This window comes from Papio anubis, chromosome 14 (genome assembly GCF_008728515.1).
Source record: "Papio anubis isolate 15944 chromosome 14, Panubis1.0, whole genome shotgun sequence".
In the NCBI taxonomy this organism is placed as follows: domain Eukaryota; kingdom Metazoa; phylum Chordata; class Mammalia; order Primates; family Cercopithecidae; genus Papio; species Papio anubis.
In genome coordinates, this window is record NC_044989.1 from 90633614 (window position 1) to 90705277 (window position 71664).

Here is a 71664-nt window from a genome sequence, read left to right on the forward strand (position 1 = left end):
GAAGAGATGAGAACACACAAGTTCCATCAATTCAGCAGAGGCCTTCTCACAGCCACAGGGACACCAGCAAACCTCATTTGGAAATAAGATATTCAACAGCACAAGTACTCCCATTTTATATACTCACTTATACTTGCATAGAAACTGAGGGGCCTGCCAAGCAGGTGCTTGCCTTTGGAGTCACTCTTCCAAAAGGTCTGGAGTGCTTTGCCCAATTGAGAGGCCTATGGAATAAGAAAAACATGAGTGGATGTTCCCTATCTTATCTTCTCAACTCTCCACACTCTAAAAAACAACTTTGGCTCCTCGCATGACAAGAGCCTTGATTTTCAGAGGAACTCTCCCTTCTCATCTCCACCAAGAAGTAGAGCTAATTTCCTTCCACAGAGCTCCTATTCACTATTTCATGGATGGTGAAGTGAATTCTTTGTCATGTGAGGAGAAACGCTGTTACTTCTTTTAAAAACAGAAAGGAGAGCGTTTACGGAGATTACGGACAGGTATTCTTGATATGAATGTATTGCATCAATTTAGAAGATTATTCAACAGATGTTTTGTACATACGTATAATAAAATGCTGCAATCCCAAGGTCTCAGCCTGGGATCACTAAGAACAACTCATGCTGCAGACCTCATTACCACTTTTGATGGGATTACCTGAGTGGCATTGGCAGGTATATCTCTATTGTGGCAGTGAGTGGATTGTGGCTTAAAGTCATTAAGCATTTGGATCAGATAGCTAATTCCTCTTGTTCTGATCCATATCAAGAGTTTTCTTGAAGTTGTTCTTTGTTTGTTTTTGTTTTTGTCTGTAGAGACAGGGTCTCAATATGTTGCCCAGACTGTTCTCAAACTCCCACCTTGGCCTCCCAAAGTACTGGAATTACAATTGTGAGCCCCTGCACCTGGCCTTCACCAAAGGAAGTTCTTATTACAGATTTCCTGCATATTTGCCTTCAGGAAGAGGATGCACTGGTTAGAGGTGTGAATGTCAGGTCCTTTCTGCCATTGTAACCCTGTTATAAAGTAAAATTGGCTCTCCAGCTTATCATTTAGTCTCTTTGAATCTAGAATACTGTAGAATTTGGAATCAAGACTGGATTCAAATCTCATTTACTTTGTGATTTGGGCTAGTCTCTTAATCTCTCAATGTCAGTTTCCTTACTTGTAAAAATGGAGATAGTAATTATTAACACATCAAAGGTTTGTAATATCAAATGAGATAAAATACAGAAAGAGCTTAGCACAGCACCATGGATTTAGAGTGTTTGATGCATTCATTATTTTACTTAAGAGTAGCTATTATCGTTTTTACTTAGTGAAGGTATCCCTGAGAATCTAATCCACAATCAGGATACCAATTAAATCAAGTTCCTGAATCCACACTGAGGATTGGCTCAAGCAATCCTCCCACGTGGGTGAAGGCATATATTCTACAAACCATCAGGTAAAGTCACTTGATCAGTCAGTCAGCCATCCTTGGTGACTTCAACCCAGCCATGCTTATTTCTTTTCTGGGAGGGTGGGAGGTGTGGTTTACAGAGATGGGGTCTCTCTCTGTTTCCCAGGCTGGTCTCAAATGCCTGGCTTCAAGCAATCCTCTCACCTTGGCTTCCCAAAGTCCTGGGATTTCAAGCATGAACCACCATACCCAGCCTGTATTTTGATTTTTACCATTGCATTTAGCAAAGTCTCTAGTGATATTGTGGTAGACAAGGCAGAGACATATGGGCTATAAGAGCTAGTAGTATTATTGAATGGGCTTGTGGCTACTTATACATAGTGTGGTTACTGTATTGAAGGGATCTTTAAAAGGAGAAAGCCCTATTCATTCAAAAGACATTAATTTAGTTTCTCATTGGTGCCAAAAACAATGAATATAGTGGCCTACCCTCAGTTTACAGACTAGCAGGGAGAAAGATAAGCACATAATCAAGCTAATCACAATCCTTGAGAAAGGGATGTTTTGTCTGAGACTGAAGGATGATTAAGAGTCAACAAAGAGACCAGCCTGGCCAACATGGTGAAACCTCATCTCTACTAAAAATACAAAAACAAAAAAAAAATTAGCTGGGCGTGGTGGCAGGTGCCTGTAATCCCAGCTACTTGGGAGGCTGAGGCACTAGAATCACTTGAACACAGGAGGTGGAAGTTGCAGTGAGCTGAGATCACACCACTGCATTCCAGCCTGGGAAATAGAGTGAAGCTCCATCTCAAAAAAAAAAAAAAAAAAAAAAGAAGATAACTGGCCCAATTTAAAAATAGGTAAAGACTCTGAAGAGAGATATACAAATGGCCAGTAAACACATAAAAAGATGCTCAACATCATTAGTCATCAAGGAAATACAAATAAAAACCACAATGTGACACCACTTCACACCCACTAGGATGGTTATAATTTAAAAGATGGACAATAACAAATGTTGTTGAGGATGTGAAGAAACGAACTTTCATACACTGCTGGTAGGAATGTAAAATGCTGCAGCTGCTTTGGGAAACAGTCTGGCAGTTCCCCAAATGGTTAAAGACAGAATTATCGTATGACACAGTAATTCCTCTCATTAGGTATATACCCATGAGTATTGAAAACATATGTCTACACAAAAACGTATACATGAAAGTTCATAGCAGCATTATTCATAATAGCCAAAAAGTGGAAAGAACCTAGATGTCCATCAACTGATGAATGGTAAATAAAATACTGTATATCTGCACAATGGAATAAAAGGAATGAAGGAAAAAGGAATCATAAAAAGGAATGAAGTACTGACACATGCTATGTGGATTAACCTTGAAAACAGTATACTAGGCGAAAGTGAAACTGACCCAGTAGTCCCATAGACTATTCTTTCGCATAAACATAGAAATTGACCCTTCTGGTCTTAAAGCTTGAAGCTTATATTTGTTTTGTTTGAGTTCCTTTCTGCAGAAAAGACCTTCAGGTCTCTCAAAGAAAGTATCAAAGAACTGAAACTCACCAGATCACCACATCCAGGCAATAAGACTTAGGATCCCTCATTCATCAGGATTGTTTCCTTGCCCCTCCCTGGTTCCTGTTTTCTTATGCATTGTTACATTTCTTCCCTGCTATCTAAATCCCTGGTTTTAGGTCAGGGAGATGGATTTGAGATTGAGCTCCCATCTCCTGGGCTGCAGCACCCGCTTAAAGCCTTCTTCCTTGGCAATACTTGTCATTTCAGTGATAGGCTTTCTGTGCGGCGAGCAGCAGGACCTAGACCAAACCCATGATATATTGGTAACAAAAGAAGCCCATCAGAAACCACAAATTGCATAATTTAATATATATGAAATGTCCAGAAGGCAAATCTATAGAGATAGAAAGCAGATTCGTGGTTTCTAAAGGCTGAGAGATAGGGAGAATGGGGAGTGACTGCTAATGAGTATAGGGTTTCTTCAGGGGGTGATGAATACGTTAGAAAATTGAATTGTATGCTGTAAGTGGGAGAACTGTACGGCACGTGAATATCTCTCAATAAGGCTGTCAGAGTAAAAATAATAATTAACTAAGAGAAATGAAAAAAGAAAGTTTAGATTCCCAGAGAGGAGTATGGAAAGGGAAAAACAATGTGTCTGGATGACAGTTAGCAAGAGGAGAGAAGTGTGGGCTAAGGCTAAGGGAGGTGGCTAAGGCTGAGGGAGTAAAAGCCCAAGCCCTCCAGGTGCTTATAGGTCATTAGCCTGAGAGCAATGGGAAACCGTTAAAGCCACCAGGATTGTCCTGGTGCGGTGGCTCACACCTGTAATCCAAACACTTTAGGAGATGGAGGCAGGTGGATCGCTTGAGCCAGGAGTTCGAGACCAGCCTGGGGCAACATGGCAAAACCCCATCTCTACAAAAAATACAAAAATTACCCCGATGGGTGGCTGAGGTGGGAGCATCACTTAAGCCAGAGAGGTGAGGGCTGCAGTGAGCTCAGATCATGCCACTGCACTTCAGCCAGGCAATGGAGCCAGACTCCTCTAAAACAAAAAAACAAACAAACAAAAAAAAACACCAGGATCATGGAGAGCTACAGTGGATACTTTGATGAATGAGTTGAGAATTTTATTTATTTATTTATTTATTTATTTGGAGACAGGGTCTTACTCTGCCTCCCACGCTGGAGTGCAGTGGCATGACCATAGTTCACTGCAGCCTTGAACTTTTAGGCTGAAGTGATCCTCCCACCTCAGCCTCCTGAGTAGAAGGGACTGCACGTGTGTGCCACCATGCCTGGTTAATTTTTGTATTTTTCTTTTTTAGAAATGGGGTCTTGCTATGTTGCCCAGTCTGGTCTCAAACTCCTGGGCTCAAGCAATCCTCCTGCCTCAGCTTCACAAAGTGCTGGGATTGATTACAGGCATGAGTCACCACCATGCTTGGTAGAGTTGAGAATTTTTAAACCTGCCTAGCTATTTTCCCACATTTTGTGTCCTACAAGATAGACCTTCAAATACCCAAAGGATGGAGAAAAGGAGGCAGAACTGGCCTATGTTACTCCAAAGGACTAGGACCAATGAGCGAGGAAGCTCATTTGAGTTCATTTTAAGTTTCCTAATAAGCAGGGGTCTCCAATAACAGGACAGGTAAGGCAGCTCACCAACACCAGCAGTATTCCTGCAAAGGTGCAGTACCTACATGGAGTCCGTGGAATACTCCAGCACTGGGTGGGAGATTAGGCAAGGTGACTTCTAAAACTGAGATGCATTCAATCACCTAGATTCTACAAAGACCAAAACAGAACCATCTTCACTTTTCTGAAACTGTCGGTGAAAGAGTCCCTTTCTCAGTTATTAACAGAAACAATGATCGGGTTTCCTATTTCAAACATTTTATACACTATTGAAAATATCAAAATGCATGAATCCAGAAACCCTGGCTCTCCTCCAAACTCCCTATTTAGGGCTAAAGAGAAGGGCTGCTGCGTGGCCGCAGCTCACCCAACTGGTGAGCTGAACCTGGCCAACAAGTACCCACGTATGACTGCCCCTCTACCCACCACCTCTCCAGCATCCATGAAAGAGGCACCTTCACACACAAGGAGCCAAGAGCATTTTCCAGCCCTCTTCAAGAAACTGGAGAATAGATGAAACAGGACAAACTTCAAAAGAAAAAAAAAATTAGGATTAAAACAAGGGGAATGAAGTGTGCCTAGGGATCAGGGCAACTAGGCCTCCCATCCACCGTCCCTTTCTCCGTTAGCCTTATGGCCTTATAGTCAGCTGATGAGGCAAATTCGAAAATATACCTTGAACAAGAGATCATCCTGAGAGGACTAAGGCAGTTTCTCAAAAAATTTAAAATAGAATTGCCATTTGATCCAATACCACTTCTTGGTATATACCCAAAAGAATGAAAAGGAGAGTCTCAAAGAATTATTTGTACATGCATGTTCATATCATTATTCACAATAGCCAAAAAGTGGAAGCAACTCAAGTGTCCGGAGAGGGACGGACCAAGAAGCAAAATGTGGCATGTCCACACAACGGAATGCTATTCCCCCTTACAAGGAAATTCTGACACATGCTACACATGCATGAACCTTGAAAACTTTATGCTAAGTGAAACAAGTCAGCCACAGAACAAATACTGCATGATTCTACTTACCTGGCACCTACAGTTGTCAAATCCACAGAGACAGAAACTAGAACGGTGATTGCCTGGGGCTGGAGGAGGGAGGAGGGCGGAGTAAGTGATGGGGACAGAGTTTCAGTTGGGGTAGACGAAAAAGTTCTGGAAAGGACAGTAGTGATGGTTGTCCCACAATGTGAGGGTACTTAATACCACTGAACTGCACATTTTTGGAAAATGTAACACTTTAAAATGGTTAAAATGGTATATATGATGTTATATATATTTTACCTCAATTAAAGGAGCCACCCTGCAGTACTAAAATTAGGAGCCTTTAGATGCATAAGACCCACATGTCCTCTTTATAATATTATTTTTTCATAGCTTCCTGTGAGTCTGAGACTCTGAGACGAAGGAATCCCAGCAGCCTGGGAAGACCGCCCTGCCTCTCAGCTCAGGGACTCCCGGAGCGCCAACCCCAGCTGGATGCAACGTAACCGCCCCCGTAACTGCCAGCCCGGCTGAGATCCCTCGGAGGGCCCCACGCCCACTCAGAGGCGGACTCAGAGGCGGGCGGTGCCGCGCCCCGAGGAAGCCGCCCTCAATGCCGAGATGCACTGCACGTTCTTCCAATCAAAGGGCCCCAAGTCAGGCTCTCAAGGCCAGAGCCAACCGCAAAGAGGCTACTGCCTGTTGTCCCGCCCCCCCGTGATGACGACTAGCGAGTTTCAAACCTGCAGGAGCCAATGAGGACGCGCGGAGGCGCGGCACGCCGGTCTTGGCTACGGGCGCGGCGTTTGAAGAAAAACTGTCACTGAAGAGTCATGGTGGGGCCCGGGCCTACCGCCGCTGCAGCTGTAGGTGAGTATGACCGCGAATGAGTTCCCGTTATTCTCGGGCGTTGGAACATGGCCAGGGTAGTAGGAGGCCACCGAGTGAGTTCTTCCCGCGGAAGGTGCCCGTCCGCTCGCCTGCCTAAGTTTCCCTCGGGCGTTTTCCATCCCGGAAGCGCATACGCGACCCCCGGCCACGGCCCCCAGGTAGACGTCTGGGCCCGGGGCGGCGGAGGCTGTGCGCAGGCCCAGATACCTCACGGGCACCTTTCTAGAAAGCCCTGCAGCAGCCTTGCAAAGACATGTCATTGTCGCAATGTTCTGGATAAAGAAACAGGCCCCTTGGTCGGGCCTTCACCAGCAGCGGGAAGCAGCGCGCTGTTTTGATCCACATTTGGCTCCAGGCAGAGCCGGGCATGGTCCTCTGTGCCAGGAGGAGGGGTCTGGCTTGAGCCCGGGTCTCCTGCCTTGGTTGGAGCTCTCACTCCACACCTCTCAGCCTGCCGTGGCTAGAAGTTGATGGGTTAAATCTGCACCCGGGGCTAAGGCTTCTGTGATCCCTAATCTCTTAGATGTGCTTGGAGCCCTTTCCTACCTTTCAAAATACACCTGCACATATGCCACGTTCTCCAAGATACGCACCGTTGTTTTGTTTCTTCCATTATTTCTGTTGATGCCTACGAGGTCCTAGGCACTTTACATAACAAGCTTTAAAGATGGGCATTTCTGTCTGCCTTCTAGGCTCAGCAGCAGCAAAGTTTGCTAATTTGCTAGAAGTCACGGAGGTGGGACTCCCAACCCCCTATGTCAGCCCCTACGCTCTACACTGCCTGGCAAACTGTCTCTAAGGATACAGTGAGCATCAGCAAAACAGGGCAACTCCGTTGAGATGAGATTAAGAGTCGTTTGGCACCCCTGTCGTCTTTTTTTCTTCCATCACGTCATTGTTTTAATTTTAACCTTTTTCCAACCACCTACTTCCCTCATTTATGCCCCACCTCTGAACTCGCATACTTCTTTTTCTCTCGTATGGCCCTTAGATTTTACCTTATACTGTAATTATTGCTGTGCTTATTTTATCTCCACTGCTAGTTTGAAAGTTGTTGAAGGCAGAAATCATTGACTTGTCATCCCCTCACAAATGGCTTGTGTAGAAAGTCACCATAGTATAGATGTCTGCCATGAGCAGACCTGGCATATTTTATCCTTAATACCAACAAAGGAAACCATATAAGGGTTTGTGGGTAAAAATCATCATCCCTGTTAAAAGACATCAGACCAGGCCTGGCTCACCAGCTCAGGTGGACCAGTAACAGAAGTTCTTCAAAACATAGACTGTTACAGCTGTGAACAGTGGCTGTGAGCTCCAGGGTTAAATAAGCCTGTTTTCAAGTCCTAGAATTGCCACATATTAGCTTGGTAACTTTGGGCGTGACATTTACCCTCTCTGGATTTCAGATTGCAAAAACTCATTGGATTGTTTTGTGGATTGAAAGAAATAATGTAAATTTAGGCCGAGTGCTTTGACTCACGCCTGTAATCCTAGCACTTTGGGAGGCCACAGCAGGAGGATCACTTGAGCTCAGGAATTTGACGCCACCCCTGGCAATATAGTGAGATCCTGTCTTTACAAAAAAAGATTTTTTAAATTACCCAGCGTGGTGGTACACACCTGTATTCCCAGCTACTCAGGAGACTGAGGTGGGAGGATTGCTAGAACCTGGGAGATCAAGGCAACAGTGACCCGTGGTTGTGCCACTGCACTCCAGCCTCAGTGACAGAGGAAGACCATGTCTCAAAAAAAAAAAAAAAAGTAGTAAGTTTAAAGAGCTTAGTGTAGGCCTGGCATATAAATGATATTGTTGATGTTGATATTAACTTGAAGGCAAATTTATAGGACTAGGGATTTTATAACATCATGTCGCAAAGCCAAAATCACTAGAGAAAAGTGTCATCTTTTAGAATATTAATGAACTGGTTAAAATCTTGAACTAAAGTTATGTCGTTTGTTTGCTTGCCTGTGTTGCAGAAGAGCGACAGAGAAAACTTCAGGAGTACCTTGCAGCCAAGGGAAAACTGAAGAGCCAAAACACCAAGTGAGTGTATCTGTCCACAGTTATGCAAGTTTTGTTGCCTTCTTTGTACTAGCAATTTAAAGCCTTTTTGAAACATGTCCCTTTTGCTTAGAGTCTACTCAGACTGCATTGGGATTCTATGATAACGTAAAAAGAGCATTTCAGTCCAGGCACGACCAAACCCCCGGGCAGTGCTTAGTCCATTGGCAAAGCTTTATGCATTGTTACTGTGCGAATCTCCAAAGGAAGGAGGGAAGGGTCAGTATTACCTACCATGCTGGAAGCTTTGCCAGTTTCTGCGTTTTTTTTCTTGGGGAAGTTGATTCTCATGAAGGCAGTTTTTGGTCAAGAACTTGAATGAAAAAAAAAAAAACAACTTGAATGACCATGGTTCTGGCATTTCTTGCTAAGGCAGGAGAGCCAGTTACAATCAATCCTCCATAGCGGAGTGATATTCTCCAGCCTAGTGGTGCTCTCGGGTCATTCTCTTAGCACTTACTGTTGAGGTAGACAGAACATAACCACTTCATTTTTATCCTTTGTAGATTCTTACCATCTTTGTGGTGGTATATGTCCTTCTTTCTTAGCACTAATTAATTTTTTCCCCATTTGAGTTGCTAAATATTTATTTGAAAATTAATTTTTACAAAGTTAGCTTTCACCCTTTATTTTATCTTGGGTGTTTACTCACCTCTATTTCCTTGATTAAATGAACCTAATTCATTTATTCAACAAATATTTATTTAGTACCTACCATGTCTCAGTTACTTCTGATGCTAGAGATACGGTGCTTAACAAGACAGACATTCCTGCCCTCCCAGGGCTTATGTTCTAGATGGGAGAGATAAACATCAAACAAGTCATAATCAAAGTCCTTGTTAGTCTAGCAATTGTTTTTGGTCCATGCAGATTGATTCCTTCTAAATTCTCTGTTTTCCTATCCTTTTTCTGCATTTCCTATCTCACTAGCTAGATTTCATGTGTGTCTTGCTTTTTTTTTTCTTTTTGGTCTCACTTTTCCCCTTGAAAATTAGAAAAGATAATATTTGAATATACTTAAAACAAGGAAATTTTTTTTTTTTTTTGAGATGGAGTCTTGCTCTGTCGCCCAGACTGGAGTATAGTGGCGCAACCTCGGCTCACTGCAAGCTCCGCCTCCCAGGTTCACGCCATTCTCCTGCCTCAGCCTCCTGAGTAGCTGGGGACTACAGGTGTGCGCCACCATGCCCAGCTAATTTTTTTTGTATTTTTAGTAGAGATGGGGTTTTACTGTGTTAGCCAGGATGGTCTCTATCTCCTGATCTCGTGATCCGCCTACCTTGGCCTCTCAAAGTGCTGGGATTACAGGCGTGAGCCACCATGCCCAGCTGGAAATTTTTTAAAAAAGCAGTTAATGGTTTCATTTGGCATTGTATCTTCAGTGTCTGGCACATTGCAGTGCTCCAGGAATGATGTTTGAATGAGTAAGACTATACAAATATGAAGGAAACACATATATCTCATTAATATTGTGAGAACGCTAGATTTGTGCATAGACAGTCTCTGTAAGGATCATAAGGCAAAAAAAAAGTAGGAGCAGTTGGTGATCTCCAAGGGGGAGGATACAGAACTAAAGAAATGATGATAAGGAGACTTTATTGAATCTAATTTTGAATTATTTTGCCATTACAGAAATTCTAATTATTTAAAATTCTAATCATAATTTTTAATCACTGTACTTCCCAAGCTTAGCTTGGCATCCTTCTGTGCTGAGGATTAATTTTAATTTGTCTTTTATAGGCCTTATCTGAAATCCAAGAATAATTGCCTGAATCCACTACCTTCTAAATCTGTAAGTAGAAATTAGTCTTTTTAAAAATATGCATTCATAGGTATGATTAGTAATAAAAATAATAAAGATGTTAGCAACCTAAAGAACATGTATTTCAAAGATACTTCTTTTAGATACAAAAACAGTTTGGTTTAATAAGAGACAATCATTTTTTGAAAAGTATGACATACTACAGTTTAGTTTTATTAACCAAAAAAAGTCTCAAGGGAACTTTAGTCCTCTTGATAGCTAACATTTATTGAATACTTACTGTGTGCCTGATACTTTTCTGACTTGCGTTACCTCACTGAGTCCTCACAATCTTATGAGGCTACTATTAGTAGCCCCACTTTACAGATGAGCAAACTAAGTTACAGAAAGGTTAAATAGGTCGCATAGCTATTAAGTGACAAAGCTGAGAGCCTGTGATCTTAACCACTTTGGTATGCTGCCATGAAGTTAAATAGCTAAGTAGTCATTAAAAGAACATTTGCATTGAACCTTCCGAGCCACCTAAGTATATGCTTCCTAATCAATTTAATTTAGCTACATTAGATAGAATGGTAAAGGATCCTTAACTTAAAGTTTAAATGGAAGAAATCAGCCCTCTGAAAGAGACACAGATTCTTCATCTGCAATAAAAATCTCACCTTTAGTTTTTAAAAGCATAGTTTTTATCTGTGTTCTGAAATGTAACTCAAATAGTGCTTCCTGAAGTGAAACATTCTCATTGGTGAGAATTTTAATAAGTTTTAATGATTCATTCACCAAATGACCTCAGTCATATTTGTCATATGCATATGCATATATAGACTATATATGTTGTGTATATACATGACATCATTAGACACTGTGAAGGACAGCAAAATGTATATAAGGCAAAATTTATGCACAATGATTTAACGTTTGGGAAGCACTGGGTTACACTTTTACTTTATGTAGCTTGAACCAGTGTAGCATGCAAGTCTTAAAGAAAAATCCACTGGAAAGGGCCCTCAGTCAGAGTTCCCTGAGGCATCTCTGGAAGTTGAAAGTACTGATTTCAGTACATCAACTCTTAAATGAAGATGATACCTACCTTATCTGCTTTACACAGTTGTAAAAGTAAAAAATGAACTCAGGAAGGGAATTACAGAATTTAGGAGAAACTAAAAGCACGATGTAAATAATAGTCATCATTGCAGTTATATAATGCTTGACAATTTATATAACACTTTCCATATATGACAGCAACTAACACCCAGACACTTTGTATACATTACCTCACTCAGAACAACCTTGTAAGGAAGTAGACTATATGCTTTAATGTCCAAACCAGGACACTTTTGAGAGTAAAAAGCAGTACTCTTTGACCAACAGGCATAAATCAAAACTATCTTGTGAAAACCAGGATATATGGCATCCTTTCTAGATAATAGATGCTATTATTATTATCAGTTTTATTGTGAATCTAAACCTGCTCTAAAGTTAATTTTAAAAAGTAATGAAGTACTGATACATACTACAACATGGGTAAATCTTGAAAACATGCTAAGTGAAAGAAGCCAGACAGAAAAGCCCACATATTACATGATTCCATTTATATGACACATCTAAAATAGGCAAATCTGTAGACATACAGAGACAGAAAGTAGACTAGCAGTTGCCAAGGACTGCAGGAAGCAGAAAATGGGGAGTGACCGCCAACAAGTAAACCAAGTTTCTTTCTAGGGTGATGAATATGTTCTGGAATTAGACAGTGGTGATTGCTGTATAATAGTGTGACTGTACTAAAATCCACAGAATTGTGCACTTATTAAAATGGTGAATGTTATGGTTTGTGGATTATATCAATTTGTTTTTAATATAAAAGAAAGAGCAACTAAAATTAACACACATTTGGAAGCTTTCATGCCAGCATCCCTCCACCTCTTCAGTAAGCAATGATGGAGGGATCCAAGGTGTATATAAATGTTGGTGCTCAAAGATTAATCCAGATATAGCCATTGTGGGTATACCATCCATCTTTCTGCCTCCCACTCACAACTCTCCCCCGTTTCACCCCTAACAACAACACACATACCACTGTCATCCGGAGTAGACATCTCTTTGCCCTTAATGCCAAATGGTTCTGGTTAGATATCCTTTACATACTCACCAGGTTTATATAGTGATTCTTCATAATATTTGTCAAATCAAAAATAGAGCAGTAACTCTAGCATTGCCATATCTTACCCTGGAAACATATTCCATAAATCTCTGTGAAATTCTCCTTTCTGAGTAATTGCTTTCATGATAGATGCTCAGGAATTCATAGTGGCTTGCCCAGTTACTTACCATATGAATTCTAAACTCCCCTAGTTTTCAGAGTTCTCTGTAATCTAGCCTTACCTTCTCATCCAAAACTAAATCACATGACTAAACATTTGTTTATTATTAACATAGACTCTAACCTTAAAACCCTGTCCTGGCTGATTTTACACATGTGACTACTAAGATGTTACATGTTTATTGAGAGCTGTGGCAGCATATCTCAGCCTTCACATCATCTGCCACCTATCTCCTTGTCACCAATCTCCAGGGATGAGACAGAGGTTCTTGAGTGATACTGTGATGTTTACAAAGGCAGTAGTTTAAAAAACATATAGTGTGACTATACAAAGTACTAGGAGAGATTTGTTGGGAGGTACCCTAACATAAGTTCATTATGTATATATTTTTTCAGGGTCCTTTGGAGGGCACTTAGGATATAATAGGCATTCAACAACTACTGTTTGAGGCAGATTCATTTTTTAAAGAGCAAGTTTTTTATATTCACTACATCTCTGCTTAATTCTGTCAAGCTAAAAGATTCTAATATATTTCTGATAGGAACTCAAGTTATAAAAACTACCTATTAGGACAAGTACGGTGGCTCATGCCTGTTATCCCAGCACTCTGGGAGGCCAAGGTGGGTGGATTACTTGAGTTCAAGATTTCACGACCAACCTGGCCAACATGGTGAAACCCCATCTTTACTAAAAATACAAAAAAGTAGCCGGGTGTAATGACACGCGCCTGTAGTCCAGCCACTTGCAAGGCTGAGGTGGGAGAATTGCTTCAACACAGGAGGCAGAGGTTGCAGTGAGCCAAGATTGCATCACTGCACACCAGCCTGGATGACAGAGCAAGACCCTGTCTCAAAAAAAAAAACAAAACAAAAACTGTCTATTAGTCATTCTTTACTTTCTGAGAATTCAGCTTTCTTAGGTGAAAATCTAAAAATGATTAATTTTTTTAGCATGTGTTAAACAGTTATTTTTATTATTTTTAAAACAGTAGGATATTGTTAGGAATTTTTTAATATATACTTTCTTTGTTTTTTCAGACTATTAAACCCAAAAATGATGTTACCAACCATGTTGTTTTGCCTGTCAAACCTAAAAGATCCACCAGCATTAAACTCCAACCCAGACCACCTAATACTACAGGGTCCCAGAAGCCGAAGTTGGAGCCACCAAAACTTCTGGGCAAAAGGCTGACTTCAGAATATGCTTCTTCTAATCCATACTTTAAGCCTTCTAGCAAGAGTTTTCAGCAGCGTGAAGCTGGATCATCCACAACAGGAGAACTGTCAAGAAAACCCGTGGGGTCACTTAGTATGGAGCAATTGAAAACTACAAAGCAGCAGTTAATAAATCAAGGAAATGCTAACTGTATAGACTCTGTGAATAATACCTATGTTGAAAACGAATCTTTGGTTAATTTTCTAAAAGAAACAAACAAAGAGAACTTGCCCCATATCTTAACAGAACCTGAGAGGAAGCCAGATCCTAATTTATGTACCACAAGTAAGCCAAAGACTAACTCTTCTAATCAAACCAAGAACAGTTTGGTTCCTAAACAAGCCTTGGGCAAAAGTTCAGTTAATAGTGCTGTTCTGAAAGATAGAGTTAATAAACAATTTGTTGGAGAAACACAAAGCGGGACTTTCCCAGTAAAATCACAGCAACTCTCTAGAGGAGCAAATCTTGCAAGACCAGGAGTAAAACCCTCAAGAACGGTTCCCTCTCGCTTTATTCAGACCCTTAGTAAAGTTCAGTCATCAAAGAAACTGGTGGTCAAGAACATCAAAGATGTAAAGGTTAATAGGGGTAAATATGAAAGACCAAATGAAACTAAGTTACAGTCATACCCTGTTATTGAACAGAGAATGAAACATACCAAACCCAGAACATACCCCAATTTGCTTCAGGGTGAATATAACAACAGACATCCAGACATCAAGCAAGATCGGAAGTCCACCCAACCTTGTTGTATACCTCAGACATCATGCATACTGCAAAAACCGAAAGCCATAAGCCAGAGGCCTAATCTGACAGTTGGCAGATTTGATTCAGCCATTCCAAGCACCCCTAGTATAAGACCAAATGGAACCAGTTGTAATAAACGTAACAATAATGACTTCCAACAAAAAGCACAGACTTTGAAAAAGGCTGTTGTTCCCCAGAACCATTTTCTGAACAAGACCGCTCCCAAAAAAGCTGATGTCACAACCGTAAATGAGACTCAAACAAACCCAAATATTAAAAAGAAGGCAACAGCAGAGGATCGAAGGTACTTTGCTTTAATTCTAAACTTTTGCAACTTAAGATAATTAGGAAAATTGACCATCAAGAAGACTTGGTCAGGAAATAGGCCATAAATAATGGCTCCTAAGTAATTTTTAACTACAGTCTGAAAAAAGATTTGAAGGAAATATATTAAGACTTGACAGGGCTAGGTGGTACATATGTTATAAATCATTTTCTGTCATTGTATGCTTAAAATAGTTTTTTTTTTTTAAGAAATTGAAACACAGAATGGATGAGTAAGAAGTAGGGGGTGCAGATGTAGACATGTTCAAGAAGTGCTCTGCTAGGCTGAACAGCAATAGAACAGATGAGAGTTCACATAGCTAGGAAGTGAGAAGATGGTAGTCTCTTGTCAAGCAAACCAGTGGTTAAGTTCAGAAAAGTTATCAGGGAAGAACCAGAAACTTCCATGAGTCTGAGTGGGCCAAGTTATGGCAAGTAAGCTCAGAGAGGAGCAGTCAGTTCAAATACAGGGTTCAGATGATGGAAGTCAAATCTCGGGCCGGGCACACTGGCTCACGCCTATAGTCCCAGCACTTTGGGAGGCCGAGGCGAGCGGATCACCTGAGGTCGAGAGTTCGAGACCAGCCTAACCAACATGGAGAACCCCTGTTTTTACTAAAAATACAAAATTAGCTGGGCGTGGTGGCACATGCCTGTAATCCCAGTTACTCAGGAGGCTGAGGCAGGAGAATTGCTTGAACCCAGAAGGCGGGGGTTGCGGTGAGCCGAGATCATGCCATTGCACTCCAGCCTGGGCAACAAGAGCAAAACTCTGTCTCAGAAAAAAAGAAAAAATCAAGATTTCAGGTTGGTTAATATTAACATACACATTGATTGAAACTGAGCCAGTGAATTTTTCACACTTTCTACCCAGGAGAAGCATATACGTATACCTGCTTGTCAGAAATGTCCTTATTTTGTACTTCAAGCAGGTATGCATATATGCTTCGTACAGCTCTGAACACCACCACCAAGCCCCTTGCCCTCCTGAAGAGACAGTAAGTAAACAACTTAATTCAGGGTGATGTGATCAAGAGAGTAGAGCTGGAATGGCTGCTTTAGATAGAAGGATCAGTAGAGGTACTTTCAACAGCACCGTCTGAGCTGAGACCTAACTCTGAGGAGAGGCTGGTGACAAGAAGAAGGACAATCCAGAGCAGAAAGAGAAGTGAGTGCAGAGACCTTGAGGTGGTGAACAAGGAAGTCAGGGTCCCAGCCCTGGAGCTCACAGTCTACGTCAGACAACAGAGGATTGGTCATAAGACTGTGTTGCATGTTGAACATGTTTGATTACAAAAGAGAAGGAGTCTGGAAAGGGAGAGATTCATTCACTCATTCTGCAGGTGTTTCTTCGGCACCTACAATGTGCCAGGCGCTAGGAGACACAGTGATGAGCACACAGTCAGTCAGTCTTTACCCTTCTGGAGCTAATTGATATATATAGAAAGTACTAGAGAAACAAAACTGGTATTGAGGTCCTAGGAGTAAGTTGCCTTTAGAAAGGGAAAGTTCCCTCTTCATTTATGATTAGAAGGAAGGCTAAGGAGATAGGAAAAATGCTAGGAACATGGAGGAAGCACATGCCAGATGTCTCAACTTCTATCATCAAGTAGGTGGTTGGAGTGAAGGCAAGGGGCAGTATTTGGGGCTGAAATGATAAACATTGCATGGATTTTGCTCTGGAGTCAGAAATGAGAGTTAGTAGCATTCATTCATTCAAAAATTAGTTACTGGCATTCTGGGAAAAACAAAACTATAAAGACAAAAAATAGATCAGTGATATTCAGGAGCTGGAGATTAGGGGTGAGACTGACTACCAAGGAGGATAAGGGAATTATTGACGGTGTTACAGCTCTCTTAGAACTTGGTAATAGACTTACCTGACTTCAGGCATTTGTCAAAACTCAGAATTGCACACTGAAAGGTGAATGTTACTGTGTGTTATTAAATAGCTGTGTGTGCTAGACACTGTGCTAGGAACTGGACTGCCAAAGTTTCTGCCTTCATAGAGCTCACACTCCAGTGGAGGAGACAGAAAACCAACACGTTGACTAAATAAGACACGGTAATTGCAGGTAATTGCCTCTCCATGGAGGTGTCATTTGAGCGGAGGACTGAAGATGCAAGACATTAAGGCAGGAATAAGTCTGGATCAAGAAACTTCAAGGAGGCAGGGTGCAGTGGCTCATGTCTGTAATCCCAGCACTTTGGAAGGCCGAGGTGGTCGGATCACTTGAGGTCAGGAGTTCGAGACCAGCCTAGCCAACATTGTGAAACCCCATCTCTACTAAAAATACAAAAATTAGCCAGGTGTGGTGGCACGCACCTGTCGTTGCAGCTACTCAGGAGGCTGAGGCACAAGAATCACTTGAACCCAGGAGGTGGAGGTAGCAGTGACGGGAGAGCATGCCACTTCACTCTAGCCTGGGCAACAGAGCAAAACTGTGTCTCAAAAACAAAAAAAGAAACTGCAAGGATACCTGAGCTCCTAGAGGGGGTGAGTGACAGACTAGTGTGGAGAGGTAGGTTGGAGAGGTAGGCAGGAGCCAGATTACACTGTGCCTTTCAGCCATGGAAAATATGTTGAATTTTATTCCAAGAGCCGTGGAAAGTCCTTGGCAGTGACACAGCCTGGGGTGCTATTTACCAAAGTAAAAAAAATTTGGAACAGATGCAGAGATGAAAATCGAGAACTTTGTTTAGGACAGTATTAGATTTGAAATACCTGTCAGACATCAAAAGATATCAACTAGGCAGTGGGTTTTACAAAGTTTGGGGATCCAGGGAGAGATCTGGGCTGAAATGTACACTTGAAAGTCATTATTAATACGTAGTTTAAAGAAACTGGAGTGCCTACATCCAAACATGAAGTCTACATGTCTTGGTGCCCCTACCCCCAAAAAGCAGTCTGTCACCTGCTTAGAAGCTGGAGTGGAAAATGTGAACAGTGGGGGACAGCAAGATTGAGGACTTGGCACTATCAGAGCCAGCTACTTAAGAGCCCTGAAATTACAGGTCTAGCTTATGAAGGAGTCATGTCTGGTCAAGAGAGGGCTAAGGAACCAGGTTAAGTGGGTCACTTCCCACACCAAGACCTTACTGAGGGTAGAATGCAGGCTTGTTAGGTTTGGGTTGAGTGATAGTTTATGGTGAGAGAAATGAAGTGCTGAGTTAGTCATCTCAAAAGGAGAGGGATGTCTTAGGAAAGCAAGTGTCAAGTAGCACAAGTGAAAACTTTCAAAGAATAATAATAATCACAAATTCTATTTGAAGTCTGAAGTGCTGGCCACGTGTGATCTAGGAATCTTGGTGTCTGCCTTCTCATGGGTGGGTGCAACCCAGTGCTGCCATTACCCATTACTTTTTTCTCTTGCATCAATGTCTGCATCTATTTTTATTAATTGTTTTTTAATTCCATTCTCCTAATTTTGTCTGTAGTTGAAAGTAATTATACTCTATACATATCATATACTTTAGCAGCTTGACTGTGTTTAAAAATAAATAAATAAAACCACTCTCCCTTTAATTGAATTTCAGGAAACAACTAGAAGAATGGCAGAAATCTAAGGGAAAAATCTATAAACGGCCCCCTATGGAAATTAAAACAAAAAGAAAATTAATAAAGGAAATGAATCTTTCATTCTGGAAGAGCATTGAAAAAGAAGAGGAGGAAAAGAAAGCACAACTCGAACTGTCCAGTAAAATTAACAACACTCTGACAGAATGTCTGAACCTCATCGAAGGGGTGAGTGAAGAAGATAAATTCCTCCAGCTTTGGCCCAAAGTCTTAGAATTTTTGAACATTTTTCTTAAATATAGTATAGGAGAGATAGCCTTCATCTAAGCAGAAACTTAGCTACTCTTTTAAATATGGAGTAATAATAATAGCAATAATAATAATGACATGCCCATAAACGGTGGCTTTTGTATGTCTGCGCTTTTATAAACACTTAGCTAAGATTATCTCACATAATTATAACCACTGTTACTATGATCACTTTACAAACGAAACTAAGGCACAAAGAAGTTGGAAAACTAATCCAAATAAACTGGCTCCAAAAGGAACTTTGCTTCTTTGGGTATCAGGTTCTGAAGAGGACACATTTAACATTGAAACTGAAGTCAGAAGGCAAGTTTATATGTAAAGTTGGAGTATTCTGAATACTGTGGGTAGCTATAAGTAGTATTTAAACTTTATCGTGGATTCTGCAGATAAGGATAAAATAGATGGTAGGCAAAGAGTATGATGGTAGGCAAAGGAAAAATATATTAATAAAAAATGATGGAATAAACTTCTATACTAAGATCCTTGCCTAAAGCAAAACTCATTCAGTCCTTTGGCTGGGAATGTTGAACCTCAGCCAAAAAAAGGAAAAGTTCAGTTTAAATCTACTCCAGGCAACATTTTCACAACAGCCAGTTAAATATTAACTATTTCTCCTTGTGGAGTTAAACTTGAGTTCTTTTTCTTTTCCTCTTTTGTTTTTGTTGTATTATTTAAAAACATGAGTACCTTTTTATTATTAAAATCATTTCAAACAATACAGATAAATGATCAGCCCTCTCCCTCTATAACATACATATTTAGGCATCCCAGACTTCTCTCTGGAGGTGACCACCATTGCCAGTCATTCTTTCTGTTTTCATGCATGTCCATACAGTAGAGGTGTGGAGAGAAAGGAAGTATATTTTTGCGAGTTGGAATTCTTTTATTCACTTTTTTATGTACTTTGGTTGTTTTTTCTTGTGTTTTCCTAGTACCAATGTTATGCTGATTTAGGCAGATGAGTTGAGTGTTTTCCTTTTTGTCCTGTACACTGAAAATTGTATGACACGAGAATTATTTTTATTTTTTGAAGGTTTGATAAAAACTTGCCCATAAAAATCATCTGGACCGTGTTTCTTTGGAGGATAATTTTGTATATATCCTCTCAGTTTATTATGGGGTCATTGCTCTATTTAGGGTTCATATATCTTGAGTCAACTTGAGTAATGTTGTGACTTTTTAAAAATTAGACTTGCCAAAGATTTTTTCTCATTAATCTTTTTAAAAGACCTCAGGTTTTATTGATTATTTTTTCTCTTGCATCAATGTCTGCATCTATTTTTATATTTATTGCTCTTTTCCTAGCTTTTTAATTGAAACCTTAGATCATTTAAAAGTGAGAATTTCTTTTTTTTTATAAATACGTTCAATGCTATAGCAGATTTGCCTCTGAATTTTACTTTGGTCATATTATGTGTCAGGGTGAAGTCTGAAAAACAAACCACAGAAATAATGTAATTGGTTACACAGTATCTTATGTGGGTTCTCTAGAGGTGAACCCTAAGAGGAGAATCTGTGTGAAAGTAGTTTATTCGGAAGACACTCCAGGGAAAACTGGGAGGGGAGTGAAGCTGGAGGATCAGAAAAGTGAGTCTATGGAGGGTGACTGGCACAGCCCCACAGGGATGCTCTGGAGACAGTGTCACTCACATCTCTCCGAGTCATCCTGATCAGAGGCAGGGGAGCTCCAATGTTAAAGCTTCCATTGCCATTTATTCATGGCTGCCTCAGGCGGACAAGAATTCTCAAGGCACTTCCCATTATCTGGTCTCATACAAGGGAGCACAGATGCCGGCTGTGAAAGCACATAGTGAGCGCTCAAAATGCTGAAGGGATCAGAAGGGGTGCAGGTGCTACACACAGGTCTGACAGCAAAAAGGAACCTGAGGTAACAGTGGTGATAACTGCAGGAAGCAGCTAGTACCCACTGGGTCTAGGGGAACAAAGAGAGGTTAGGGTATCAAAACCAAGAAGCAGGAGAGACAAACTCTGGTAGAAATGGGACTGGACTCCCAACTATAAGGAAGGCATACTACCCAGCAGATGCTGGAGGAGAGACCCTGCAAGGCTGGGGCTCAGATTTTGAGGAAAAGATGCTCTCCATTTGGTGCTCCTGCCTCTGAAGCTGCATAGGGAGGTGGGCTCTGAGGGGGGAATGGGAGAAAAAAAGATGGAGGCTAGGACAAACTGTTGCTGCCAGGGCGAGGGACCATTGCTGGGGTAAGGAAAGCAAATAGGACGAAGCAAGTGTCTTCATTCTCCATCCCTGCAGCCTCCCTCTCGTGCCCCCTAGTGGCAGAGCTGAGCAGGGAGCTGGTGTCCAGCAGAAAGTGGTTTACAAGAGTTTCAACCCCAGCATCACAACGCAGAGGATGGGGTTTGGGGCTGACACACAGAAGCTTCCTGACTGACATATCTTCTCATTGTTCATGTCTAAATAGCTTGAGATTCCCATTTTGAGTTCTTTAACCCAAAAAATATCTTAGAAGAATATATTTTAATTTCCAGATTTGTAGATTTTTTTTCTGGTGTTAATTTCTAATTATATTGCATTGTAGTTGGTGAATGTGGCCTATGTGTACTCTACTTGATGGATTTTGTTGAAATTTTCTTTGTGGTCTTAATATCTGATCATTCTTGGTAAATATTCCAAAAATGTTTGAAAAGAATGTATATCCTATTTTGTTTATTTGATCCATTGCTTTCTGAAAGAAATAGGCGAAAGTCTCTCCCTGGCACTGTGATTAGTCATTGACAATTTCTCTTCATATGTCTGTCCATTTTTACTTTCTGTTTTTCAGTTATGTTGTTAGGTACAGAAAGATTCATGATTTGCTTTGATTTCTTTTGTCTGATTAATTTTGCCACACCTGCTTTTTGTTGTTAGAATATGTCTGGTAGTTCTTTTTCCATCCCTTTCCTTTAAACCTTCATGCGTTGACTTATTTTAGGTATGTCTCATATAAATGCACACAGTTACATTTTTTAAACAAATCTGAAACTCTCTGCTTTTAAAAAGCAAATTTAGTTCATCGCATTTATTATGATGACTTGTATGTTTAAACTTAATGCCTGCCATTTTGTTTTGTAATTCAGCTTACATGAATTCTTTTTTTCCTCATTTCTGTGTTAGATCTAGTTTTATTTCATAAGGAAAATAATACACTGAAATGAAAATAAAGTGGTAGATGTAAGCTCAAACATGATTTGCAGAATATATATCATATTCTTCTTGCAGTTCCTTTTTTGGTTTGTGTTTTTTAAGAGACAGGGATTCACTCTGTTGCCTAGATTGGAGTGCAGTGATGCCATCATAGCTCACTGCAACTTTGAACTCCTGGGTGGACCCAAGCGATCCTCCATCTCAGCCTCCTGAGCAACTAGGACTACAGGTACACACCACTACACCCATTATTGTTTACATTTTTTTGTAGACACAGGGTCTCACTGTGTTGCCCAGGCTGATCTCAAACTCCTAGCCTCAAGCAGTCCTCTGCCTCAGCCTCCCAAAGTGCTGGGATTACAGGTGTGAACCACCCGCTGCGCCTGGCCTGCAGTTACTTTTGTTTCTAGTCTTTCATGTGAGTTCTAAAGTTTACTCACTAGTAAATTTATGATTTTTGAATGGCAAACCTTTTGAGTCTGTATTCTCGTGAAACTGTTATTTTGCCTTCATGCTGGAATCATAGTTTAACTGGGGAAATTTCTTAATTTCAGCTTGTTTTCCCTGGAAAAATTTAAGTGACTGCTTCATTTTCTTTCTTGCATCTGGAGTTGTTGATTTGTTAATGTCTCACTTCAGTCTGATTCTCATTCCTTTATAGATAATCCTTTTCTTCCCCCTCTCTGGAAGCTTTTAAGATTTTCTTTTTATCTTTGGTTTTCTAAGTTTTTATATTTTTTCTCCCATTCATCCTGCTTAGCTCTCTGAGAGCCTTTCAATCTGAACAACTGTTTCTTTGTTCATTTCTTGAAAGTTTTGTCCTGCAACCACTTTGTGTGTTTACCTTTGTTCCTTCTAGAAACTCTCTTAGATGGATATTAGAATTATTGAGTAATAGATATATCCTTCAGAATTCTAAAGTTTGTTTTCATACTGTTCGTTGTTCTGTTGCACTGGTTTCTAGGAGGATTTCACAGCTGAATTTTCAGCTCACAGATGTATTCTTCAGCGGCACCCATGCAATTGTTCTGCCCTTCTATTGGTTATTTTTCCTAACAGCCCATTCTAGTTTCAGGATAGCAATACAGTCTCATCACTCTGAAGATATTGACTGTGATACTCTTAAAAGTGTTCCTCTTTGCTCCAGTGTTCATTCTTGTTTGTTGAGTTTTATGCTTCTTTCATGTAGTGTTGGTTTTCTCAAATGTTAGTGATTCTCAGTTGTGAACTTAACCTTTGCGTCTCCCCCATTTCAATAGCAGTAGATGGTGCTGCTTGGCTGAGTGTGCCAGTACCTGGATTTCTGGGCATGGTAGTGCTCCACATTCCTCTGGGTCCATATCACTGTCCTGCTTGCAGCACAAGCCAGAAGGGAACCAAACCAGTGAATCCGTTTCAAAGTTTCTTTTTGTGGGGTTTAGCCCTGTTTCATAAACACCTGCATAAATCCCCGACACAGACACATATATACCCCATGACCTTTGCATGCCTTTGTCATTCTTTACATTGCTATTAGTCCTACGGAAATTCTGATCACTACTCAGTGTTCTCATTATTATAAATATGGAATGTTATGAATATGTAAGAAATGTTTATGATTTGTTTTGTTTTTGTACCATGTAAAAATGAACATATTTCTTACCTTCAGCTATGATAAACATTTTCTACTTGGTCTTATGTAACTCTTAAAATTTAACAATGAGGAAGCCAGGCACAGTGGCTCATGCCTGTGGTCTCAGCTACTTGAGAGGCTAAGGTGGGAGGATTGCGTGATCCCAGGAGGTAGAGGTTGCAGTGCATTGTGATCGTACCACTGCACTCCAGCCTGGGCAGCAGAGTGAGACCTTGTCTCAAAAAAAAAAAAAAAAAAAAAAATTAGGCCAGGTGTGGTGGCTTGTGCCTGTAATCCCAGAATTTTGAGAGGCAGATCACAAGGTCAGGAGATCGAGACCATCCTGGCTAACACAGTGAAACCCTGTTTCTACTAAAAGTACAAACAATTAGCCAAGCATGTGGTGGCACGTGCCTGTAATCCCAGCTACTCGGGAGGCTGAGGCCGGAGACTTGCTTGAACCCGGGAGGTGGAGGTTGCAGTGAGCTGAGATCATGCCACTGCACTCCAGCCTGGCGACAGAGCGAGACTCCGTCTCAAAAAAAAAAGTCTCAAATCATTAAAATGGATAATTAAAACAGGTGCATTTTATTACATGTACATTGTACCTCAGTAAAATTGACCTTTTTTTATAGTTCAAAAATATTAGTGATCAAACCAATTTCTGCATACCTGCTGTAATAAATATTAGGAGATGTGAGACTAACAGTGAAATGGTAATAATTACCTCTGAATATTTTGGTTTTTTTCAGGGTGTACCTTCTAATGAAATACTTAACATATTGTCCAGCATTCCTGAAGCTGAAAAATTTGCTAAATTCTGGATCTGCAAAGCAAAGTTGTTGGCAAGTAAAGGCACCTTTGATGTTATCGGGCTATATGAAGAGGCCATTAAAAATGGGGCAACAGTGAGTATCTGTCTTGGGTGGGTAACTTCTTAAAATCCTCTTTCATGTGAGTTCTCTGTTGTTGTTTATAATATGGTGGTTAGAAGGTTGCAACATCAGTATCCAACACTTATAAAGTAATACCTTACCGTAAAGAACCTAAAAATATATTAAACCCAATACATCAACATCCTTAAATCAGTAATTCAGAGCCATTGCATAAATAACTTTTAATTCGAAAATTTAGAAAAAAAACACGATATAATTATTATTTACAAAAACCACATCAAATAGCTTTATAATGCTTTTCATTAAAATGTCATTTTCCATGTCATATTCCATATTCTGTGGTATCTTTTTCCATAATGGTTCAAAATCAGAATTGTACATGCACATAGTTTAAGCAGTCAAGTAGTTTGATAAGTTCCATTCAATAAGGCCTCTGTCTTCCTTCCCTGCCATTTCCCCCTTCCCAGGGCAAACTGATTATTTTTATATTAACCTCTATAGTTTCAGAAAACACGTTTCTGTTTCTTGATTTTTCAGTTTTAGGTATGATTTATGGAATTCCAGCTATGCAGAATGAAGATTTAGCCCTCTTTCACATATACATACACAGATCCCCAGCACGCACAAATACACACCCCTATTTACCATCCTTACAGACCTTTGCCATTCCTCATACTTTCATTAGAGTCATGGAAATTCTGGTCACTATTTAGCATTCACATTGTTAATGAATATATAAGAAATATATGAGTATGTTGAGCCATGTAGTATATACTGTGATTACTTTGCCTTTCAAGCAAAACTTTCTACTCTTCCTGGAGTTACTGTCTTGTTTTGCCTTTGCTTAGTTTTCTGAGTATTTATATATAATTAAGTCACAAACTCTCTCTAATTGTCTAAGTTCCTCAATACTTTGAAAACATCAGATATTCTCCTGATTTCTTTTTCTTAGAGACCTTTCTCCTAGACCCTTCTGGCTTATTCCAGACTGACCAAGTTGCACTTTACTGCCATCTTCACCAGCTGTCTTTCTGGGATCTCTTTACCATCACCTTTAGATTCCCTTTACATCCTTCTTAAGTTAGGTGGATCCCTTGTTTTTTAGAACCCGTATCAGTTTTCTTCTTTCTACATTGTCTGTTTCTTCTCCAATGTTTTTCATTTCTTTCTCTCTCGTTGTTATTGTTTGTTTGTTGTATTTTGTTTTGTTCTCTATTCATTAAACGCTTTACACAGATGCTGGTGAAACTGGGCTCTTTGCCTATATATAAGGTGGGTCTGAAAAAGCTTATTTAAAGCTCTAAACACGTGGATGGGGCTTCACCACAGGGTGATCTGGCTGAGTTGATTAGTTAGAAAACCCTCAATATCAGTATCTTTAGGTCTTTACTCTTAAGCTGGTCAAGTTCTCTGGAGAAGTATGTTCCAATCTCCTTCCTGGGAGCTAGAAACCAGACTGCCAGTGCTGTGGGAGAGAAGAGAGCAGGGAGTCTCAACCCTCAACATGGAAACTTCCGCTTATCTCCTTTTCTGAGAAAGCACCCTATCCCAATCTTGCATGATATCCCTCAGAGACTTGGAGAATACATCCCCAGTTTTCTGTTAGGATGAAGGGAGTCAGACACAGTTACCAGGCTGCATAGAGTTTAGGGGTGCAGGGTGGATTTGGAGGTCTGACTGCTTTTTGAACAGATGTTAAAGAGTCCTCCTAATTTGGGCCCTACCACACGTTCCTAAGCCGTTCTGCCAGCTCAGGAATGTTTCTCAGCCACACTGCCAGCTTGGGATTTGGCTCTCTCAAGTCGATCAAATTGTTTACTTCTCTTCTGCATTGAAGCTTCCAAAACCTTATCGCCATTTATTCTTTCCTATGTTTTGTGGTTATTGCCTCTTTTTAATCCCTTTATTATCCTTTCAGTCGCTTTTCAAGAGAAATTAAAAATAAAGGTATATTTAATCCACCATCTTTAACCAGAAGGCTATACAAATGTAAAATACGCTTGATGAATGTTTTATAGAATTCAGTCTTTGCAATATATTCTATGCGTTTATTCCCATTCATTTAGCTGAAATCATAATTATCTTTTGGATTTTGAAAAAAATCTATGGAAAGCTTTCCTTTTATGCTTTGTTGTCAGTTTATATCTATTTGATACAGAGTCCCAGGTAAGGAAGACAAACCTCCAACTATAATGTTCTTGTGGGAAAGTACAACTTCTGCTTCATGGCATAGTTTACATACTTGAAAAATGAAGCCTATCTCAGATAGTTTTATCAGAAAATTACTTTTCCATAAAAGTTTTTTATTTTTTTTCAAGTATGTTAACAAATAAAAGAAGAAAGAAAGGAAAAGCTGGAGAAAATTACCTAAAATGCCTGCAAAGATTGTATCTTGGCCGGGCACGGTGACTCATCCCTGTAATCTCAGCACTTTGGGAGGCCGAGGCAGGCGGATCACCTGAGGTCAGGAGTTCGAGACCAGCCTGGGCAACATGGCGAAACCCCATCTCTACTAAAAATAGAAAAATTAGCCAGATGGTGTGGTGCATGCTTGTAATTCCCAGCTATTCCGGAGGCTGAGGCAGGAGAATCACTTGAACCCTGGAAGTAGAGTTTGTGGTGAGCTGATACCACACCACTGCCCTCCAGCTTGGGTGACAGAGACTCCCTCTCATAAAAAATTGTATTTGGGGCTGGGTACAGTGGCTCACGCCTATAAGTAATCCCAGCACTTTGGGAGGCCAAGGCAGGCGGATCACGAGGTCAGGAGATCAAGACCATCCTGGCTAACATGGTAAAACCCCGTTTCTACTAAAAATACAAAAAATTAGCCGGGTGTGGTGGTGGGCACCTGTAGTCCCAGCTACTCAGGAGACTGAAGCAGGAGAATGGCGCCCAGGAGGCGGAGCTTGCAGTGAACCGAGATCACGCCACTGCACTCCAGCCTGGGTGACAGAGCAAGACTCCGTCTCAAAAAAAAAAATTTTATTTGGTCAATGGAATTATGGTGATTTCATTTGTTAAGCTTAACCTATTGTTCAATTTTTCTATAATATATATATATGACTTTTATGATAAAGGGAGAATCGCTTGAACCCGGGAGGTGGAGGTTGTAGTGAGCTGAGATAACACCACTGTACTCCAGCCTGGGACACAGCGAGACTTGTCTCAAGAAAATAAATAAATATATATATAATGCATTTTCTGTATGGCTAGCTTTACATCATTGGGCGAGAATCTTTATGTGGGAATACATATTACATATTTGATATGTTATACAAATCAATAGGAAAATAGAATTCGATGTAGACAAATTACATTATGGACAACTTTAAATACATCTGTGATTAAGTCAAGTGTGCCAATACTTAATCAAAATTTTCTGTGTTCCTTTATTTTTCTCATGAAGCTATAAAACTGTCAAGCTAGACAAAAGACTTATAGTTAGACGAGATTTTAAAAGGAAACATTTTTATTATAAAACATTTATTTGATGTTAAAATTCCTAAGCAAATTTTTTCCATGAATGTTTTTAAGATTTTGTATGTTTTCTTTCTTCCTTCCAGCCAATACAAGAGTTGCGGGAAGTTGTTCTTAATATTTTGCAAGACTCAAACAGAACCACAGAAGGTACTATTATTTTTGTATTTAAATTCATCTTCTCTAGCTGTACCAGTAAAAGTCATCCAGGACATATAGGAAAAAGAAGAAAAGAATTATCCCCTGAAATGCTTCTCACTTCTTGGTTTCCATGACCTGGCCCTTTCAGCCATTGTCATCAGCTGATTTATTTGTGTGATTACAAGTAAATACACTGCTCAACACTGAACAAAGGTGGTTTCCACCAGAACAGCCTAGACTGGAGTGTCCTACTTCCCTGGAATCCTAGATGGGAGAAGACAAACAGCTCTTTACTGGAAGAGACTGAGGCACAAAGGAGAAATGCCTTAAGTTACATGTTTAATCATAATAAACCCACCAACATACTCATCTAAATTTGTGTTATCCCTTTAAAAATAGCTATCTCAGGAATCTCGTCAATTGGTTGACCATTACTGTCAGTGGTTATAACCTTTAGAAGACTTCTATGAGAAATATATTGTGCCAAACACAAGTGACATTATAATTGCTTATATTTGTTGTATGAATGGAAAGAAAAAACAAGCTATCCTTAGAAAATAAATTAGATTCTTGTTATCTTAGAAGGTGACAAATCTTTGTCCTTTAATAGTAGATTTTGCCTGCATACAGTAGCTCACGCCTGTAATCCTAGCACTTTGGGAGACCAAGGCGGGTGGATCACCTAGGTCAGGAGCTCGAGACCAGCCTGACCAACATGGTGAAACCTTGTCTTTACTTTAAAAAAAAAAAAATATATATATATATATATATATATATATATGAATGAATGAAAATTAGCCGATTGTGGTGGTGCGTGCCTGTAATCCCAGCTACTCAGGAGGATGAGGCAGGAGAATCGCTTGAACCCAGGAAGTAAGAGTTTGGAGTGAGCCAAGATCACACCACTATACTCCAGCCTGGGCCACAAGAGCAAAACTCCATCTCAAAAAAAAAAGAGTAGATTTAACTGGGGAACAATCCAGTCGTGTAGCTAAGTAACCCACTACATGTGGGAAGAAGGACATAAAATAGATATACTTAATAGTAGATTCTTTGGGAATGAGACTACAATTCAGATATTTGGTTAAAACATGACTGTTCTTAAAAGGAATAAAAAGAGAAGACAGGAATCCATGCCTTTGTTGCACCCTCTTGACCTCACTTAGGGTGTCAGCCTGTAGCCACGGTGTGTCTGGCACAGTCTGATTTCCTTCCTTTCATTTTCGTGATTGTGTTTGGGCTACCATGAAAACTTAATGCAAGACAGTTTTTACCCACTGTCCAAGGCAGTAACCATGTGGTCATCCTGGGTAGGAATGGGATTGGGAGGTTGTATGAGTTAACCTTAATAAGTCAAGAAAATTGATCCAAGTTGTGGTGTAAGGGTAGAAGGCCAGTGCACTATTAGTCCCTAAGAGAGTTCTCTTGAGAGTGAATAGGAGACTGGGGATGTGTTCAGAGTCTTGAAAGGGTGTCAAGAATCTACCTACAGCTGTCTGCAGGGCTGGCTAGGAGGGTAGCCTGATGTAGCAGGACATTGCTACAGGGCTTAACATGAAAAAACAAGTTATAAGTCACACTTCAAATCAATCACTATTCAGTATGTGGAGCCCATGAAGATCACTGGGAAATCATTGTATGTATGTATTTTTCATGTTATTGATTTTTAGCTGAAGTATTAAGTTGCTAAATCTTAACTTCCTTCATGATCTTACATACACAGGAATTACTTCTGATTCTTTAGTTACTGAAACTAATATAACATCAGTGGAAGAGCTGGCCAAGAAGATGGAATCTGTGAAGTCTTGTCTTTCTCCAAAAGAGAGGGAACAAGTCACGGCGACACCCCAAATAGCCAAGGCAGAACAGCATAATTATCCTGGTATCAAATTACAGATTGGTCCAATCCCTAGGTAAGCAGACTCTAAAGCAGGCTTTGTGTTCACAGACTTAATTCTAGTCTAAGTCCCAGTTTTTCCTTCATAGATCTAGAGTAACAGCAGCTTATAGATACTTCTGCTTCATATGAGGTTCAAATGGCTTAATCCATCTTTGGCATTCAGGAAAGAACTGAGAATGAGGGGAGGTTGGAACCATTGACAGGAAGGTCTGTGTCTTTTCTTTGCACACACCATCCCCCTTTCACCACCCTAATGAGACCTGACCTGCAGTGAGGAAGGTGCTGCCAGAGTCAGGAGGGGTATTAGAATGCATTCACCCCTGCCCTCCTAAGGTCTCTCCTACCTTTTCACTCTCATTTGTCCTGCACTTGCAGATCCTATCTGCCTTTCTTGCAAGTCCTGACACAGTTGGGTAGGGTTGGGGCGATAAGATGGGGCACAAAGTCCCAAGCAGGAGCAAACTCTGTAGCTGTAGGAGGAAAGGGACAGTGAATACCCCTTTAAGAACAGGGAGAGCAGTGGAGTATGTACTAGTCAGAGACTGCTCATAAAGTCAGAAGCATTTTATTTTGTAACAAGTATAAATTTAAGGCAGAATTCATAGTAATTTAAGGAGTCATGTCAGGGCATCAGTGTCATTTTCTAAACTGTGAGTGTAGCACCACTCTTCTCTGATCATGATCTGGAAAGAATTCCAAACAAGGGCATCAAGACAACCGTTCTGTGTTTTAGTTCCCTGGAAAGCACAGCTGAGCCTCTTCCACTCCTAAACTCTCTGAGACATACCATTTTCCCACTACAGGAAAAAGAGCTGGGCATGGTGGCTCACACCTGTAATCCTGTCACTTTGGTAGGCCAAGGCAGGAGGATTGCTTGAGCCTAGGAGTTCAAGACTGCCCTGGGCACCACAGGGAGACCCCAACTCTTTGAAAAATAAAAATTAGCCAGGCATGGTGGCACGTGTCTGTGCTCCCACTTGCTTGAAAGGCTGAGGTGGGCAGATCCCTTGATCCTAGGAGGTTGAGGCTGCAATGAGCTGTGATTGCACCACTGGACTCTAGCCTGGGCAACAGAGTGACCCTGTCTTTAAAAAAAAAAAAAGAAAGAATCTTGGAATTCATTAATTCAACCGAATTTGATATTAGGCCCCATTTCCTTAAAACCTGTCACCTGTTTTGAGAACTTATAGAATAAACACCAACTGCCAAATATTTGCAAAATATTTTATTATTCAAATAAAAGCCACACTTCATACTTAATAAATCCTTATGCTTACACCATCCAAGAACAGATGGACACCACCCAATACATTCTGGAAATCAGGGAAAAGCCTTTTTTTTGAGACTGGGGTCTTACCATGTTGCCCAGACTGAAATACAATGGTGTGATCATAGCTCACTGCAGCCTTGACTTTCTGGGGTCGAGCAATCCTCCCACTTCACCCTCCTGAGTAGCTGGGATTACAGGCATGTGCCACCATGCCCAGCTAATTTTTATATTTTTTGGTAGAGATGGTGTCTTACTAGGTTGCCCAGGCTGGTCTTGAACTCCTGGAAAAAGCCATCTTCAGATGAAAGCTGCTCTAGACATATCTCTTGCATCGCCCTGTGTTAAAATGTCTTCCCTGTTTTTATTATGGAATAAGAAACAAAAAATAATAAAGAGACTTGTTTTAAATGATAAGGTTTTTAATGCATCTCTTGCTCTCTCTCAGAATAAACGGGATGCCAGAAGTGCAAGACATGAAACTTATCACTCCCGTACGGCGTTCGTCGAGGATTGAGCGAGCAGTGTCCCGCTACCCGGAAATGCTGCAGGAACACGATTTAGTAGTGGCTTCTCTTGATGAACTGTTAGAAATGGAAGAAACAAAATGTTTTATATTCCGTAGAAATGAGGCTTTGCCTGTAACGTTGGGGTTTCAAACCCCTGAATCATAATTTCTTGATGCTTTTTTTAAAAAGGTGTTTCAGAACCTCCATAAGACAAGAAGTATTCTTGTCCAAGTGACCTGGAAAAAAGTGTGTAATAGAGAGGCATCGTGGATGCAGATTATGGACTCTCAGGACTTAAGTAATTTCACTGGGCTTACTCTCAAATGTTATCTCCCCATGGGAAAGTCTTTGCTTTGTGTGTTTAAGACTGTAATTTGCCAGTTTTACAGTATACATAAATTTCAAACTTTTGGATACCCTACACCTATGATAAAAATTTATACTTTATTGATCTACTTTAATCCCAACATAGTTTTTTATATCAGAAGGTTGGTCCCACAATATAATGGGACTTTTCTTTCTGCATCCACCTTAGCAAAGGGTAAGTCCTTTCATCGTGGAAGATCTGAACTTTGACGCTAGCTTGACAGGCTGAATGGACCTTGACAGATGGCCAAGTCAAAACCCCTCATTTTACAGATGAGCTTATGCTAGCTGTGCTTTGCTCAGAGATCATAAATTTATGTGTGATCTTTGACTTCCATCACAGTATCCTTGTAAATGAGAGATAATTCTTGTTTTTCCTGTGCCAGGTCTCAGATGAAACACAATCCTGAATGGGCGTGGTCATCTAGCTTTTATATCCAAATCTAGTTTTGCATTTGTTACTCAAACACTTCAAGTAACAAAAGGGGGGCAGGGGAGAGGGGTAGGGAGTGGACACTTGCTTCTTCAGTTCTTTGCTCAGTTAGGGGATAGCTGGCCTGGCAAGGCGGTGCAAGCCCCAGAGACTGTTGTAGGTTGCTTTTTCTTCCTCCTGGGCAACTATTCGTGGAAAGGTTTTACCTTAGTCATTATGTAAATATAATGTGTAGAAAAACCTAGTCAACACATTTTATATTTTAGCTTTCTTAATATTTAAGTATTATCTTAAAACATTAAATTCCTATTAGTTCCTGCTTGTTATCTTATTTATTATAGAAAACCGTGATGACTTTGCATAGAGAATTAGGAGTTTGTCTAAGGATACACCAGTTGGCTGTCCCAAGAAACCTCACAAGGAGCATTCATTACCAAGGAGAATGGACTTTGATCAAAGGTCTATGAGCCTCATCCAGGAACTAGATTTTTTTAAGGGAAACAGATCTATTTCTGAAAGTCAAATTTATAATAAAGCAAAAAAAAACTGAGCTGTAAACCTGTAATACCAGCAGACTTTCAATAAGAGATAGACTCTTACAACTCAATTGTAGAAAAACAAATAATTAAAAATGGGCAAAGGACCTGAACAGACATTTCTCCAAAGAAGACATAAAAAGTGGCCAATAGGTATAGATACGAAAAGGAGTTCAGCATCATTAATTTTAAGAATAATGTAAATTAAAACCACTGTGAGCTATCACCTCACATCTCTAAGAATGACTATTAACAAGACATGAGATAAATGTTGATGAGATTGTGAAGAAAAGAGAACCTAGTACACTTGGTGGGCATGTAGGTTGGTGCAGCCGTTACGGAAAACAGTATAGAGGCTCCTAAAGAAATTAAAAATAGAACTGTTACCTGACCCTCTTCCAGTAGGTATGTACCCAAACAAGGTGAAATCAGCGGCCGGGTGCGGTGACTCATGCCTGTAATCCCAGCGCTTTGGGGTGGGTGAATCACCTGAGATCAGGAGATCGAGACCAACTTGACCAACATGGTGAAGCCCTGTCTCTACTAAAAATACAAAAATTAGCCGGGCATGGTGACGGGCACCTGTAATCTCAGCTACTCCGGAGGCTGAGGCAGGAGAATCACTTGAACTCAGGAGGTGGAGGTTGCAGTGAGCCAAAATCACATCACTACAGCCTGTGTAACAGAGCAAGACTCCGTCTAAAAAAAAAAAAGATTAAATCATCACTTCATAAATATATCTGCACTCCCACGTTTGTGGCAGTGTTATTCTCGATAGCCAAGATGTGGAAACAACCTAAATGCCCATCAATGGACAAATAAATAAAAGAAAATATGGCATATGCATGCCGTGGAATAGTATTCATCCTTGGAAAAGAGGGAGTTCTTGCCGTTTGCCACAACATAGATGGACCTGGAGAACATGCTAAGTGAAATAAGCCAGACACAAGGAGAAATACTGCATGATCTCATATGTGGAATATTTAATTTTTTTTTTAAAAGGAGCTCAAGTACACAAACAGTGCTTACCATAGATTGGAGAAGAGGAAATGGGGAGATGTAGGCCAAGGATACAAAATAGCAGATAAGATGAACAAGCCTAGAGATAGGGCTAAAGTTAATACAATTGTATTAGGATTTTTGTTAAGTAAGTAGATTTTAGCTGCTCTTATCACATGAAAAACTGTGAGATGATAATGTTAATCTGCTTCACTATAGCAACCATTTTATTATCTATGTGTATCCCATAACATCATGTTGTAAATCTTAAATATACCTAATAAAATAAAATTGTCACCAAAATGCAGGAATTAGAGTTCACTTTACCTGTGAAGCCAAATAATGCTCAGAGGCTGCTTAGAGATCACAGAGTCTGAACATGGGACTTAGAGGAATCAAATATTGAAAATCACCAGGCTTAGGGAGTCTGAAGCGAGTCCTGTGTTAGGAATATTCTTGCCTCACATCTCAAACACTGTCCTAAGTCCATCGACCAGGTCCTCATGATTGATCCTGCACTGCCATCCATTGCTTGTGCACTTACTTTTTTTCTGGCTTCTAGAATGGTCCATCTTTGCCACCTAAATCCCTCCCCTGACCCCAGGCCTAGGAGTCAGTTGTCTCTTTAAGGTGGTTTTATGTCTCTCTCCTCAAAACCATTGTCTTGACATTAAAGATTAGTTCTGAAAAAGAGCAGTTTTATTTTCTTTATTGCTAGTTCCTTGCAGGATGTCTCACAGTATTACCCTGGGTCCCAACAATAACAGTGTAGGTTGAACTGTTGGTGTCTAATAATGTATAAGTTTCAAAATGGCAAGGTGGAGGTTTTGAACAGCCTCGTCGGACTAGAGAGTCTTCCAGACACAAAAGGATGTGGAAATGATTGTGGATGGTACAGCAGCTGCAGAAAACTGCACCCTAATTCTGGGGCTCTTTGTAGATACTCAGTAACCCTCTTGTTTAGTAAATAGCTGCTCCTAGATATAGGGAGCAAGAAGGAGGGAGAGTGGAAAGGAAAGAAGGTGGGCCCGTAATGATATGGGAAGGAGATTGATAGGGAATTGTAGTGGAAATACGGGCCTTTGCAGAAATAAGCCTAACGTTGTTCAGGGATGGCTTTTTAGAGGAGTTGAGTGTAAAGCAAGTTTTAAAGAAAGAAAGGTGGGGGGATTATATATGGTATCTCTGTGCAGAATGACCATGAACCAGAAGACAGAGGAGAAGCATGATGGTTCACATTTATTAGTGCTCACTATGCCAGGCACTCGACTGAGTCTTTTACCTACTATAAAATACTGTTCCTGAGGCGGGGGATGGTACCTCATACCTGTAATCCCAGCACTTTGAGAAGTCGAGGCGGGTGAATCATCTGACGTCAGGAGTTTGAGACCAGCCTGGCCAACCCATCTACTAAAAATACAGGCGTTAGCCAAGTGTGGTGGTCGTGCCTGTAATCCCAGCTATTCAGGAGGCTGAGGCAGAACTGCTTGAACCTGGGAGACGGAGATTGCAGTGAGCCAAGATCGTGCCACTGCATCCCAGCCTGGACGACAGAGCAAGACTCAGTCTCAAAAAAAAAAAAAAAAAAAGTTCTTGCCTGCTGGCATGTACTCCCTCTTCTAATAAAAGCACCCCAAACTGGGTGCGGTGGCTCACACCCAGCACTTTGGGAGACCGAGGTGAGCAGATCACTTGAGGCCAAGAGTTCAAGACCAGCCTGGCCAACGTAGTGAAACCCTGTCTTTACTAAAAATACAAAAATTAGCCAGGTGTGGTAGAGTGCGCCTGTAGTCCCAGCTATTTGGGAGGCTGAGGCAGCAGAATCACTTGAACCCGGGAAACAAAGGGTGCAGTGAGCCAAGATCACACCACTGCATTCCAGCGTAGGTGACAGAACAAGACTCTGTCTCACAAAAAATGCACCCCAATTTCCCTACTACCATCTCTTTCCTGCTGACAATCTACGTGGTTTAAGAAGAATGGGCTCAACCCCAGTATAAGCATGTGACCCAGGCCTGGCAAAGCCAAACTTGGCATTTCCCTGGCCAGTGGCATTGATTGGAGGATGGGGTAGTGTCTCACAAGCAGTGAGGCATCAGTTCCCAGACTTTCATTAGATACTTCCTGGTAGAGTAGCTGAAAAGATAGAAACCTGGAGTTTGGGGACAGCCATCTTATAACCTCGTGGACAAAACCTGCCAGAGAATAGTACCAACACGGAATAAACTTGAGAGTTGGAGAGAGCAAGCTATGTCCAATGCCTGATTTGACTCCCTGGTTAATGCTATGCCTGGAGCTGGGCTAACCCTGGACTTTTTAGTTATATGAGCCAATAAATTCTCTTTTTTCTCAAACCAATTTCATTAGGTTTCCTTCAGTTGCTAAAGAAAAAATCCTGACTAATGTACACACACACACACACACACACACACACACACACTCTCTCTCTCTCTCTCTCATAATAGCATAGAAAACCCTTATTTAGTGCTTACTCTGGCCAAGCTCCGTGTCCGTTATCTCACTATATCCTTACAATAGCTTTATGACATGGTTATGGAAACAGCGTAGTTAATAAATGTCAGTCCTGCAATTTCAAAATCAGGGCTGTCTGGCTTCAGGTCCGGAACTTTTCACTCCTATCTCTATTTAAAGTAAGGAAATGAGGACTAGGGTGATGATAAGGAAACAACACATCTGAGCAAGATAAATGATTGAACTGTTCCCAGTTTACCAAGCAGGAATCACTGTGACAGCCAAAGTACTGTCATTTATTCTACAAGTAAATGATCACATTTTTACCACTAGTTCACTACCCCAGAGATGCCGTTTCTGTTCTCTTCATTTCCTGACTGCTCAAGACGATGCCAGAATGAGATGTCAATTCAGCTGCTGTCACTAGTCCCAAATGGAAATGCGTCTCTCTCACATCAGCCATCCAAGTGACAGCCCAATGCTAATGTAATGCCAAGTCCAGACTATGTCTGTCTTGTGATTCCACCATCCCTCGGAGGCAGCCTCGTCCATGTGGCCAAAGAAGGCTCCCAACCAACTTCGCTCTCCAGCCAGCTGGAAGGGGGAAGAGAGGAAGGGGAAGGCACACCCCTCCTAAGGTCACAGATTGGAAGTTGGACCATTACTTCTGTCCAGAATTTAGGGGCCAGAACTTGGTCACATGTCCCCACCCATCTAAAGAAGCAGGGAAATGTGTATCAGATGGCCACATGCCCAGCTAAAAACTCTTCCAGAAATGGGAGATGAATGTCAGTGTCTGCACACAGTCTTGCAAGCAATGGTGTGCTTCTCTCTCTAAGGTATAGATAAAACAGGAGTGCAGAGGTGACATCAGATTTAAAAAAAAAAAACTAGCCAAATAGAAGTATCTGTCCTACCTCCTACCAAGACACATTCCTGAGAGTTTAGAAGCAGCGTTCTAATCCGAAGCCTTATGTCCTTTCTCCACTTTCTCTTGTCTCATATTCTTTGCCTCACCCCTTTCCCTGCAGTCCTACAAGAGTAATAATAAACTGGGTGACATGCGTCATTCAATAAAATACTGTAGATGCCAGAGACACAGCGGTGAGCCAAAAGGACATTACCTTTTGAAGCTGAGAGTCCAGTGGGGACACATGTTAATCTAAGATCCACAAATGCAAGACTCCAAGGCCTGAGAAATAGAGGCCTATGAGCGAGGGACTAAAGAGAAACTGGTCTAGTCAGGGAGGTTAGCTGAGGGGAGAGCAGATATACCAGGGAGAAGAGGCAGGGAATGGGCCGGGCATAGGAAGAGCACAAGAAAGGCCCTTTGGCCACCTCTTTCCTGCCCCTGCCCCTCCCTCTCTCCTCTCCCTCGCTAGGATCCCCTAAGGCATTCCTGCCAGATTGTTTATCCCTCAGTCCTTTTCTGTTTCCTCTCTACCCTGGGTGGGAATTCGAAGATTTGATTTTTGTAGTATTAGCTACTACACTGTATTTCAGGACCTTTCCAGAAAAGTATGGGCTCTAGGGTCTGAGCAGTTTTTCTGATAAATACTGTCTTTTAGCCCTTGAGTAAGAATCAAGTGTTTAAAGACACAGGCCAGTGAGACGCGGTATCTACCTGCAGAACCTGCCCCTCCAGGCTCTGGGACCTGAAGGGAAAAGAAGAAAAGGCCTTAGCACTGTCAAACCTGGAAGCTTCCGAAATGCAAAGAAGATGTTTTTTTAAAAAAAAAAAAAAAAAGATGCCGGACTTGGTGGCTCACGCCTGTAATCCCTACACATTGAGAGGCCAAGGCAGGCGAATCACTTGAGGTCAGGAGGTTGAGACCAGCCTGGCCAACATGGTGAAACCCCGTCTCTACTAAAAATACAAAAATTAGCCAAGTGTGGTGGAGTGTGCCTGTAACCCCAGCTACTCAGGAGGCTGAGGCAGAAGAATTGCTTGAACCCAGGAGGTGGAGCTGAGATCGTGCCACTGCACTCCAGCCTGGGCGACAGAATGAGACTCTGTCTCAAAAAAAAAAAAAGTAAACTCTCCGATTCCATGACCCGTTGTCCCTTATTTATCCTCAGGCATCCAAGTGTTGCCATTGTTTATCCATAGAAAATGAAGCTAATGAAGTGTATCCTCAGACCTGTTCCTTCAAGGGTTCACTTTGTCATTTCAAACATGTCATTTCAAACATACAGATTCAACCTAGGTCTCCATAGAATGCAAGATGATACCACTAACAGACAAAAAGTGAACTGTAGGAGTAAATTGAAATCAGTGACATCAGAACAATGATGCTTCAGCACTTTAATACCACAGAGTAGCTTCTAACACACTCGAGAGTGAAGTTTTAAAATCGTGAGTATGACTTTTTATGTGTTTCAATGCGTATATACGAACTCAAAGACATTTGGGCTCTCTCATTTAACATCTTTCGTAGTGACCCAGATGAAAAAGCAGTTAGTCAGGCAATACAGATCCAATCAGGTTTTATTGTTCTTACTAGTAACAGAATCAGAAGTGCACAGAAATACCTGTTTTTTAAAAGAAATGTTTAGAAATAAAATTGGATATGAGACATCATGCGTTCAAGAGAAGCAGGTAAAATTATTTCACTTGTGCACACATTTCCAAACATCTCAAAGACTGCCGGGGATGCCTTGTAGGTTAAGAGCAATACTTCCTCCTCCCTAAAAGAAGTGTTTGCAGGCTCCAAATCTGCTACATTTAGGAGATTTCAATACACTTGCTTTTTCCTTCTTCTATACTTCTGTTCTCTGAAAAATGTCTCAAGTAGAAGATGACCCGTGATGCTGGCCCATGTCTGGGACCCCGTCAGCCTCGATGCAACTCTCCTCGTCCTCGTTTCTCTCTTTGCCCTCACCCTTATAAGAAACGCAGAAAGTGACTACGGATATTTTCTTCCCAAGCTCACACAGTGACTCCCAACCAGGGGTAGATAATGTGTCAAAATGCCCTAGGCTGGATCCTGATGGGGTGAGGATGTAGAGGGATCAAACCACAGGCTTCCCCAGCAAGCCACTGTTGCTGACAGGAGTGCGTCCATCTCTCTGCTGGGCTAGGATAGAAAAATAGTTGCCAACCACTGATTAAAGCCTGTGAACACACATGAGTTTTGAGCTTCTCCTGGGCAGGAATGAAGTAACTTACACTTTGTTTTCTAAACTGCTCAGCACACGGGAGGTGCTCCGTAAACACTGGTTGAAAGAATGAACGCTGTGCCTGGTACAACACAGCCAAAGGGGACCTATAGGATGCACATCTTTTAACGTGAGCCCCCAGAAAGCCAAGGGAGGAACAGGAGCCTTTATGCAGGGTTTTAGGGGTACAGAACCCAACGAGGAACCCAGGCATCCACTCCTGTCTCAGCTCAGAGGCGGGTCAGGCCGCATAAAGTGTCAAAGGGATCTGAAGCTAGAGCTGCTAGTCGTTGATGTTAACAAAGCGTGTCTGGGGAGGAAGCCTCGGTGTGGCAGAGGGCATATCCTGCAACCTTCCCTGGAGGGAATGATATGTATGGATTGGCCAACAGCAGTCTGTAGGGGTGCAGGGTCCAACGGTGCACAAAGCACTGCTGAGCAGAACCTGTCGCCCTTTTGGATCCAACGCTGCTTTTTTTTTGAGACAGTCTTGTCCTGTTGCCCAGGCTGGAGTGCAGTGGTGCAATCTCAGCTCACCGCAACCTCTGCCTCCTGGGTTCAAGTGATTCTCCTGCCTCAGCCTCCCAGGTAGCTGGGACTACAGGCTCCCACCACCATGCCCAGCTAATTTTTGTATTTTTAGTAGAGACAGGTTTTCACCATGTTGGCCAGGCTGGTCTCCACCTTCTGCCCCTCAGGCGATCCGCCTGCCTCAGCCTCCCAAAGTGCTGGGATTACAGGCGTGAAACACCACACCTGGCCCCAATATCCCATTTTAAAAACAAATATTTTAACTTCTACTTTTCCATCCTGAGTTGAAATTCATCGATACAATTATCATCTCTATAATAATTTAAAATATCAATATAATACCCTAACTATAACAAAGGAGAAATAAAAAGAAAAGCATTTTACAATAAAATAATATGTATTTTTACATAAATAATCAGGAATGACTATGCTTGCAGACGAAAACAAGCCCACAAGCCCCCCCACCCCCAACAATTGCCTCATGCTCCCTGAGGTTGATACAACCCCACTGGGAACCACTGCTCTAGCCCATGGGACCCCAAGCCCTCTGTGGCCACAGAGCTCCTCGGCCACAGCCACTCACCCTCTGGCTGCAGGAGAGGAGGCAGGAGGCAGGGTCCAGACTGGCCCGTTCTTGCTCCACAACTGACTCATGTGGCATCTGTAGGGATCAATGCAGGTGGAGGTGGAGCACTCCAGGCATTCCAGGATTCCTCAACTATGCACAGGCTCCCCTGCCCACAGCGGCCAGCTTCCCACCCAACAACGTTGACTCTTGAGGAGAAGCCTCGGAAGACCAACAGAGGGGCATGAAGGTTCCGGTAGCCAGACTTGCGCTGCAAAATCCCAGGCCAGGCCAGGCGGTGGCTCGCGCGTAATCCCAGCACTTTGGGAGGCGAGGCAGGTGGACAGGCAGGGTTCAAGACCAGCCTGGGCAACATGGTGGCAGCTGTCTCTATAAAAGCGTAAAGTGGCGGGCATGGTGGTGCACGCCTGTAATCCCAGCTGCTTGGGAGGCTGAGGCACAATAATTGCTTGAACCCAGGAGGTGGAAGTTGCATTGAGCAGAGATTGTACAACTGCACTCCAGCCTGGGCAACAGAGCGAGACTCGGTCTCAAAAAAAAAAAAAAAAAAAATCCCAAGCCAGGAAGATTGACAAGGTCAAATTTCTTTAAATGTTTTGTCACTTTTGGGGAGGGGGAGCCAGTGTGTTCTTTACCTGTCTGGTCTCTACTTTAACAATAATATCTACCAGCACAGAAGGCTGTGCCTGGACCCCCAGCTTTGCCCACAGGAGCTCTCTGGTCCAGCTAAGAGCCCAGAGATGAGATGAGGCCGCCCGGTGAAAGCCAGTTCCCCCAAGCGTGTGGCAGCACAGTGCAGGGGACAGAGTGTGACCCTTGGAGCTTGACAGGCTCACATCCCAGCTGTGTGGTCCACTAGCTTTGTGACAGCAAGTCACTTAGGTTCTCTGTGCTTCCTCGTCAATGATAAAATGCGGAAGATAAAACCTACTTTGCTGAGTTATATTGAGTATTAAGCAGAATCGATGAAAAGCACCCAGCCCAGTGCAGGAAGCACAGCAGACACTCAATAAATGGTTTTTCCCCTCTCAAACATCTGGAGGGCAGCCAAGGGCAGCAGGGAAAGCAGGCAGCAGGGAGCCTCAAAGGTCTAGCTTCAAGTCCAGATCCTAAACTGCAGGCTGTACATCTTATCAAATGGAAGTGATGATACCAACTTGGGAGGACTGACACGTGCAGGTTCCAGGGAAGCCCTGCGCTGGCCAGTCTCATGACTCCTGCTAACCCTTGCCCAGTGCCATCATAGCCGTCTCTACCACCCTGTTCTTAACCCGGAAGCATCCTCCGGTCTCCCAGAGTAAAACCAGCCAGAGTGTTTACTGTAACATCGGCTGCCTCCTCCACCCCCTTGGAAGCCACTGTATGTTTACTGAGGATAGGAGTACTGTGCCTTCCTCCTTGCAACTGGTATCCTTTCTACCAAGGAAATGATGAGATAGTGTGGTCTCAATCTAAAGCAGAAGTTAAGGTTGGGCACGAGGAAGAATATCCCTGCTGAGGCATCTTATCTGTATAAACCTAACTCTTCCCATGCATCTGTTAAGACATGGACAGTTACCTGCAAGGCTGTGACCCCACTGAGTCTGAAGGTGGGAGATTGAGGCTGGTGACCTTGCAAGCTCCTAGCAAGGCTGGGGACCAGTGGGTCCTTCTAGGGCAGACGTTCAGGGACAGCCATGGAGATTCCACAGGGACCCACCAACTCCGGGGCCACCCGAAACAGTGAGCTGAGCGGGTAGTACAGGAAGTTGAGGCAGGTGGCAGTGTAGAGGTTAGCGTAGCGCATCAGCCGGCTGGAGAAGAGTGTCTGGCGGAAACCGCAGCGGAACAGGCTGCCCACGGTGCTGTAGCACAGGTCCAGCTCCCGGGTGACCCTCTGGCCAGAGGGGCAACGCACTGAATTGAAATCCCAGCCCACCTAAGCCTGCCCTCGCCTACTCCCTTTCTGGGCAACCCTGGCCTCTCTGGGCCTCTCACCAGGGGACATTGAGGCCTATGCCCCTCTGTAGGGAAGGAGCAGCGTGTTGTAGACTTTTGGAGGTGGGGCTTTTGGAGGTGGGGCAGCTCCCCTCTTTGCCACAGGCCCCACTCCGGCTTTCCATCACAGTTACCTGCCTGGCCCTGGAGATGGACCACCGAGGACTAAACCCACAGCTTAATTTACCTTCTGAGTCCAACAGAGGACTTGGCAATGGCGACACCCCCAGCCCCGCTCCTACTCTCGTGGCAGGCCCCACCCCGCCACCAGGCCCTGTTTCCTTGTCTGCTTTTAGAGCCTAGAGAATGGTCCCAACATTTACTCCCAGGATGACCCCTCTCTGAGCCTCAGTTTCCTCATCTGTAAAATAAAGGTGGCAATCCCAGCTCCGTCCACCTCTTAAGGCTGTGGGAAGATCAAACGACTGTGCTTTGTAAAAGGCTCTGCAAAGACCCTTTGTGATCGGCCCCAGCTGCGCTTGGGATGACCGAGTGACCTGATTCCCTCCATCTGGCCGGCCCATGGGCACCTCCAGCTTTTTGGTGGCCGGTCAGTAATGTCACGAGGGAACACTGTCTTTTCTTCTCTTTCCCCAGGACCTTGGGCTCACTGGCCCTAAATCACATTTCCTATCAGAACTGGCTAGTGGGTCAATAAGGGCCCAGCCAGCACGCAGGCATTTCCTAGGCAGGGTGATTGGCGAGGACTGCAGGACTGCCCTTTGGAATGTCGGCCAGCAGAGGGCGCTAGCTGACAAGGCAGGTGGAGCCCAGTTGCGGTTGAGGAGAATCCGGTAACTGGGCCTTTGGCACCAAGGACAAAACTAGCAGGCAAGCAGTGGGGAAGCGAACTCGGCTCCACTGCCCCTGGGCCTGTGCTTTCCTCCCTCACCACCCAGCTCTCACCTGGATCTCTCTCTTGGTAAAGTTGATGACTTGCAGCTCACAACTGCTCCCATCCATGTGCCTGGTACAAAAATAGCCAGGTGACCCAGGGGAGACACAGAGCCTCCTAGTGCCAGGACAGTCTCCTTAGACCCCAGCAGGGGTAGGGTGGGGGGACACCGTGCGGACATCCAGTGGGGGTGCCGGGCTGGGGGTGTGCACACGAGCGAGGGCAAGTCCCTGAGTGCTGGACGGGTTCGGAAGAAGGGCCTAGAGGTCACAGAGTGTGAGCAGTCCCAAGGGGGTGAGAGGGGTCCCCACAACCAGTTTGCTAGGGAAGCTTAGCCTGAAACACATCTTGTTGTTCTGACAACCTTGGCCAGGACCTCGCTGCCAGGAAGGGATGTGAGCCACTGCCCCTCCATCCCTCTCCCTGTCCCATCCCACCCCCAGAAAGGCCAGGGTCTCACTGGTTTGGGGCTGCCAGGTGCGTGTCCAGCCTCTTCAGCTCCTCCAACCCCTCTGAAAAGCCGCCAGGGGTCAGTGGGGGTGAGTGACGGCCCGTGTCACCCACTGGCCCTGCCTGCCTGTGTCTGCCGTGGTCCAGCTGAGGACTTGCACTCCCCCAACTGTGTACATAACACCCCTGGCCCCTTACATCAGGTGAGACTCTGCCCAGACCGAAGCAGGGACAGCGTAGGCCCCGTAGGCCCCATGGGACAGGGGAGGGAGTCAGGTGACCTTCCTGAGGTCACATGGCAATGACTCAAACCTAAAGCCTCAGCTCTCAGGACAAACCCCAAATTGTGTGGGCTCACACGACTCCCTGCCCTGGAGGATGACTTCACGTCATTCCTGGATGGAGGGTGTGTACCTTCCACTCACTGAACCTCCTCGGGGTGGGTGGGGAGGGTGGGGTCAGGTGCAGGAGGAAGGTGCCGCCTGCAGCTTTGCCCCTACTGGCTGTGTGACTTGGGGCAGGCCGCTTAGCCTCCCTGGGTCTCTGTTTCCTTGTCTGTTTCCTCCCCCAGAAAAAACAGAGCGGCCAGGATTCCTGGTCACAACTACTAACCTCCCACGGGCAAAAGGGGAAGGCAGTGCTGGGGCCTCTGCACAGGCGGCCAGTACCCCTCTGACTGTTCCCGACACCAACAGCTCACCCTTCTCCCGGGCCCAGATGTCCAGCTCCCAGGACAGCTCAGGAACCACCAGGCAAGTCCGCCAGCCCTGCCGCTTCTTGGACTTCAGAATGTCCCCAAAACTGTGGTGCCCAATATACAGGATGTCCTTCCCCCGAACCCCAAGCAGCTTGCACACCATGTCCAATGAGCCTGCCCCACCAAGAGAGGACAGACACCCGTTTGCCCTTCCTGCCTTGGGGCAGGTGACTTGGGTCAGGTGAGGGGCCTGGGTTCTTAGTTGAGGGAGGGAGGGTTCCCAAGGAGTGATGGGGCATGGTGGGAGCTGGTACCTCCAGAGTAGAGAGCACAATGCTGGTGCGACCCTGTGTGGGTGCCCACGCGGAGCTTTCCTGAGTCCTGGAGGGGCAGAGGGGTGCCCTGGAGCCAGAAGAACCACATCTTTGGTCTCTAGCTAGGGAGGGTCTCAGGGAGCTGGGAGTGGCAGAGGTAATCATGGGGGTGTGGGAGGAAGGAGGCAGCAGAGGGCGCTGAAGGAGTCCTCAGGTTCCCTGCCTCCAGGGACAGACAGGCCAGCAAAGCTGCCAGCCACAAAGGCAGGTCAAGTCTAAGGGGCAGGCAGGCTGCCCTCTCTAACCATGGTCCATGGGTGCAGATCGACTGACCTCTGCACCTGCCATTACCGTGTTGACCTGCCTCAGGACCACCCCCTCTGCAAAGAGGCGGGGCTTCTGCGTGTCCACCACTATCGGGTCGAAGTAGGACCTCCAGGGCCTGACCGAGGCCTCAGCCTGTTGGGGGTGCACACGAGCCGCACACGCACAGCCTGGTAAATCTGACCTTGCCACAGCCGGTCACCCACCACAGACTGCCCTCTCCCCACCAACCTCCCAGCTGGATGAGACCTCTCCAGCCCCTGGGAACCAGTTCTCGCTGCCCAGCGTCCCCAGCCAAGCTGGGCAGTAGAAAGTGCTCAAAAGGAACTTGTGGAGGTGGGTGTCGAACATCATGTGCCAGCCTCCAGATCTCCTCACAGCACAGACCCAGGGACAGGTGGCACCAGCATGGCTACCAAGTTAGGGCCCTGCTGCCTGCCCAGTGACACCTGGTCATTCCCAGTGACCAGGCCCTGTCACTCCCAGCACCCCTCCCTTTGACCTGCCATGCCCTCATCTTACCCCCTTTCCGCCGCCCCTCCCCACAGAGCTGACTGCCTCCTATCCCCCGCAAAGGCTCCTCCCATGGCCTGGCTGAGGTCACCAGCCTCCTACCCACTGGGGAGCTTCCACTCATGAGAAATGACCACTCACACACTCAGGTCTTCCTCAAAGGGAGGCTGGACGTGGGAGAGACCCACGTCTCTCCCTGGCGCCCTGGCCCTTTGCACAGCCCACCCCAGCCATGCGCACAACACTCCAATACTCACCTCACTGATGCTGAACAGGTAGGTCATGATGGCCTGGCAAGGAAAAGGCAGGGTCAGGGCACCAAACTTGGGCCACCGCCTGCCTCTGCCCTCACCCACCATCCCCCTGGCACACTGGTGGCCACAGGAGCAAGATGGTGAGAAAGTTGCTCATTCCCCTGAGGCCTTGAAAGGCCAAGAAATGGAGCCCAGGAGACCAGCCCAGTGGTGGGGGTAGGAGGGTCTTTGCTCCCCACCCCACCCCTCCCTGTTGCTTGCAATGCCTCCGTGTCTCCTGGGGCCAGGAAGGAGGCGGAGGGCCCACCCCTCCATACACATACTCAGTCGGTGTAGTTGTAGCTGCTGTTGGTGGCCAGAAACACTTTCCCAACCTCCTTCATCTTCCCCAGCACGATGGGGAGGCGTGGCTGGAGCAGAGATAGAGGGACTTGCAGGGGTGGGACTCCCAGAGCCACCCTGGGATCCCCTCCTCAGGTCTCAGCCTTCTGGGAGCCCACCCCAGCCCAGGCAGGTAGGCACCAGGCCCCAGAAAACGACCCCCAGCACCTGGGGAGCAGAGCTCAGCCTAAACCTCAAAGAAAGCCAGGGAAGGGTTGCGGGGGGCAGCCCTGCTGCTTCAGGGGTGATGGCCATGGCCCTGGGTCTGTGGCGACTCACATGCTTCTCCACATATTTCTCCAAGTCCTCCAGGGTCTTCTCCTTGAGACAACCCTGCAGGAGGGACCAAAGGGCCGTGTGTGTGTGTGTGTGTGTGTCTGTGTGTGTGTGTGTGTGTGTGTGTGTTTGTGTACCCACCCACATGTCTGTGTCCAAGATGGGGAGAGTGGGTGGCTCTGGGAAGCCCAGACCAGACCTCAGTCCTCAGTGGGAAGTGGATGGAAAATCTATGGGGACTGGTGGCCCGAAGGCTGCCCAGGAGAATCAAGAGCAGACAGGTCAGGGGTCCGGGGGTCCTGGACCACTCACTCACCGACTGGTGGACATTATTCATGGCATCATTCACATCCTGGAAGAGACTTCGGAAGGACATGAAGAGGTTCACATGCTGATAACCTGTGTCACAGCTGGGGCAGGCCAAGAGGGGACAGGGGACGTCAATAAGGGGACCTGACGTGACCTCCAACCCTGAGTCCCAAACCAGAGTGACCCCACCAGCCACACTGAGGCCTTCACTGGGCTTATGTCCCAGCCATCCTGGGAGGGGCATCACCCAGGGCTAAGGGTCACCCCTTGGGGGCAGCACCGGTGACAGGGTTGGGGGCCACCTTGCAGTAAAGGCCTTCCCACTGAGCCTTCTGGAGCCCTTCCAGTCCCTCGGGGAACCCTTGGGGGGCCCCCACTTTGGGATTTGGTCCCTGAGCAGTAACTGTGTCCTACTGGTCGCCCCAGGGCTGGACAGGGCATGAGACGCACGTGGTGTAACGGGAGCAGCCGGAGAAGAAGTCCAACAGGCAGGCACAGAGGTAGGTTTCTGGGGCAGACAGGCCCGTCAGTTGTCAGGCCGGGAAGCCAGGCAGTTCCCCACCAGGCCAGACCTGGAACCCTCAGCTCCAGACCTCGGGACCACCTCCTGTGCCCCCAACCCTCCACCCACCAGGCAGGTTGAAGAGCGTGTTGAGGATGTGGAAGCGCTGCAGGTCATCCCTCTGAATGAACTTGTTGGGGTAGAAGCTCCAGATCTCTGAGAAGGAAGTAGGCGGGGGGCAGCCAATGCCCCCTCCCCAGTGCCTCCTGGAGGCCTGTCCAGGGTCTGGCCATCCCTTCCAACCGCCACCCATCCCTTCTGTGCTGAGCCTCCCCTGTGGGCCTGTGTCCTTCCTCCCTCCCTCCCTCTGTCCTCCCCCACAGTGGGCAGTCCTCCCCTCCTGGCCTGCCACCCTCCCGGCACCCTTTGTCCCTTACTCTGAGAGAAAGGTGAAGCCATGGGCACCCAGCAGCACATTCCCGTGGGCATCCACCTTCAGCAGGTTCCCATAGAGCGCATTGAACAACAGCCCCCTGTGGACGGGGGTCGGGGGGACTGTGGGTGGGAGTACCAAGGCCGGGTGGCCTCCCGCCTGTCCTGAGTCACACACCTGGTGGGGAAGGTGGAGTCGTAGGTGTAGCGCAGGATCTCGTGTGGGTATCCGATGCACGCTAGGAGCTCCGGCAGCAGCTGGAAGGCCAGGGCCTCATAGACTGGGACTTGTAGGCTGCAGAGGCCCGGACAGAGTCAGGGGGTTGGTGCCTGGCCGCCCAACCCCTGCTCCCTCCACTCCCAATACGCTCTGTTCCAGCCCTCTCTACCAGCCAGAGTGTAGTCCATGTCGAAGCCAAAGCAACGACTCTTCCCCAGTGCCAGGCTGCGGTTGACAAAAATCCTGGGGAGAAACAGGAGGATGTTGGCATCAGCCCCCCAGCCCCTCAGAATCCAAGATTCAAAGACGGAGTGGGCGGAAACCCAGCAGAGGAGGGCAGAGCGTTCCCTGCAGCTGCAGAAAGGATGGAGGAAGTGGGTCAGGCCAAGCCGGGGCCCGGCCTGGACCCATGTGTGTCCGAAGGCAAGTGCGAGTGTGCGTGTAAGCGCGTGTGAGCATGTGTGCAAGCGTGCATCTGAGTGCGTGCGGGTAATCAGCAGTTTGCTGTCCCGCCGTGCAGGCGTGTTACAGGCATCCGACCCTGTAAGAAAGTATGTGCAGTTGTTGGTGTGAGGGTTGTCACCTTCTGAAATGGGACTCCCCTGTCCACATTCAGAGATGATGTGTTTGTCACCATTGGATAGCACGTGTCACTGTGTCCGTGGTGAAGCGGAGAGATCTTTGCGGAGGAAAGGCAGTGAAGGGGGCCTCCCGCCGGAGTGTGTGTGGTCAGTTCCCTGATGGGTTGCTGCAGCTATGGAAGCGTGTCCCTTGTGAGTGCAAGTGTTCGTCTGCATTTTGGGAGTCCCCATCGCTGTGTATTTAAAGGAGTCCCTGTGTGCTGCTGTGGCGTGTGGGGTGTTTATGGGCCGAGACCCCTGGCCCCCACCCCAGGTGCCCATCTCACCGCTGGTGCCAGTTCTGCTTCGGGCCTTGAGGGGAGTCCAGTCCCTCAGGCTTTCCCCGGTCCACACTGGCCATTGTCACCCAGAGTGAGGAGGAGACAAGGGTCCCTTCCTCAGCCTCCTGCACACTATCAGTGGGGCCCAGCCACTCTCCCTCAGAAGTTTCAGGCACCACTGACGCAGGTGGCCCCACCCTGTGCTCCCATCTCCCCCCAGCCCCTTTGAGGGAGGAGTCAGTCAGGACAGGCTCTGGTATCTCATCCTTTTCTCTAGAGCAAATCAGCAAGGATCTGGGAAAAGCAATTCATGTCCACTGCGCCCTCCCCATTCCTAGGGCTTATGTATCCATGGACCTCAACCGCCTAGAGAGTAGCAGAGAGCCCAGAATGAGGCAAGCATCGGGATACAAAGGCAGGAGGCTCTGTACCGTACTCATGATAAAAGAAAGAACTCAGTACTCTCGCTTTATGCACAATTCTAACACATTTGGTTATCAAATTTCCCAGCTCAAGGCCATTTAGGCAAGACATTGCTAGAAGCATGCCAAGGGCTGTAAGAATTGGGAAAATAACTGGGATCTCAGAATGGGGGGTGGGGGGAAGTACAAAAGGAAGTGTCAAAAAGCAGAGCCACTGGGGCCATTTAGTGTAAAGCTCTAAATACTCCCTGAGGGCCGGTGCCACTGGCTCCACAAGGAAGCACGTGACTTCCGTTTGGAGCTGGTGACCTGGATCATCCAGAAAGACTTAACTGAAGTGACAGGCCCTCTTTTAAAAAGAAAGACAAGCCAGGGCACGGTAGCTCACGTCTGTAATCCCAGCACTTTGGGAGGCCAAGGCGGGTGGATACGTGATCAGGAGATCAAGACCAGCCTGGCCAAGATGGTGAAACCCCGTCTCTACTAAAAATACGAAAAAAAAAAAAAAATTTAGCCAGGTGCGGTGGCAGACGCGTGTAATCCCAGTCTCTCAGGAGGCTGAGGCAGGAGAATTGCTTGAACCCGGGGGTCGGAGGTTGCAGTGAGCCGAGATTGCTGCACTCCAGCCTGGGCAACAGAGTGAGATCCCATCAAAAAAAAAAGAGGGGGTGGGGAAAGGAAAGGAGACGAAAGGAAAGGAAAGGAAAGGAAAGGAAGAAGAGAGAGATAAAGAAAAGAGAAAAGGAAGGAAGGAAGGAAGGAAGGAAGGAAGGAAGGAAGGAAGGAAGGAAGGAAGGAAGGAAGGAAGGAAGGAAGGAAGGAAGGAAGGAAGGAAAGGCCCGGGCGCAGTGGCTCACACCTGTAATCCCAGCACTTTGGGAGGCCAAGGCAGGCGGATTACTAGGTCAGGAGTTTGAGACCAGCCTGGCCAGCACAGTGAAACCCCATCTCTACTAAAAATACAAAGATTAGCCAGCCACGGTGGCACATGCCTGTAATCCCAGCTACTCAGGAGGCTGAGGTGGGAGAATCACTTGAACCCAGGAAGCAGAGCTTGCAGTGATCCAAGACCATGCCACTGTACTCCAGCCTGGGCGACAAAGCAAGACTCCGTCTCAAAAAACAAAAGACAAGTTTACAGTCAGTTTCAGCACTTTCTCTCCAAAATGACTAAACTAAATGAAGGTGGCACTCTTAAAAAAATAAAAGTTATCTGGAACAACAACAGAAAAACATATCTATGGAATAGCTCCTTCCTTGACAAAGCCAGATGAGCAAGCACAGCTGTGTGCTGCAGAGCCATGTTTTGCCCAACAACAGACTGCATATGCCACTTAGACCCATAAGATGACAAGGAACTGAACAACTCCTATGGCCTAGTGACCTCATCACCATCATAATGCAAAGTATCACTCACATGTTTGTGGTGATGCTGGCTAGGAGAAATAGGCTGTACCCTGCCGCCGAGGTGTGTAGTAGGCTGTACCACCTAGGTTTGTGTAAGTGCACTCTATGACAACGCACAATGGTGAAATCGACTAACGACACGTTTTTCAGAACATATCCCTGTGGTCAAGCCCCACATGACTGCATTAGGATGGTGAGGCAAGGATATGGAGGCTGTAGGATATGTGTTTCCTCATCGGATGGAGGGATGGAGGATGGATGGAGAGATGGGTGGATGCACAAATCAGTGAATGGACAGACAGACAGTTGGGTCGGTAGATTCATGGATAGACGGACTGATGGTTAGCAGGCTACATACAGCAGCCTTCACGGAAGGTGTCAGGCGAGAACTGAGCTTCAGAAATCAGGAGGCTGTCTGGAGTCCCTTCCACCCATTACTCCATGCGCTCTGCTCATATCATGGGAGCCCTTTAAGCCCCTTTTCCACATTGCCTGGTTCCTCTCTAGGTCAGAAAAGAGAAGGAGGCGTAATATCTGGTTAGGAGAAGTCTCTAGGAGTTGCTCAGCCCTTCCACTGGGAGGCATCATGGCAGCTGTACAAAACCTGCCTTTCCCATAGCTGAACTTAGGCTCTATCTTGAAGTCTCTGCACCTGAGGGCGATGAAGCCATCCAGCAACGTTCAGGTATGATTCATCACTTCAGTGGCTTCTCGGGTCCTTTCTCCAGGTACCTCTTCTGGGGCTGACTCAACAACGTGGGACTTACCCCCAGCCACACTGGTAATTGGGAAGGGCTTCACTTCCTGGAGGGTCCTAGGTCCACACATTGCTGTCTGTTGAGGTAGCCACATCCCTGTTGAGTCTTTGGCTGGCATGGTCTCTGCTACCATCTTTGGCGTGGTCTCTGCTACCATCTTAGGATATGGCTGCTTGTCCAGACCTCAGAGTCCTTAGGCTAACCACATATACAGTCAGGGAGGACTGAAGGCTGCCACAGTCCCCACTTGATCCTGATCCTTGAGCCAATGCTAAGGCACCCCTGTGAGGCTTGATGCACTGGGAACCTCTTCAAGAAAAGACTTGCCACCATAACCATAAGCGAATGGCTGCCCTGTTTTTACTGTGTGCCAAGCCTCCTAACAGCCCCACGTGATAGGCTAACTGTTCACTGGATTCATGAAGGATCAAACTGAGGCACAGAAGGGTTAAGCAACTCGCCTACACTTACCAGGCTGATAAATGGCAGCGTGGGACTAGGCCCAGGCAGCCGGGTGCCAGCATCTGTATTCTTAATCAGTAGGCAAAACCGCCTCTGCCCATGGCCCCTCACAAAAGTCCCTTGACTTTTCAATGTCACTAAAGACAAAGAAAGGCGGAGGAAATGTTCCAGATTACAGAAGGCTAAAGAGCCATGGTGAATGAACGCAATATTCAAGCCTACACAGAATCCTCTACTGCAGGCACATATAGTGCCAAGGACATGATGGGGTCAACAAATAAGATTGCAGTGTGGGTGGTGGGTTCGATGAAAGTCCTGTCTCAATGTAAACCTATGAAGTTGATGACTATACCATGGTAATGTAAGAAAATATCCCTATTCCTGGGAAATATTCATTAAAGAATTTAGGATAAAACTCATGATGAGTGTAACTTACCTTCAAGTGGTTCAGGAAAAATAATTGTCTGTATACACATACAGACAGACGAACACATACATGCATACATACACACAGGTACATACATACACATACATACACACACATACGTACGTACATACATACCCATGTGTGTTCCTATAGAACAGGGGACAACAAAGCAAACAGAGTAAAATGTTAGCAACAGGTACATCTTGGTAAAGGCTGTAAGGATATTCTCTGTACTATTTTTTTACTTTTACAACTTTTCATAAACTCAAAATTACTTACAAATTTCAAAATGTCTTAAAAAGATGGTCTATGTTCCAAGACCCCTTTTCCAGCCTCCTTATTGCTGTCCTGGAGTTCTTCCCCTCTTCCTCCCACCTTCTTCGGAGCCCCCAGCTTGGCAGCTCTCCTTTATTACAGGGAGGTGGAAACAGGACCAACCCAGCCAGCATTCCTCTTGATTCTTCTAGCTAGACTGTATCCATTTAAAAAGTGTTGCCCGGCACGGTGACTCACGTCTATAATCCCAGTGAGTCAGGAGGCCAAGGCAGGAGAATCAGTAGAGGCTAGAAGCTCAAGACCAGCCTGAACAACATAACAAGACCCATTTCTTTAAAAATGTCAAAAAATTAGCCATAGTGGCACACATCTGCAGTCCCAGCTATTCAGGAGGCTGAGTGGGGAGGATCACTTGTGCCTAGGAGGTGGAGGCTGCAGTGAGCCATGATCGCACCACTACACTCCAGTCAGGGCAACAGAGTGAGACCCACTCTCTTGAAAAAGAAAACAAAAAGTGTCAAGGCCCAGCAGGCTTTGTTCACCACTACTGCCTGCACTCAAAGAGGTCACCAGAACCGGGGTGCATGGCGGGGCAGGGACCAAGTGCAGGGCGTGGCTGTCTCCCCTCACCTTCTGTAAGAGGCAAAATTCCAGATCCCCCAGCGCATCCACCACAGCTTTAGGCAGTGACCAGGGGATGGGGCAACGTCCATTCTCCTGAGCTTGGAGAAACCATCTTGAGGTGACCAGAAACCTCCTTCCAGACAGGGCCTTCCTCACACAGGTGCAGCTGGTACAGGGGGATTGACGCAGAGACCCAACCAGGACGCCAGGGAGTCTTTTGAACAGAGGAGAGTCTCAGACGAGGTGTTAAAGAAAATGTAGGATTTTTATTAGTTTAGAAGAGAAAGGAATTTCACACAGCCAGCAAGGAGCCAAGTGCTGGGAGGCAGAAAGCAAATGAACCACAGGGGACAGCAAAGGATAGGACTTGCCCTGAGGGCAATGGCCTTCCAGCCCTGCTAGAGTCCCCAGGTGTCTGCTCCCCTCTGATGTGGCCACACTGCTAAAAGCCATGTTCTAGGGTGGCTGGGGAGGGACTTTGACCAGTCTCTGACCAAAGGGTGGTCTCCACTGGCTGGATGGGTCTGAGAATGAGTCAGAGACGTGGGGCACCATGGCCCAGATTCAATTCTGCCTCACCCAGGGCAAATCCTGGCCCCTTTTTCTGTTCGGGGTCATGGAGGGAGAGATTTGGGGTGAGAGATTAGGAAATTTCCAAAAACCTGTCTCTCCTTCCATCAAAACAATGAACATTGCCAGGAGTTCGTGATGTGTGTGATCTGTAAGTGGGGGATGTGTGTGAGTGTGGGTGTCTGTGTACACGTGAGCAGGTGCACGCATGTGCATGAATGTGGGTGTCAGTGTGTGTGATTGCCTGCATGCATGTGTGAGTGTGGGTGGGTGGGTAACAGGGTGCACCTATGTGACCTGGGGTGGGGGGTATGCTGGGACCAGGGCTGGGCAGAGGGCATGCCAGACACTGACCCTGAGCTCGGGCTGGAGGCCTTGGAGCCTACAGTTTCAAGGATAGGTGGAAAGGAGGTGGGGACAGGAAGGTCACTACACCGCCCAGAGAAAGCAGGGGAGACCAGCAGCCAAGGGTTCCCCCAAGTGCCATCAGTGCAAGGTTCTTGGGACTCCTCTTTAACGTGAAACTGACCCCTGAGGGGGCGAAGCCTTATTTACTCCTAAATTGGAACACCAAGGGGATCCTCATCTCAGCAGCTGTGCAGTCCTGGCAGGTTGTGTCTCCCCAGGGAAGCGTCTGAGAATGGTGGAGGTGGAGGGCGCCGGAGGCTCAGGAGACAGCTGTGTCCTCTCCTGGAGGAACATGTCAGGGAGGGTGCTGGAGGCCTCCTAGTCCAGCAGCAGAGGGCAGGAAGCTGCAGGAGAGCCCCGAGGCAAGATCTGGGGTGGAAGGAAGGGCATCCAAGGCCACGGCAAACCTGCTCAGCTCCCACTGAGGTTCAGCCAGGGGAGGCTGAGAGCCAAAGCTGGGGCACCTCTCCCAGAGAGAGACACGGGCCCCCTCCCTGCAACCTTCAGAGTCGGAAGGGGCGAGTATCTACACAGCAGGATGTGGGCAAGATGAGGAGGGGCCAGGGCAGAGTTCAGAGGCAAAGGGAAGCTGGTGGGAGTCTGAGATCTGTGTATTCCAGGCATCTCCTATTCATAAATCATCCTAGTCAGACAACATGCATTGATTACGCATCTGCCTCCCACCACGCCCGCACTGGAAGCGGGGTTCAAAACTATGAGTAAGATGTGTCACTTGTCCTTTAGGGAGTTCACAGTACAGGAGGAGGCAGACAACACGTGTTACTAGGAAACAGTGAAAAGATGAGCCCATGTCCTTGAGCACCCAGGGGGATAAGGGAGAGCTTTCCGGAGAAGGAAGCCTTAAAGGATAAGCCACCAGGCAAGGGCAGGTGGAGCCGCACTCATGCAACGGTGTCCACGAATGGTTCTGAGCGACAGCCCGGCCAGTGGGCAGGAATCGCAAGCAGACAGGCCTGGCTGGAGGGGTGCACACGTGACTGGGCATGCAGCAGAAGGGCATGAGGGGTGAACTGGGGCACGCCACAGTGGCTCTCCAGGGACTTTATCTTGTAGGCGACAGATCATATGTGGAAAGTGGCAAGAGGAAGAGTGACCTGGTCCCCTGTGCAAGAAGGGTCGATCTCCCTGGCCCCGGATCAAGGGGCAGAGGCCAGTTTGGAGACGGTTGCAGTGAGTAAGGCAAGGAATGCTGAGCCTGAATCAGACCTCGGTGGGTGTGATGCTAGGAGGGGAGAGGTTGGAGAAAATTTGGGAGAAAACCCCCTTTGGCTTGCAGAGTGATTTGTGATGAGGGAGAGGGAGAGGAAGCCTTAAGGATAGAGTCCATTTGTCTGTGGATGAAGTCTGGGCTGGGATGAGGTTTATAAGTTTGGATGGGAAGGGATGCCAGAAACTGGGAAGCTGTCCAGGGCTCAAGTTCAAGCAATCATCCTCCAGAGGGGACTGTCACAATGTTGTAAGGAGAAGAATTCATCAAGCCAGAGTTCTGGGAGCAGTAGTGGGCACACGGAAGGGGTGTGGAGGGGAGGGAGATGCCACTCACGTGGGACTCGAGAGAAGTGACACTGAGAGGGCAAGTTCGGCTCCTACTAGAATGTTCCATTACAGACATGGGGCTTTGGGCATAAAATATGGAAGCAGGACATCAACAGGAGAGTTGTATTTCACCAAAAACCTGGCCTTTGTAGGCGAACGAGGTGAAGGCAGTTCCAGGAGCAGCTGATGCCCACTCTCTTTTGAAAAATGAACAGGAGCCCCCTAGGCAGACCACAAGAAGAATTCTTAGCAGAGCAACAGTGGGTGTGAAAGGGAGAAGGGCTGTGACCCGCCCACAACCAGTGCCAGGGACCCATGGGAGATGGGAGAGGAGAGCAAGGCCAGATCGGGAAGGCTCCTGTGTTCCACTAAAGAGCTTGACCTTGATCCTGTAGGTGGTGGGGAGCCAGGCAGCATCTTGAGCGCGATGAGGGTGTGCTCCACCCGATTTCTAAAGCTGCCTCTGGTGGCAGCTCAAGGAGGCACTGGAAGCTCAGATAAAGCAGAGCTGCTGAGAAGTCACTGCAGTCGCCCAGGAAGGCACTGTTGAGAGCCTGAATTAATGGGAAATAGAGAAGGGAGGACGGGCCAGAGACCCACTACGTTAATCAGGACTTGTGAGCTGATGAACCGTAGGGGATCTTGATGAGGGAAGAGGCTTAGATTCTAAGGAGCCAGAGGAGTATGGAGTCACCCACCCAGAGATGCCAGAAGGAAGGGGGCTTGTCAGGAGGGTGAACGGCCCCATTCATGAGCTGGGGAGGCCTGGGCTGAGGCACACTTGGGAGTTCCAGGTCTACAATTCCTAATCTGAACCCATTAGGGCCAGATATATTCGGATTCTATATTTTCTTTTCTTTCTTTCTTTCTTTTTTTTTTTTTTTTTGAGATGGGGTTTTGCTCTTGTTGCCCAGGTTGGAGTGCAATGGCATGATCACAGCTCACTGCAACCTCCGCCTCCCTGGTTCAAGCGCTTCTCCTGCCTCAACCTCCCAAGTAGCTGGGATTACAGGTGCCTGCCACCATGCTTGGCTAATTTTTTGTATTTTTAGTAGAAACGGGGTTTCATCATGTTGGTTAGGCTGGTCTCGAACTCCTGACCTCAGGTCATCTGCCCGCCTTGGCCTTCCAAAATGCTGGGATTACAGGCATGAACCACCACACTCAACCTCAATATTTTCCTTTTAAGATAAAAGGTTTTTTTAGAGACGGGAGTCTCACTATGTTGCTCAGGCTGGTCCGGAACTTCTGGACTCAAGCAATACACTGGTCGCAGCCTCTAGCCGGGATTGCAGGCACAAGCCACCATGCCCAGCTAGATTTAATATTTTCTGGAGGTAAGAAGGTAAAACATAATTCCCTCTACATATGCATGGTCACACCCTTGCTGGGATCTGGGGTAGCAGCCCAGAGTCAAACACGTTGACATTCCTGCAGCCAACATATGAATATTCATTCACACGAAGTGGCTACATAGGGACAGCAAATAACCTCCTATCAGGGCCTATCAAGGTTTTCCACCAAATGAGTTTGGAAAATCCCCTAGATTTTTGGACCTAGGGATCAAGGATGAGAGATGTTGCATCAGCATCTATGGCAGCTAAAGATCCAGCATGAGGACCCTTGGAGAGGGACAGAAAGAGAGGCAAGAACAGAGCCCCGGGAACAACCAGGTGGGATGGAGACAGGAGAGGACCCAGCAGAGGAGGCTGAGAGGAAGCAGGCAGAGGAGGGGAAGAGGAAGAGGAGAAAGGCTGACCTAAGCCCCTGGAGCAGGCACAGTGCTGCAGAAAGGCAGAGGGAGAGAAGGCCCAAATGCCCCCTGCACTATTCATTAGGTCAGGGGAGGCCTCGGCCGGCCAGTGGGATGTCAGTGGTGAGATAGGGCAGGAGTCAGGAGGAAGAGGAGGGTGCAGACATGGGAACAGCCTGTGAAAGGCACCCCTTGCATGAGTCTTAGCCAAGAAAGAAATGAATCGGGGCAGTAGCTAGACTGATGAGCAAGAAACCCGGCAGGGTTGCAAGACTGGAGTCTCAATGAGCAGCAAATAGGCCACAGGAAGGAAAGTGGGTTAAAAGACAATGGCGTGGGACAGGCGCGGTGGCTTACACCTATAATCCCAGCACTTTGGGAGGCTGAGGCAGGCGGATCACTTGAGGTCAGGAGTTTGAGACCAGCCTGGCCAACATGGTGAAAACCTGACTACCAAAAATCGTGTGGTGGCACACGCCTGTAGTCCCAGCTATTCAGGAGGCTGAGGCAGAAGAATCGCTTGAACCCAGGCGGTGGAGGTTGCAGTGGGCCGAGATCCTGCCACTGCACTCCAGCCTGGGTGACAGAGTGAGACATCATCCCAAAACAAATAAGCAAAAAAAGACAAGGGTGTGTGTCCACCAAAAGACGTATGCAAAATGCCATGTCATCTTTATCCATCATCGCTGCACACTGAAAACAAGCCAGATAGCCAACAGTTCCAGAATGGGTAAATAAATGGTGAAGTGTTGACCCAGTAGAATCAGCAATGAAGAAAAACCAACCATGCTACTCACAATAACATGAGTGAATCTTACAGACCCAATAGTGGGCATAGGAATTCATGTACATCACTGTGTGTACCCCCTACCTGAATTTAAAACCATTAAAGATGATAAAATGTAAGGTTTCGGATGTGGAGCAGCCTGGGAGATGACAAGGTCCAAGGTGTCACCAGCAGTTCACACGGGTTATTGTAAAACAGCTATGGAAGACTATTTTTGAAAGTGGATGATGCTGTACTATTTTTTCACAGACTCTGTCCTGTGAGGCTGCCAGTCCCAGCTGCCCCTTCTCCACCTGTCCCCAGTTCTGCTCCCTGACTCCTTTGCAGCTTCCCCCATGGACACTGGACCCTGAACTCTCACTCACTCGCTCACTCACACTCAGACACGCACAGCACACCGCACAGCACCCCACACAGCACACGGCACACCGTCACAAGGGCCAGACCTGGATGAAGATGTGAGTGGAACAGCACGTGGGGAAGCAGACCAGGAGGTCTATACTGAAGGCTTTGCTATTGAGTCAAGCTGGTTGTGCCAAGCTCCTTCTCCCCTTGAGATGAGCTCCTTCCCAGGCGGCTCTTCCAGCTGTCACCCAGCTTGACTTCTGAGAATTCTCCCTCTCCCTCTGTCCACACACCAGTCACTCCAGAGCCTGAACGCATGTGACACAGGACATATGGGGAAGGCCGTAGGAAACAATGAATGGTAGCTGCCTGCAACCGCAGCTATTGTTCATTAATGAATTAATGAATTCTCATCATCCCAAAACTCTTAAAATGTTCCCAAGTCTTCATTTTCTCTTCAATAAGGTATGTCTGAATTAATTAATTTATTAATTTATTTATTTATTTATTTATTTTGAGTCAGAGTCTCACTCTGTCGCCCAGACTGTAGTGCAGTGGCACGATCTCGGCTCACTGCCACCTCTGCCTCCTGGGTTCAAGCGATTCTCCTGCCTTAGCCTTCCGAGTAGCTGAGATTACAGGTGCATGCCACCACACCCAGCTAATTTTTGTATTTTTTAGCAGAGACAGGGTTTCACCATGTTGGCCAGGCTGGTCTCGAACTCCTTACCTCAAGTGATCCACCCCCGCCTTGACCTCCCAAAGTGCTGGGATTATAGGCAGGAGCCACTGTGTCTGGCCGTCTGAATTGATTCTTAAAGAAAATAGGTTGGAGAGGCCTGAGAGTGGCAGCTCTGTCGGAGTGACAGTTCACAGAAGTCTCAAATTCACACTCAGCAGGCAGAAGCAGTGCCTGTCTGTGAGAAGCTGAGAGTTCCCTTGGAGGGCGGCTCCTGGGGGGTTCCGGGCAGCACAGCTAAGCCCTGTGCAGAGATTCTAGGTCGGCAGGAGAGTGACCTAATTAAACACACAGGCTTGTTCTTAGACAAGGAGCCCCAGTTAAGGCCCCTGGGTAACCACGGCACAGAGGCACAGCCCTAGAGGTGACCGGAATAATTCTCATTTTTAAGTAGCAGCCACTTTTTTTTTTTTTTTTAATTATAAAAGTAGTACACAGTCATCGTAGAATGTTTAGAAAATATAGAAAGTACAGGATAGGAAATGCTATCTACTAGAAATAACCGCTATTTTTGCTTATTTCCTTCCTGGTCTTCTTTTTATACATATTTACATATTTGATGACTGAGGGGAAATGCTTATTCACAAGTGTAAGTGAAAAACTATATAAAATTATAAACTGCACAATCCCAAATTTGTTCTGCAAATTAGGATGGTCATACATCCACAGTTCTGTGTCCTGTTTATTTCATTCAATATTCAAGATCAACATCTCCTTTAAGTCATTAAATATTCAGCAACCTGATTTTTAATGGCTTCATAACGTCCATCATATAGAATAGTGTATACACTCTTGCCCTGTAATGGGGCATTTAAGTGGCTTCCAATTTTTCAAATAACTCTTTCATGAACCTCCCTGTATATCTTTAATTATTATCTTGAGCTAGATTTCTAGAAGTGAAAACTCTTGTTTTGCATTGCCAGATGGCTTCCTGAAAATCCCCAGCCATTGGTACTTCCACGTAATATAGAAAGTATAGAAAAGTGACTAAGTATGGGACATCTTGGTTCCTGTAATAACAACCTGAGGTTTCTTTTTTTTTTTTTTTTTTTTGAGACAGAGTTTTGCTCTCATTGCCCAGGCTGGAGTGCAATGGTGCGATCTCAGCTCACTATAACTCCCACCTCCTAGGTTCAAGCAATTTTCCTGCCTCAGCCTCCCCAAGTAGCTGGGATTACAGGCGTGCACCACCACGCCTGGCTAATTTTGTATTTTCAGTAGAGATGGGGCTTCACCATGTTGGTCAGGCTAGTCTCAAACTCCTGACCTCAGGTGATCCACCTGCCTTGGTCTCCCAAAAGACTATGATTATAGCTCAGCTTCTTTATCAACTAACAGCCGATCTAGATCAAATAGAGGACACTGCAAGCAAGGAACCAGGTCTTCAGAGCTGTCTGGTGCTTTGTGACTGAGCACAGCCAACACTGTCTCCTAGCAGGAGTCACCTTTCACCAGGTTAGGCTGCTGTAACCAACAACTCCGGAATTTTAGGGGATTACAGCAAGCACGGTTTATTTCTCACGCACGTTATTCATAAGATGTGGGTCAACTGTGGCTTTATTCCACGTCTTCTTAGTCTGAGACCCAAGCTGAAGGAACAGCCCAGCTCCTACCTCCATCCTCATGGTCACGGACAAAGACACAAAGCAGAAGTCCACAATGGCCCTTAAAGCTTTGACTTGGACTTGGCGTGTACAACTCCCACCCTCTTCCAAGCCTAAAGCTGAAGAAGCAAGGGAATACACTCCTCCCACGGGAAGGTGCTCCAGGTCCCGTGGCCTGGGGTGATACAGACAGATCCTGTTACAGAGTGGACAGAAGAGAACTGGGAACAAGCATACAATCTGCCACAGCTATGAGCAGTCGGAAACGATGCTTAGTGTTCATCAGCACTAAATCTGACATCAGGAGTGTCTGGCACCCAGAATCCCACCTCATACTGGAAAATCCCATGTCCTAGAAGCCTTCTCCAATGGCTGATAAGAAGGATCACCTAGGTTTGACTTTTGTGCCAATAAAAGGGAAAAAATAAAATATATATGTGTTGTGTCTGTTTATTTATAAGTAGCTCCACGTAAAATAGTGAAGGTATGCTGTTAAATTTTTAAAAGGCAAAAGTAAAATTATATGTATGACAGGCTACCATTTATTTATTTATTTATTGTTTATTTGTTTGTTTGTTTGTTTTTGTGAGACAGAGTCTCACTCTGTCACGCAGGCTGGAGTGCAGTGACGCGATCTCGGCTCACTACAACCTCTACCTCGTGGGTTCAAGCGATTCTCCTGCCTCAGCCTCCCGAGTAGCTGGGATTACAGGCACCTGCCACCATGCACAACTAATTTTTGTATTTTTAGTAGAGACGGGGTTTCACCATGTTGGCCAAGCTGGACTTGAACTCTTGATCTCAAATGTTCCACCCACCTCAGCCTCCTGAAGTGCTGAGATTATAGGCGTGAGCAACTGCGTCCAGCCTGTCATTTACTTTTTAATGGGGGAGAATATATATACATTTCTGTTTATATACACATAAAACATTTCCCAAAAAATCAATAACAAGCTGGTGACAGTGGCTATTTTAGGAACACGAACTAAGGGACTGAACGTGGGGAGGGAGGCTTGGTTTTTACGGTATACTCTTCTTATAACTTGGATTTTTTTCTTTTGTTTAGATTATCTTTTCCAAGAAATTTTTTCTCATTACAAATTTTAAAAATTGTCCTTTCTCATGCACATCACATAGCTCTCTGTCTATGCTTCCTTCATTGCTCCCACGTGGGGAAATGCCCTGAATTCCGAGTCCTACAGCCTGAGAAAGCAGAGTTTTCAGAAAGCACTAGAAAACCCAAGAAGAACAAATACCAAGAGCTACAAAGCCAAAAAAGAGCTCATGCTCCAACAGGCCAACCCACTTCCTGAGGTTGTGCAGACCACACTCCCTTACCACCAGCCTGATAAGCCCCTTTGAGTAAGGTGAGATCTACAGATAGGGCTGAACTCTTGCGTGAGTCAGGAGTCTTGCTCCAGTGAAGGAGGTGGAGAGTGGGGAAGGAAAGGAAGAGACAGACAGAGAGCAGCAACACGTGCAAAGGAAGCCAGGACTGGATGAGATGTAGGCCAGTGGTGCCCCCAAGATCAGAGACGCTACAGATGGGGCTGCCTACTATACCATCGGCTGCCGAGACCTCTCCTCTGTCTTCTTCACATGCCCACTCCTGCTCCAAACCTCCCATATAGCACATGCTTGCTGCGAACAGCTCCCTTTGCAGAAATCTCAAGGGCTGACATTTTTACCATCTGGAGGCGTGGAACCAGGACAGCACCCGCAGGAACAGGAGCTAAAGTCAGAGATAACATGAGGGCATGCTATCTAGGGAAATGGTGGAAATTCTGAGGAGTACTTTAGATTTCTAAAAGGCATTGAATTTGGAGTGCAAGCCAGGCTTACGTCTAAATAAGCCTAGAGCCCACAGTGGTCACTGGGTGTCACAAGCAAAGGTCGTGAATATAGAATGTTCTTGCATGAGTGGTGGCGAGGTTGGTCTGCATCACTCATCATCTACTGTGAATTTTTTTCAGGGGAAGCTCACATCCTCGGAGGCCTTCGGCTCACCCTAGAAAGATACAAAATGCTCTGGGGAAATGCTGTAATCACAGCATATTTGCACATTTGCACATTTGCACAGGACACTGTGTCAGTCACTGATTTGGAACACTTTGCTTGCTTACCTGCTTGAGCTGTTGGTGCAAGAGCCACATGCAGATGGACTAGCACGGGCTCCTGGGCTCCCTGAGTCAGTTCCACAGAACCTGGAATCAACAAGGGGTTACTCGAGTTACATGGAACAGACAGAAGACATGATTAAATACACTTAGGGAACATTGGAATAAACAGGAGTGGTGATTACAGGAATTCTCAGAGCTGTGATGCTTTGATACGCATAATGAGCCCCCAAGAAGGAAATACAATAGAGAGTGTATCTTATATTCCTTTGACCGTGGAATCTTTCAGAACAGCATCCCAGCCAGGGCTCCAAGGAACACATTTTGGAAGCCTCAAGTAATTCCAAGGTCAGCAGGCAACAATCAGGCAAGCCTACCGAAAACAGAACTTTTGGGAATGAAAATGGGGATACTCTGACTGGGCTTTTACATCCCAACCAGTGCGAGTTTCCATCTGGAAATACTTTTGCCAGGCCTGCCACAACCCGAGACCCTCCACATCATGCAGATTTGGTTTAGTCAAAGGTACCGTGGAAGTCTATACCCCAACCCATTAACTGTAGAGACCGCAGAGGAGTGGGATTAGGGTGACTGAGGGCAAACATTCACATCCTACTTTATACACTCCTATTTTATTTTATTTTTTTAAATAACGAGCATGTATTTCTTTTTAAATTTCTATATATGTAGTAGATGTGGCCCTTCAGGAAGATGCAAGAGATCACGGAGCTTATCTTTCTTGTTCCATAGCATACCCACAGTATCTACAGAGACTGGCACATAGTAGGTGCACTCTCAACGCTTATTCAATGAGTCAAGCTGTGAAAGGGTGAAGACAGGATAAGAGGGAAGAAGGCAGAGACTGAAAAACATACTCAAGGACAAGGAAAAAATGCGTTCAAACTTTTAAAAATGAGACTGAGTGCGGTGGCTTAGGCCTGTAATCCCAGCACTTTTTTACTTTTTAATGAGGGAGAATACATATACATTTCTGTTTATATACACATAAAACATTTCCCAAAAAATCAATAACAAGCTGGACACTGAGGAGGGCGGATTACCTGTGGCCAGGAGTTCAAGACCAGCCTGGTCAACATGGCAAAACCCCATCTCTACTAAAAATACAATAACAACAACAATAAAAATTAGCTGGGCGTGGTGGTGCACGCCTGTAATCCCAGCTACTCAGGAGGCTGAGGCAGGAGAATCACTTGAACCCAGGAGGTGAAGGCTGCAGTGAGCCAAGATCACGCCATTAAATGCCAGCCTGGGCAACATGAGTGAAACTTCATCTCAAAAAAAAAAAAAAAAAAAAAAAGGAAAAGAAAAAGAAGAAAAAACAACTTTTAAAAATGAACTTAAAGGCTGGGAGCGGTGACTCACGCCTGTAATCCCAGCACTTTGGGAGGACGAGGCAGGTTGATCACCTGAGGTCAGGAGTTCGAGGCCCGCCTGGTCAACATGGTGAAACCACACATGGTAAAACTACAAAACTTAGCTGGGCATGGTGGCACATGCCCGTAGTCCCAACTACTGGGGAGGCTGAGGCAGGAGAATCACTTGAACCCGGCAGGCGGAGGCTGCAGTGAGCCGAGATTGTACCACTGCGTTCCAGCCCGGGCGACAGAGCAAGATTCCATCTCAAAAAAATAAATAAATAAAATGAACTTAAAAATTCTCTATAGAGTTTCAAAGTGATTAATTAAAAAGTAATAATACTGAAAGACAATGCCAAGAGACTGATTAGAGAAGCCATGAACTAGTAGAAAACATTTGCAAAAGACATATCTGACAAAAGCACTATTATCCAGATTATATAAAGAACTCTTAGCCAGGCATCATAGCTCATTCCTGTAATCCCAGCACTTTGAGAGGCTGAGGTGGATGGACTGCTTGAGACTAGGGGTTCAATACCAACCTGGCCAACATAGTGAGACCCCATCTCTACAAAACAAAATAAAAAGTTCCAGCTATTCAGGAGGCTGAGGCAGAAGGATCGCTGAGCCCAGGAGGTTGAGTCTGCAGTGAGCCATGACTGTACCACTGCACTCTAGCCTGGGCAATGAAATGAAACCCCGTCCCCTTAGCCCCTCACAAAAAAAAAAACACCTAAAATGCAACAACTAGAAAACAAACAACTCAATTTAAAAATAGGCAAAAGGCTGGGTGCAGTGGTTCACACTTGTAATCCCAGCACTTAGGGAGGCCAAGGTGGGAGCATCACTTTGAGGCCAGGAGTTCAAGACCAGGCCCAGCAACATAGCGAGACCCCCTTCTCTACAATTAATAACTACTATTATTATCCAGGAACAGTGGCATGTACCTGTAATCCCAACTACTCAAGAGGCTGAGGCAGGAGTATCACTTGAGCCCAGGAGTTTAAGGTTGCAGTGAGCTACAATTGTGCCACAGCACTCCAGCCTAAGTGACACAGCGAGATCCTATCTCTAAAAGAGTAAAAAATAACAATTTTTAAATGGGCAAAAAAGCTTAACAGACACCTCACCAAACAGGATACCCAGATGGTAAGTAAGCATATGAGAAGATGTTCAACATTATATATTAGGAAATCGTAAATTAAAACAATAATGAGGTACCACCACATGCCTATTAGGATGTCCAGAATCCAAAACACTGACAACACCAAATAATGGTGAAAATATGGAGCAGCAGGAACTCTCATTCATTTTTGGTGGGGAATACCAAATGGTACAGCCACTTCGGGAGACAAATTGCCAGTTTCTTGCAAAGCTAAACATATTCTTACCATATGTTTCGGTAGTCACATTACTTGATATTTGCTCAAATGAATTTAAAATTTATGTCCACAGAAAAATCTGCACAGAGAGGCCAAGCATGGTGGCTCACACCTGCAATCCCAGCACTTTGGGTGGCCAAGGCTGGAGGATTGCTTGAGCCCAGGAGTTTGAGACCAGCCTGAGCAACATAGAGAAACCACATATCTAAAAAAAAAATTTAAATTAACCAGGCGTAGGGACACATGCCTGTAGTCCCAGCTACTTGGGACGCTGAGGTGAGAGGATCGCTTGAGCCCAGCAGGTCAAGGCTGCAGTGAGCAATGACTGTGCCTCCGCTCTCCAGCCTGGGCAACGGAGTGAGACCCTGTCTAAAAGAAAAAAAAAAAAAACCTGCACACAGAAGTTTACAGCAGATTTAGTCCTAATTGCCAAAACCTAGAGGCAACTAGGATGTCCTACAATAGGTGAATGGATAAATAAACTGTGATACATCGAGACAACGGAATATTAACTGCTAAAAAGAAATTAGCTATCAAGTCATGGAAGACAGGGAAGAAACTTCAATGCATATTACTAAGTGAAACAAGCCAGGCGAAAAAGGTACATACAGTAGGATTCCACCTACATGACATTCTCAAAAGGAAAAACTATGGAGACAGCAGAAAGGTCAGTGGTTACCAAGGGTTGGGGGAAGGGAGAAGATGAGCAGGCAGAGCACAGAGGATTTTGAGGACAGTGAAACTATTCTGCATGATCCTATAATGGTGGATACATGTAATTACACATTTGTCAATACCCATGGAACGTACAGCACCAAGAGCGAACTCCAGTGTAAACTGTGGACTCTGGGTGATGGGGGTGAGTCAGTGCAGGTGCATCGATTGTAACAGTTTGGTGGGGGATGTCCACGGTGTGGGAGGTTGTGCATGTGTCGGGAGAGGTGGATGGGAACTCTCTGCACCTTCTGCTCAGTTTTGCTGTGAAACCAAAACTGCTTTAAAAGATAAAGTTTATTAATTTAAAAACAGCAACGATTGGCGGGGCGCGGTGGCTCACATCTGCAATCCCAGCATTTTGGGAGGCCGAGGTGGGAGGATCATGAAGTCAGGAGTTGGAGGCCAGCCTGGCCAACATGGTGAAACCCGTCTCTACTAAAAAGACAAAAATTAGCTGGGCATGGTGGTGTGCACCTGTAATCCCAGCTACTCAGGAGGCTGGAGCAGGAGAATCACTTGAACTTGGGAGGTGGGGGTTGTGGTGAGCCGAGATCGCACCATTGCACTCCAGCCTGGGTGACAGAACAAGACTCCCTCTCAAAAAAGAAAAAGAAAAAAAAAAAGCAATGATGTTTGAAAAATGTGAGTGAAATAATAGGATGAAATAAAATATGTTTGTAAGTATGGGTTACTATTTCCTAGCTCTGTTCACTGAAAGGGGCTAGAAACAGTGACACTCCAGTACCTATGAGCACACTTAGCATCGAAATACCATTCTCCAATAATAAGAATCAGAGATCCCTGGAGAAGTGGTTGATTCCAGGGTTAAGAAAGAGAAAATGCAAATAAACCTGGAGCATCTTGTGCTACCAGGAAGTAAGGAAGTACTAAAAGAAATAAAAAATAAAGGCTGGGTGCGGTGGCTCACGTCTGTAATCCCAGCACTTTGGGGGGCCGAGGCAGGCGGATCACCTGAGGTCAGGAGTTTGAGACCAGCCTGGCCAACATGGCAAAACCCTGTCTCTACTAAAAACACAAAAATTAGCTGGGCCCAGTGGCGAGCACCTGTAATCCCAGCTACTCAGGAGGCCGAGGCAGGAGAATCACTTGAACCTGGGAGGCGAAGGTTGCAGTGAGCCGAGATCGCACCATTGCACTCCAGCCTGGGCGACAGAGCAAGACTCCATCTCAAAAAGAAAAAAAAAAAATAAGAAAAGATGGGGGCATATTAAAAAAACACAAGAACCACTTGAAAGAGCTCTCCAAGTTTTCAAAACTGAAACAATATGAGTAGCAAAAATGAATAACAATAGTATTGACTTACTACCCAAGGAATGAAATAAATGTCCACAAATTCATATTGATGTAAATAAATGACTTAATAAATAAATAGGGCAGAAAGGATAGCTCTTCCTTACAGAAGAACTCCAATTAATAAGTGTAGAAATAATGGGGAAATGGTAAAATCACCATTAAAATTCCACAGCAATAACTAAAAGCCCACACTTTGTTTAATTCTCTGCTGTCTCCATCTAGAAATTCCTAATAATTTATTTAAAAGGGATTCTGAATTTTCGCTTTGTGCTAAGACCTACAAATTATGTACCTGGCCCAGTCTGTAACAAGATCCACATAAGAATGCTAAAATTAGTGGGTAGAAGTGAGGTAGGAGGCAGAACTTGACTCCAGATGAGATTGAAGACTGGCTGAAACAGAGAAGAGGCACCAAAAATATCCATCAGACTCACCCACCAGCGCCATGACAGTTTACCATTGCCATGGCAATATCTGGAAGTTATGACTCCTTTTCTAGAAATTTCTAAATAACACATCACTTAATTTGCATATAAAGTACAGGCCAGTCATATAAAGCTCACGCCTGTAATCCCAGCACTTTGGGAGGCCAAGGCAGGTGGATCACTTGAGGTCAGGAGTTCAAGATCAGCCTGGCCAACATGGTGAAATCCTGTCTCCTCTAAAAACATAAAAAATCAGCCGGGCGTGGTGGCACATGCCTGTAGTCCCAGCTACTCAGGAGGCTGAGGCAGGAGAATCGCCTGAACCAGGGAGGCAGAGGTTGCAGTGAGCCGAGATCGCTCCACTGCACTCCAGCCTGGGCAACAAAGCGAGACCCTGACTCAAAAATAATAATAATAATAATAATAATAATAATAATAATAATAAATAATAAAGTACGTATAAGTATGACCGCAGAACTGCCCCGAGCTGCTGCTCTGGACACATTGCCTATGGGTAGCTCTGCTCCAGAAGAAGCAGTTCCTCTGCCATTGCTCTTCGCTACCGCATCAATAAAAGTTGCTGTCTAACACTGCTGGCTCACTCTTGAATTCTTTCCTGAGCAAAGCCAAAAACCCCCTCTGGCTAATCTCCAATTTGGAGGCTCACTTGCCCTTCATCAGAAGCTTAAGAAAAATCAGGATATTTCAGTAGTTTCAAAGTACCTCCCCCAAAATACTTGTTAATTACAAGTTGGAAAATAGAAATTTTACAGTGGAGTAACCAGACAGACACTGTCTTAGCCAAGCAATCAGAGTTAATATCATGTACCCTGACATGGTGCACTGGTAGAAAAGCACATTACTTCTGCATTATTCTCCCCCCAAATCCGTAACCTTCATATAATCATGAGAAAACATTAAATGGACTTCAGTTGAGGAACATTCTACAAAATACCCAACCATTACTGTTAAAAACTGTCCAGGTCATGAAAAACAAGAAAAGACTGAGAAACTGTGACAGATGGGAGATTCAGAGGATATCACAACTAAATCAAAACAGGATCCTAGATTGGATCCTGGACAGAAAAAGGACATTAGGTGGAAAACAGGGAAACCCAACTGAAATCTACATATTAATTAACTCTTCTTAGTCAATGTTACCTTTCTGACCAAAAGTCATTGTATCATGATTCTGGAGGACAGTGGGGGAAGCTGAAAGAAGGATTTAAGGGAACTCTCTGTACTATCTTTGTAACTCTTTGGGTCATAAATTATTTCAAAATTTTAAAAAAAAGCAATTATAATTCAGAAAGCAGTGATGAAATATACCATAAGCAAAACCAAAAGCAGGTGACTCTGTGGGAAGAGGAACTTAAACTCATATCACAGACAAGAGTGAATCTCCCTAATACATAAAGAGCTTCTAGAAAAACATCAATAACCCAATAAGAGAAAAATGAGCAAATAATTCAAAGAAAAGAAAAACAACTGACTCTTAAACGTATAAGATCATCAAACTCTCTCATAAAATAACTGCAAATTAACACTACAGATAATTTTCACCTATCGCATTGGCAAAAATCCAACTAGTTGATAACATTCTCAGTTGGTGAGTCTGTGGAGAAAGAGGAACTTTCAAACATTCTTTGTGGGAATGTAAACGGATACAACCACTTCTGAAAGGCAATCTGACAGCATCTGTCAAAATAAGATAAATCAGCCAGGCGTGGTGGCTCATGCCTATAATCCCAGCACTCTGGGTGGCAGAGGCAGGAGGATCATTTGAACTCAAGAGTTTGAGACCAGCCCAGGCAACAGAGCAATACCCCATCTCTACAAAAAAACGTTTAAAATTAGTTGGCTGTGATGTAGTCCTAACTACTTGGGAAGCTGAGGTGGGAAGATTGCTTGGGCCCAGGAGTTTGAGACCATAGTGAGCCATGATAGTATCACCACACTCCAGCCTGGGCAATATAGCAAGATCCTGACTCTAAAAATATATATATCAATCCTTTGACCCATTCCACTTTTACACTTAGGATTGATTTGTACAAATCCAAAATGCCACATATATAAGGCTGCTCATGGTAACACTGCTTATAACAGTAAAGTAAGTAGCATATATCCATCAATAGAAGGCTGGTTAAATAAAGCTAAGGCCCCACAGTAATGCAATACTTTATGCACATACAACTATGAAAAATGAGGGTTCCAGGGACTGGGGGGCGAGGGAAACAGGGAGATGTTGGTCAAAGGCTACAAAGTTTCAGCTATTCAAGATGAACAAGTCCTAGAGATCTGCTGTACAGCATGGCACATATAGTTAACAATACTGTATTGCATACTTAACATTGTGTTAAGAGGATAGAGTTCATATTAAATGTTCTTATCACACCCACAAAAAAAGAGGAAGAGACAGAAAACTTTTAGATTTGATGGTTATGTTTATGGCTTTGTTATGGTGACAGTTTCATGTGTGTATGTTTATTTTCAACTCATCAAGATGTACAAACTGAATATGTACAGCTTTTTTGGCATGTCAATCATACCTTAATTAAAAAAAAAAAAAAAAGAATGAGGAAGCTTTCTATCTACTAGTAAGGAAAGAACTCCAAGATTTATCAACAACTGTTGGGGGAAAGGTTGTAGAACAAACAGTATCTACATTCTGTGTTAAAAAAAAAAAAAAAAAAAAGGGAGTAACAACAAGAAAAAACAAATAACCCCATTAAAAAGTAGGCAACAGACATAAACAAATGCTTCTCCAAGGAAGACATACACACAGAGCCAACAAACATAGGAAAAAATGCTCCACACCACTAATCATCAGAAAACTGGGAATCAAAACCATAATGAGACATCATCTCACACCAGTCAGAATGGCTATTACTACAAAGTCAAAAAAAGGCTGATGAGGCTGTGGAGAAAACAAAACGTTTAGACACTGTTAGTGGGCATGTAAATTAGTTAAATCACTGTGGAAAGTAA

General features: G+C 44.9%; 2 protein-coding genes across 3 annotated transcripts; one reads left to right on the forward strand and one right to left on the reverse strand.

Moving 5' to 3' along the window:
- The first annotated feature begins 6317 nt into the window (after window positions 1–6317).
- Window positions 6318–33793, forward strand: CKAP2L (cytoskeleton associated protein 2 like). Of its 2 annotated transcripts, XM_003909143.4 has the most exons (9): window positions 6318–6433; window positions 8435–8501; window positions 10260–10311; window positions 13637–14865; window positions 18423–18630; window positions 24239–24394; window positions 27949–28012; window positions 29727–29916; window positions 31619–33793. In XM_003909143.4, the coding sequence occupies exons 1-9, from the start codon at window positions 6397–6399 to the stop codon at window positions 31842–31844; spliced, it is 2229 nt and encodes a 742-aa protein (XP_003909192.2). In that variant the 5' UTR covers window positions 6318–6396; the 3' UTR covers window positions 31845–33793. The 2 variants fall into 2 exon arrangements, with proteins under 2 accessions (XP_003909192.2, XP_031511217.1); XM_031655357.1 differs by lacking the exon at window positions 8435–8501 and having other exon boundaries at window positions 6356–6433; window positions 31619–32793.
- Window positions 33794–40363: 6570 nt separating this feature from the next.
- Window positions 40364–49286, reverse strand: NT5DC4 (5'-nucleotidase domain containing 4). The gene is given in 17 exon segments (XM_031655504.1): window positions 40364–40836; window positions 43645–43705; window positions 44094–44145; window positions 44784–44954; window positions 45095–45161; window positions 45446–45553; window positions 46189–46221; window positions 46509–46595; window positions 46846–46899; window positions 47159–47252; window positions 47602–47659; window positions 47783–47869; window positions 48077–48186; window positions 48264–48372; window positions 48466–48548; window positions 48819–48956; window positions 49213–49286. Coding segments are annotated over 17 exon segments (1524 nt in total). The 3' UTR covers window positions 40364–40698.
- Window positions 49287–71664: the final 22378 nt, after the last annotated feature.

Bases quoted from the DNA above. Each gene is read 5' to 3' on its own strand.
- CKAP2L (XM_003909143.4), top strand. From the start codon at position 6,397: ATGGTGGGGCCCGGGCCTACCGCCGCTGCAGCTGTAG. The intron at 18,631-24,238 runs GTGAGTGAAGAA...GGTTTTTTTCAG, and splicing joins GTCTGAACCTCATCGAAGGG to GGTGTACCTTCTAATGAAAT. The intron at 29,917-31,618 runs GTAAGCAGACTC...GCTCTCTCTCAG, and splicing joins CAGATTGGTCCAATCCCTAG to AATAAACGGGATGCCAGAAG.